Raw genomic sequence first — 72,089 nt, forward strand, 5'->3', positions numbered from 1 at the left:
GTGCAATGTGCCAATTCTGCCAGGTCCCCTTATCAAGGTGAATGATCCAACAGTGACCAGGAAATAAGTTAAATGCGCACTCACCAGAAGTGCGTTTAAAATACGCATGAAAGAAGTATCCTCTCTCCTGGTGCATCTAGGTTCTCCCCACTCAGGTAAAGCTGCGCTCACTAGTTCTCACTGGTCATCAATCCTGGTCAGGTTCAATGGTACATCCGACACTTATACACCTCCGGAGTCCCTCCTTAAAACTTGGTGCTGTGAAAGGGTGGCGCTCATGGAGAGCCCAATAAGGGACATCACATAGCGTGATACTGCATAAACACTTTATTGAAAAGTAGCATACAATAGGATAGGATACTGACTGCAATCATGAAATAGATGTCCAGGTGCTGTAGCCCCGCTGACGCGTTTCGTGCTAAGCACGTTCTCAAAGGGTGCAGGGCTTACAGCACAGACATCCTCTTGCTGCTATTTATAATTTGTAATGGCAATCGCGCTTGATGCGCCCGCCATTTTGCCGGCGCATGCGCATTTTGTCGTGGATCGCGATTGCTGGTAATGTCCCTCTTGTGTCTCCAAGTAGGTGCATAGCGCCGCCATTTTGTTGGAGGGAGAAGGGAGCTGATACATTGCTCTATACAACAAGCAAGGATCCATTCGTGGCAGGAAAATTTTAATATGTAAAGCCACAGGATAATCATCCTCCTTAAAACTGGAAGTAATGGGCAACCAGCAGCTGAAAAAAGGGGGGAAGAGAAGGTTAAGAAGTACCTTTATAAAAAGGTTTTGTTTTATCGATATATAGTTTGCGCAGAACTAGACATCCATAATTTTGATGTCAATACCACGGGTATATTGATTTCATGATGAAATTTTCATCGTAGTAAGTTCTCTTCCTTATACTTACACATATCTGATACGTAACTATGATATATAGGTTATGTATATGTGTAAAAGGGTGGGCATAGCATATTACATATATGCATGTGACTGGCAAATAGATTTATATAGGGGTATATAGGTTTTTATAAAGGTACTTCTTAACCTTCTCAATCGCGATCCACGACAAAATGGCACCGGCGTACTGCGCATGCGCCGGTCGCCGGCAAAATGGCGGGCGCATCAAGCGCGATTGCCATTACAAATTATAAATAGCAGCAAGAGGATGTCTGTGCTGTAAGCCCTGCACCCTTTGAGAACGTGCTTAGCACGAAACGCGTCAGCGGGGCTACAGCACCTGGACATCTATTTCATGATTGCAATCAGTATCCTATCCTATTGTATGCTACTTTTCGAATAAAGTGTTTATGCAGTATCACGCTATGTGATGTCCCTTATTGGGCTCTCCATGACCGCCACCCTTACACAGCACCAAGTTTTAAGGAGGGACTCCGGAGGTGTATAAGTGTCGGATGTACCATTGAACCTGACCAGGATTGATGACCAGTGAGAACTAGTGAGCGCAGCTTTACCTGAGTGGGGAGAACCTAGATGCACCAGGAGAGAGGATACTTCTTTCATGCGTATTTTAAACGCACTTTAGGTGAGTGCGCATTTAACTTATTTCCTGGTCACTGTTGGATCATTCACCTTGATAAGGGGACCTGGCAGAATTGGCACATTGCACCCCATTATATGTTTTCGGACATTTGATTGAACATCGAACTTATATTTATGACGAATATACGATTTCATGTCCTCACCTGTTTTATTCTTATAATTGGATGTATGCTGATGTTTCACCTTTTCCATTACTAGCGCTGCACCTTTTTGTCTATATATACACTTACTAGATTATTTACATCAAAATTTATCTAAAACAATTTTTGTAATGTTGGATATAGTAGGGAATGCCTAATAACGCTTATCACGTATTTTTTATTATCCATTTGCATTGGGAAGATTTCCTTCTTTGTCCTGGAGACACAACAGAAAGTGAAGGGAAATTTCCCAGATATAAAAGGAAATCTCCTTTTAGTTGTCACTGCACCAGCTGTGCCCTTTGAAGGTATTCCCCTTTCTTTAAGGTTGTGTGAAAACTGTAAATGCCGATTCACATGTATGGTGCAGTTTGACAGCTTCGGTTTCAGTGCGATTTGAAAAACAGTCGATCAGTGGTTCAGGTCAAGATTTGAAGAGAGAAAACTGGCCTAAAATTATGGTCACAAACACATGTGATTCAGAAGAGGTTCCCACGGAAGTCAATAAGCCTGCAATCCACACCAGAAACGGACCGCACTGCTCAGAAATCGGACAGGACTCTTTTTCAATCAGCACTGCCAGTGCACTGGACGTATGTGAACAGGCACCATAGGAAGCAATGTTATTTCACATGTGGACTGGATGCGGTTCAAACCACTGCCAATTCGTAAATACGTGAACTGGCACTTAAGCTTTGAATTTCCCATCACTTTCTGTTAATAATGCTCACCAAGACAATTTCAAAATCTCCACAGCAAGGACAGTCATAAATAATAACCTTACATGGGGTTCAGATGTTTCCTGCTTTACGCAAAAAAAAAAAAAAGATTTTGGTTTTATATATACAAAATCATTTGCTCAGTTTTACATATTGGATTACTAATGTGAACTATAAGTGTTTTGTGTAGAAGATTCCTTTTGTCCTGTTAGCCTTTGTGGTGCTGACTGCGTCGTATTTGCATTTTTACAGCCCAGCAAACTGTATGCATGCTCCCGATACTTAGAAGAAGCGTAGTAATACATAAGTGGATCCAGACAAGTGCTGACACTGCTGATACAGGTACACAGAATATAGGCAAAATACATAGACTCATCAAAGTTATTACGGAAATGCAGATAATGGAATAAAAAGATGACATTGGTTGGACCAAAGCAAATCAGGAAAGCAAAAAATACCACAAAGGCAAGGATCACTGCTCTTGTTTTCTTACAAGAATTCTCAATGTCTTTGGTACTCAGTGTCCTGATGATGCCAATGTAGCATATAGTAGTAATAACCAAGGGCAAAAAGAAGAAAACTAAAGAAAAGGTGGTAAAATAATACATATAGAAGTTCTTGAGGTCCACCACATCCAAGACATCATGGCAAGTTGTAATGTTTAGTGTTTCCATATGCAAAGTTTGTTTGGATATAAGAAGAGGTAGTGAGCTGGCTATTGATATTATCCAGATGAAGAAGCAGACCAGCCAGGCTCTCTTCTTTGTTCTCCAGGTAAGAGCCTTCATTGTGTAGACCACAGCCAAGAATCGGTCCACACTGATGCTTGTCATGAGCAGGATGGAGCAGTACATGTTACAGTAGAAGGCAGCAGTGACAAAGCGACACATCCCATCTCCAACATTCCAGTTATTTCCAGAGAACCGATAAGCGATGCTGAATGGCAGCAAACTAACAAACAGGACATCAGCAGCCGCTAGATTTAGCATATAGACCACTGCTGGGGTTTTGATTTTTACCTTGAACACACACACAATGATTGCCATGATGTTCAGCGGCAAAGCCACAGCAACCACCAGGGTGTACACCGATGGCACAAACGTGGTCAACCACAGACTGGAGAGGTAGTACTGGGCAGTAACTGTAATGCTTTCATTGGCAACAAGGATTAATAATGGCCAATCTAAAAGGCAGAAGAAACACAATTGTTTAGATTCTCAGAAAGGTTAAAGCTGAACTTTAGGCTTACTTTCCATTTTGGACAGTGATACAGACTCCTCTCTAGTACTGAAATTGCTTACTCAAATATTTCACTGCACAATGTGAGCTTCTCATGGTGTGCATTAGAAGCTGCAGCAACCCATCTCATTCACTGGCTAGAAGATTTCTTTTCAATAGTGTTTATTCGTTTTTTCATAAGAGAGAAGTTACAAACCAGTACAGAAAAATATACATCCATTCCCCCCCCATATAAACTGCAGCCCTTTTGGACTGAAACAGGCAATGCGCAAAATACAATGTTCAAAACATTTATCTGTTGATGGTGACCTGTGGATGGAAGATCTGCCACAACAAGATAAACAGAAAAAACAAAATCTAATGTAAAACTGTTTACACAGGTCGGAGTGGTCTAAGACACCAGACCTGACAAAGCAGGCAATCGCCATCAAATGTTCAACAGGCAATAAGGGAATATGCCCCTCATGGCCCTTGGTGTCCAATGGCTACAAGATTTCCAGCATCATCTAGCACTTTCCTCCTCAGCCTTACTGTCCATGATCCACCCTTTTCATTTGTTGTATTTCAGTTCCTTTGATCATGGAGGCTTACCATTACATGTGGGCATTACTTAGAGCAGGATGCCGGCAAATGTAGTCTGTCTAGGTATGCCAACTCCATCAGACTGATAACATGTATTTAGCACGGGTGCGCTAAATCACGTATATATGTGATTTAGCATTTCTGGGTAGGGGGGGCGCGCGCCCTACCTGTGCCGCCATTCGTGGCCACGGCTGTCAATCACTGCTCTCCAGCCGGTAATTACTTGCCAGAGCCCAGTGATTTTCGAGGATCTCCGACTGGGAGGAGGACTGTTTTGTTTACTAACAGTCCTCCTCCCTATCAGCTTTTTTTTAGCATTGATCACTGTATTGTGTCACTGGGGATATCAGCGACACCAAGTCAGCTCCCCTCCTCCCTGTCAGCTCGGGCACACTGCTGTGGATGGCTGTGCACAGCACAGCACATCCATCCACAGCAGTGTGATTACAGTGAAGCAAACACACCCCGCCCCCTAGTAAAACACGCCCCTCATGTTAACCCCTTCCTGCCCAGTGCCATTAGTACAATGGTAGTGCTTTTTTTTTAGCATTGATCACTGTATTGTGTCACTAGAGATAACAATGACACCAAGTCAGCTCCGCCCAGTGTCAGAATGTCCACTGCAGTCCAGCAGTCCCGCTATAAGTCGCTGATTGCCGACATTACTAGTAAAAATTAAAAAAAAACAAATCCCAGTATATATGTAAATGATATAACTTTCACGTAAACCAGTTAATTTACACATATTATAATTTTTTCTAGCATAGACATGTAGCAGAATACATTTTGGCACAAATTTTTGATGTAATTTGATTTTTTAAATTATTTTACTGGACATGTTTAATAGCAAAAAGTCAAAAATATTTTTTTTTTTCTCAAAATTGTCTTTTTTTTTCTAAAATAAAAGATGAACAGACTATCTAATACCACCAAAAGAAAGCTGAATTCATGGGAAAAAGGAACACAAATTTCATTTGGGTGCAGCGTTGCATGACCACGCAATTGTCAGTTAAAATAACGCAGGGTCATAACGAAAAAAATGGCCTGGTCAGGGAGGGGGGTAAATCTTCAGGAGGGTAAATGACTAAAAGAGATTTATAAACTTGAAGAATTTGACTGATGGAGCCTATGAAGCAATAATTATGTATTTCATTTATTTAGTTCATATATATTTTATTTTCTTTTGAACAGTTGTGAGCAGAATTTTTTTCTCTCAAACACTTGCTTCACTAATTAAAGGGACTGATGTGAATGTACAATATATATATGCAAATTGAAGGTACTATATAAGTGAATGGAGAAAGAACAGAGGGTGCACCGGCTTAGTGCATTACCATAAAAAATGTTTAATAAGAGATAAAAATAGGTATTGTACTCACAAACGACAGTAAAGTCAAAGGCACATCATAAAAGAACAGCTTGGTCAAAGTTGCACTGCGTGACTGTCCGCAATGAGGAGTGTAGATATTGCTAACGCGTTTCAAGGACTTGCCTCTTCCTCAGAGCCACCAAGTACAATACCTATTTTTATCTCTTATTAATATTTTTTATGGTAATGCACTAGGCTGGTGCACCCTCTGTTTGTTCCTTCTCTATTCAGTATATTTGGCACTTCCCTGGTCTTTTGAGGGCAGCAAGGTGTGCATATTTCAGCACATTCATGATGTTGTCCTAGCCTACATTGAGTCCATCCCCAAGTGCAGGAGCATTTGTGTTTGCTGGTGCTATATAAGTACCTGTAATAAATAAATAAAGAGATGACCATAGTGGAGAGGTGTTGCAATGGGGGTTATTTACTAAAACTGGAATGTGCAAAATCTGGTGCAACTCTGCATAAAAAACAGCTTCCAGGTTTTATTGCCAAAGCTTAATTGAATAAACTGAAGTCAGAAGCTGATTGGCTACCATGCACAGCTGCACCAGATTTTCAGGGCACCAGTTTTAGTAAGTCTCCCCCAATGTGTCCCTGTAGGCTCTGGTACACATAGTAGATACAGACACTATGTTATTTTATAATGTTAATGTTTTCTACTCACCTGTTAAATTATGTATTCTCTCATTACCAAAGTGGGGAAAAGAATAAGAAACAGAAGGAGGTTCTATGTGCTCTGAAATAAAAAAGTACATGTTTTCATTTAAAAAAATGGTTTGTGATAAGGGTTGTTATACATCACAATTCTTCACAAAAAAATTAGATTTTTTTTTTACCTCTAAATGTTCCATGAAAGACAAAGGTCATAATGGTGAAGTTCATTTCTGTATTATTGTCTGAAAAAAAAAAAAAAAACGAGGATCACATTGGAAAGAAAAATAGCAGTTAGGTTAGGCAATTATCTCATTATGGTGTCCTTTTATGACACAGAGAATAGCTGCGATTCAACGGATCTCAGCTATTCTCTGGTCATTCACAGTTTATAACACTCAGGAGATCATGTCAGCCCTTCTCTGGAGATCTGTGTTCTCCCTCCAGATTCTCCAGCCCAGAGCTGGAGAATCAGAGGGACCGAAAACTAAGCAGAGATAGTTTACCTCTGTTTAGTAAACTGATCTTTTACTGTAATCTCGAGAGATTATAGTAAAATGAGCCATTTTTCAGAGTTTGTAGAGCGTTCTCCAGCGTTTGGAGATCGTTCTCCCTTCGTTCGGAGAACTGCTTCATAATCTGCATTCACAGGAGAACTGTGTTCTCCGAGAATGCCGGAGAACTGAGCAGCGATCTATTACCGCTGGTTCATAAACGGACACCTAAATATTTGTAATCAGCAGCTCCCATGACACCATCACAGAACCATTACTATCTTGTTTCTTGGTGGTAGATAAGAGAGAGGGTACATTTCTTTCAACTTTGTTTTTAATTGCTCTCTCTCTCTCTCTCTCTCTCTCTCTCTCTCTCTCTCTCTCTCTCTCTCTCTCTTTTGCCCTCTGGTTTACTCTGGTATTGAGATTTTATTATTGGTCTCTGTGTGGTGTGGTTTCAATCCCACAGCGATTACTATTTGATGTTTGTATATTGGTATGCTCCCCCCTACCACTTACTGTTAGCACAGCCTTTAGCCGGACACTCCCTGCCTCCCCTTGCTGTTCATTTAATTTCACTTTACCTGAAAAGTTAGGCTGGCCATACATTATACAATTTTCTTGAGATTTTCGGTTTAGATTTACCAAAAACCACATAATAGGAGGTCAAACCTAAACAACACTTTCAATTGTATCCAATTAGACAGGCTCTTGCACTACATAGTTGAAGGTAAATCTAAAGGAAATTGGGCAGAAATTGGACAGAAAATTGTATAGTGTATGGCCAGCCTTAGGCTGAAGACACATGAGCGATTCTTCCACTATCACCAGATCGCCAGCAGCAGGATCACTAAAGAGGCTGTCTGTCCCTAAGGAATCCCTCCCTCTGTATCCAAATGCAGTGAGTTGTTGTTCTGCCGCTAGCCTGAATCTCGAATGTTGGTGATGCGAAGGATATTTTCCTGTCTTGGCAATTCCAAAGAGTGTGTTGAGTTTATATGTCTGTTTTAGTTTTTTCTTCTCAGACTTACATAGAAGGATCTGTTTGTTTGTTTGTCTTAGGCTGGCCATACACTAGTCAATTTTACTTACAATTTTCTGTCCAATTTCTGCCCAATTTCCTTTAGATTTACCTTCAACTATGTAGTGCAAGGACCTGCTTAATTGGATACAATTGAAAGTGTTGTTTAGGTTTGACCTCATATTATATGGTTTTTGGTAAATCTAAAGCAAAATTCTCAAGAAAATTGTATAGTGCATGGCCAGCCTTAGAAGCAGGCATCAAGTTTCTTTGATTGTTTGAGCGGACACTTTCTCCAACAAATGCTATTGAAAACCTTTTACACAAGCTCTTCACTAAAACAATGAGAGCTTAGATACTATTGTTCTATTTTGGGCTAAAGTCAGTTGGTAGCAGGGGTGGACTGACAACTCATGGGGCCCCCGGGCAATAGGGGATCATGGGGCCCCTGTGTTCTTGCCCACACTCCAGAAAGCCTATAAAAAAGGTACCAGGGGCATGTCATGGGGCCCCCTACTGACCCTGGGCCCTCGGGCAGTGCCCGAGTGCTCGAATGGTCAGTCCGCCCTTGGTTGGTAGTTAACCGCTTCCCGCCCGCCCTATAGCAGATATACTACTACAGGGCGGCAAGGGTGCACAAAATCACATATATACACATGATTTTGCATTTCCAGGTAGGAACCTACCCACACAGCCATTCGTGGCCGCGGCAGTCAATCAGCGGGTCTCGGACGGTGATTACTCGCCGGCACACGGTGATTGGTGAGGATCTCCAATGGGGGGGGGGGAGAACTGTTTGTAAACAAAACAGTTCACCTCCGTCAGCTCTGGCAGACTGCTTTGCATGGCTGTCTTTTTTGAGAAATCTGGGGTCTATCAGACTCTAGATATCTCCTCTGCCCTTACATTATCTAAACTCAAAAAGATCGGTGTGATCAGATGTTTCCCAATTTACAAATGGCACTGTTTATATCCTGCGAAACTGAAGTGATGAAATGCTTGTAGCTTCTGATTTCTTAGACTATAGAGATGCTTGGCACCATTCTGGTCTCAAATCAGCTCTACAGTCAGCTGGCAGAAACACTGGCTGCATTCTCAGGTTCCCCCGAGGGCACGGGACTGCCCGAGAAGGTTGTAGAATGCAGCGGGGGAGGGGGGCATCATCTCCCATTGCTTGTAAAAGCAATCATGCAACTAATTAGCCACTAGGATTGCTTTTACATGAAAGCCGATCACTGGCTGAAAAATAACGATACCAGGATGATGCCTGCAGCTGCAGGCATCATCCTGGTATAACCATTAAAGTCCAACGATGTACCAGTACGTCGCTGGTTCTTGTTGGGTATATATGCTATGTTCTTTTTTTTTTTTTGTATGCAGCCTGTGGACTGAATGAAAAAAAGAGAAGAAATCTCTGCCAGAAAAAGTGTGTGGTATGCCCACCATTAGAATATACCGCCCTTCATCCACCCACTTCTAAAGGTGGGCACACATTAGTCGCACGGTGCCACATGCGCCAATTCCAAGATTGTAAAAATGTCTAAATAGTGGCATGTTTGAATAAAAATTGTTCACGTATAAGTGGTACCCCATATGGAAAAAGGATGACACCAAGTCCCAAACTATCTTGCCACTGCTCCCCATGTAGTCTGGGCATCCGGGGGGCTCCACATGGCTATCTTTTCCCTTGTAAATACGAAACTTATATGTATAGCCTGTTGCCCTCTCGCAGGTCTTATTCATTTGCTGTTTCCACCTGAATTCCAGGTTGGGCTGTGAATGGGGGAAGTACGGGTGCTGCAGAAATTGTAGGCTGCCAATCGGGATTTGCAAGCACATCCAGTAGGATACTAGGGGCTCTAAAGGCCTGTGTGCAAATTCTTGGTGGCTGCAGGACAATACTTGTGCTCGCCACCGCACCAGCTTGTATTGCACTTATGGGACTCTACACATCACCATGTGATACTGCAGTGCTGGTATGTGATAGACCAGGATGTACTAGGCCGCTGGTGCTCGCCAGTTCACCAAAAGGTAGAGCGGCACTAGTACTGGCACTCTACTGCATATGACCTACTGACACTGCACTTGCTGGGAGAGAAGGGGGGTAAGCGTAGGGGCTAAATGCAGGTGCTGGCAGGAGCTAACGCTGTATTTGTGGGACGCTATACTAATGTGAATGCTGGTATAGTGCTGATCTGATCAAAGATATTGATCCATTCAGACACTATACTAGAAATGGAGGTTTATTGTGTATGAGTGTTTTCCTGGCAATCAGGGGGTTAAATGTGATTACTGGTGTACTGACGGGCAATCTGACGCTATCTGGGAGGGGATTAAAAGCCAAGGGAGCGAGAATCATGTATATATATGTAATTCTGCACACCCGTGCCGCCCTACAGCAGTATTTCTGCTATAGGGCGTCCAGGAAACAGTTCAAGAAGCGGTTTGCGTTATGGCGCTACGTTACTTTAACTGAAAATTGTGCGGTCATGCAACGCTTTCCCCATGAATTAAGCTTTCTTTCGGTGGAATTTGATCGCCTGTGCATTTTTATTTTTTGCGCTATAAAAAAAAAAGTCCGACAATTTTGAGAAAAAAACAATATTTTGGACTTTTTGGACCAGTTGCCGACTGCGGGTAGTCGAATGATGGCCAGTTCTGGGAGGCCGTCATATGACGGCCTCCCAGAATGCACTCTCCTGCATGCCCCCAGTGCCCTGATGATCGGTGCCCAGCAGTGTCACCCAGCAGTGCCGCCCACAGGTGCCCAGCAGTGCCACCCACCAGTGCCCCCTATCAGTGCAGCCTCATCAACGCACATCAGTGAAGGAGAAAAATTACCTGTTTGCAAAATTTTATACTAGAAACAAATACATTTTTTTTCAAATTTTTTGCTCTTTTTTTGTTTATAGCACAAAAAAATAAAACACCCAGAAGTGAGTAAATACCACCAAAAGAAAGCTCTATTTGTCAGAAAAAAAAATGATAAAAATTTCATATGAGTACTGATTGACTTCAAGTACAATGTTGCATGACCGTGCAATTGTCATTCAAAGTCCAACAGCGCTGAAAGCTGAACATTGGCCTTATAAGGAAGGGGGTATAAGTGCCCGGTAGGCAAGTGGTTAAACATGTCCAGTAAAGAAATTTTAAAATTAAAATTTGTCATAAATTTAGGCCAAAATGTATTCTGCGACAGGTCTTTGCTAAAAAAAAAATCCCGATAGGTGTAAATTAATTGGTTTACGTGAAAGTTATAGCGTTTACAAATGGCGGTATAGATACTGGAATTTTTTTAATACTAATAATGGCGGTGATCAGCGACTTATAGCAGGACTGCGGCAGGCATTCTGGCAATGGGGGGAACTGACTTAGTGTCACTGACATCACAGTGACACCAATACAGTGATCAGTGCTAAAAAAAAATAAAAATAAAAGCACTGACACTGTACTAATGGCACTGGGCAGGAGGTGGTTAACAATGAGGGGCAATCAAAGGGTTAACTGTGTGATGGGAGTGTTTTACTAGGGGTGTATGTGCTTCACTGTAAGCACACTGCTCTGGATGGCTGTGCTCAGCCATCCTGAGCAGTGTGCCCAAGCTGACAGGGAGGAGTGTTGGTAAACAATGCAACCCTCCTCCCTGTCAGTGATCAGCGGTAATCACCGGACGCCGGTGGGTAATCACCAGCTGGGACCCGGTGATTAACACCCGAGGCCGCGGCCGGCACGGGAAGGGCGCATGCACCCCCTACCCGGAAATGCAGAATCATGTATGTATACACGTGATCCTGCGCACAGGGGCTGCCCTGCAGCAGTAAATGTACTGTGGGTGGTCCTTAAGCGGTTAACGTTGGCTGTTTTGTTTACATTCTGCTGTCAGTGGGGAATCCCCCACTGACAGCAGGGATTCATGGTTGCCGGTGGGTACTGGCTTCTTAACAACCAGTATCCTTGAGCTAAATATTTCACCTCCTGCTGCAGCTGGAAGTCCAAACTGTAGTAAAATAAGGTGCAAAAAAAAAAAGTTAAATACTGCAAAATAAAAAATGTATTGCATGCGTTTTTTAATGTGCATTTTTTTTGTGTGAATTGACTGCTTCTGAGATAAATAACGTGTGAGTTATTTTGCGCTAATACTCATGTGGTATTTAACTCAGTGAATTGATCCGAGAATTTCAGTTATATGCATCTAAGGTAACTGTAGACTTGTTCATTATCCAGTTACTCACCATAAACAAGGTCAGCATTGAGACTGTCATTCCTCAAGTCTGTAATATAGTCTGAAAAACAAGGAAATAATCAAAGATTTTGAAAACAGACATTACCTATGTATAACAGCACATTAAACGCAACTGAAGCTTCATCCGCTGTTACTGTAATGCAGCTAGGCTACATACACAGTAATAGTTGAGGGCTTTTAAATGATTTTTCTTCTTTTTATCCTTCAATTTAAGCTGCTCATATATTGCTTTCCCTTATTTCCGCCTTATCAACATACTAATTACATTTTAATTAAAACCTTTCTGTATGAATTACATACTTTATTTTAATCCCAGTGATGTCTTCACTAGGTCTCTGTGCTTCTCTATGCAATGCAAACAGATCATGGCTAGTGAGAGAGGCCAGCAGGATCCTATACATATACCCTACCTAACTATGCCTCTTATGAGCCGTCAACCTTTCAGCTGGTTCTTGGAAGGAGTTATGCAAATATTAAAGTGCTTTGATGAGTGGATGTCAATCTGAAGGATTGGGTGTTCAAGCCAGGCTGTATTTGCATGCAGACCACTAAAACATTTAGCTTTTGAATTATGGGGTTTCTGTAGCTGCCTGGACCTCCTTTACCATCATGGCGTATGTCACAGGGACAAAATAAAGGAGGGGAAATCTATCCAAGGTACATGCACAGTTTATCCCTTAAGGGTTAGTTCACCTTTACAGGAAAAATTTAAAGATTATCTAGCACCAGACTCCAACCCCCACCCCCATCCTTGCTGTGCTTACCTCCAAAATTGCTGAGCTATCAGCACCCCAGCAGGCAGTCCAGCAGTCCGGGGATTCGAAATCCCTGTCTCCCTCATCTCCATGTAATGCTGCAGGGACAGACCAAATCATTTTACTGTAATAGTGCTGACCCAACAGAATCGATCTGGTCCATTCAGCAAGTGCTGCACAAGGAAGTTGGTGAAAAGTGGGGATTTTCGTTGGACTGACTGTGGGGGTACTAACAGCTCAGCAACCCCAGAGGTAAGTACAGCAGCGACTTGCGGGTTTGAAGGTTAGTTCACTTTTGCATTTTTTTCTGTAAGGCTGCTTTCACACTGATCAGTTTTTGTCCAGTTAAAAAAAGTGGAAGCAAAAATGCATGAAAAATGCATCCCTTTCAGTTCTATGAAACTCTTCACACTGGTCCATTGCATTTCAGTTGTATTTTTAAAAATCCTGCTTGCTGCATTTTTGTTGCAAGTTTGGTCAGGTAAAAAAAAAAAAGACAAAATAACAAAACAAAACAAAAAGCACCTCACCGTTGACACGAATGAAGAATGTGCCAAAAACACTTTAAAAATGCAATGCACCTGAGTAAAGTACTTTGTCCAGTCCAGAGATATAGGCAAAAACGCAATGCATATGCATCAAAAACACAGTGCGGCAAAAACGCATTTGCAATCTAAAATGCATTGAATAACTCAAGCGCTAACTATGGTGAAATAAAAACAAAAAAATTGCAATTAAATGCTGTAGCCGCTAGTGCATACAACCCATGTCTCAGAGGGGCAAATTTATACAATCATAATGTAAAGTGAAAAAATGCTGCGCCACATGAAAACAGTAGTACAAACCATTATATAACCAAAAAAACAAAGTGAAGAAACTAATATATATTAGAAGAAAAATAGCAGAAATATATATATATATATATATATATATATATATATATATATATATACATATACATATACATACATACATAAACACACATATATATATATATATATAGAATATCGTGCAAAAGTTAATTTATTTCAGTAATGCAACTTAAAAGGTGAAACTAATATATGAGATAGACTCATTACATGCAAAGCAAGATAGTTCAAGCCGTGATTTGTCATAATTGTGATGATTATGGTTTACAGCTCATGAAAACCCCAAATCCACAATCTCAGAAAATTAGAATATTGTGAAAAGGTGCAATATTCTCGGCTTAAAGTGTCCCACTCTAATCAGCTAATTAAGCCACAACACCTGCAAAGGGTTCCTGAGCCTTTAAATGGTCTCTCAGTCTGGTTCAGTAGGAATCACAATCATGGGAAAAACTGCTGACTTGACAGTTGTGCAGAAAACCATCATTGACACCCTCCATAAGGAGGGAAAGCCTCAAAAGGTAATTGCAAAAGAAGTTGGATGTTCCCAAAGTGCTGTATCAAAGCACATTAATAGAAAGTTATTTGGAAGGGAAAAGTGTGGAAGAAAAAGGTGCACAAGCAGCAGGGATGACTGCAGCCTTTAGAGGATTGTCAGGAAAAGGCCATTCAAAAGTGTTGGGGACTTTCACAAGGAGTGGACTGAGGCTGGAGTCAGTGCATCAAGAGCCACCACACACAGACGGATCCTCTTGTCAAGCCGCTCCTGAACAACAAACAACGTCAGAAGCGTCTTATCTGGGCTAAAGAAAAACAGACCTGGTCTGTTGCTCAGCGGTCCAAGTCCTCTTTTCTGATTAGAGCAACTTTTGCATCTCATTTGGAAACCAAGAACCCAGAGTATGGAGGAAGAATGGAGAGGCACACACTGCAAGATGCTTGAAGTCCAGTGTGAAGTTTCCACAGTCTGTGTTGATTTGGGGAGCCATGTCATCTGCTGGTGTTGGTCCACTGTGCTTCATTAAGTCCAGGGTCAACGCAGCCGTCTACCAGGAGATTTTGGAGCACTTCATGCTTCCTTCCGCAGACGAGCTTTATGGGGATGTGGACTTCATTTTCCAGCAGGACTTGGCACCTGCCCACACTGCCAAAAGCACCATAACCTGGTTCAATGACCGTGGGATTACTGTGCTTGATTGGTCAGCAAACTCGCCTGACCTGAACCCCATAGAGAATATATGGTTCATTGCCAGGAGAAAGATGAGAGACATGAGAGCGAACAATGCAGAAGAGCTGAAGGCCGCTATTGAAGCATCCTGGTCTTCCATAACACCTCAGCAGTGCCACAGGCTGATAGCTTCCATGCCACGCCACATTGAGGCAGTAATTGCTGCAAAAGGGGCCCAAACCAAGTACTGAGTACATTTGCATGCTTATACTTTTCAGAGGTCCGATATTGTTCTATGTACAATCCTTGTTTTATTGATTGCGTGTAATATTCTAATTTTCTGAGATTGTGGATTTGGGGTTTTCATGAGCTGTAAACCATAATCATCACAATGATGACAAATCACGGCTTGAACTATCTTGCTTTGCATGTAATGAGTCTATCTCATATATTAGTTTCACCTTTTAAGTTGCATTACTGAAATAAATTAACTTTTGCACGATATTCTAATTTTTCGAGTTTCCCCTGTGTGTGTGTATATATATATATATATATATATATATATACACATATACAGTTGTGTTCAAAATAATAGCAGTGTGTTGAAAAAAGTGAATAAAGCTCAAAATCCTTCTAATAGCTTTTATTTCCATACACTCAAATGCATTGGGAACACTACACATTCTATTCCAAATCAAAACATGAAGAAAAATATATCAAATTTGTGTTGTTCCTCTAAAAAAAATTGAAGAAAAGTGAATATTAGACTGTTCAAAAAATAGCAGTGTTTGTATTCTTCTTTACAAACTCAAACATTCACTATATAAACTGAAAAATGTTTGAAGATTTTGCTTTCCTTTGAATCACTTAATGAATATTTGGTTGTAGTCGCACTGTTTCTGAGAACTGCTGTACATCTGTGTTGCATGGAGTCAACCAACTTCTGGCCCCTGTGATCAGGTATTCCAGCCCAGGATGATTGGACTACATTCCACAGTTCTTCTCTATTTCTTGGTTTTGCCTCAGAAACTGCATTTTTGATGTCACCCCACAAGTTTTCTATTGGATTAAGATCCGGGGATTGGGCTGGCCACTCCATAACATCAATCTTGTTGGTCTGGAACCAAGATGTTGCACGTTTACTGGTGTGTTTGGGGTCGTTGTCTTGTTGGAACACCCATTTCAAGGGCATTTCCTCTTCAGCATAAGGCAGCATGACCTCTTCAAGTATTCTGATGGATTCAAACTGATCCATGATCCCTGGTATGCTATAAATAGGCCTAACACCGTAGTATGAGAAACATCCCCATATCATGATGCTTGCGCAACCATGCTTCACTGTCTTCACAGTGTACTGTGGCTTGAATTCAGTGTTTGGTGATCGTCTGACAAACTGTCTCCGGCCACTAGACCCAAAAAGAACAATCCTACTTTCAGTAGTCCACAAAATGTTGCGCCATTTCTCTTTAGGCCAGTCAATGTGCTCTTTGGCAAATTGTAACCTCTTCAGCACGTCTTTTTTTCAACAGTGGTACTTTGCGGGGGCTTCTTGCAGATAGCTTGGCTTCACATAGGCGTCTTCTAATTGTAACAGTACTCACAGGTAACTTTAGACCTTCTTTGATCTTCCTGGAGCTGATTGTTGGCTGAGTCCTTGCCATTTTGCCTATTCTTCTATCCATTCGAATGGTAGTTTTTCGCTTTCTTCCCCGTCTTTCAGGTTTTGGTTGCCATTTTAAAGCATATGCGATCATTTTAGCTGAGCAGCCTATCATTTTCTGCACTTCTTTATATGTTTTCCCCTCTCCAATCAACTTTTTAATCAAGGTACGCTGTTCTTCTGAACAATGTCTGAAACGACCCATTTTCCTCAGAATTTCAAGGAGAAATGCACTGTAACCAGCATGTACAACATTTGCTGCCTTCCTTCCTTAAATAAGGGCAATAATTGCCACCTGTTTTTCAAAGAATGAATGACCTCACTAATAGAACTCCACACTGCTATTATTTTGAACATGCCCCTTTCAATTAGTGATTCAATTACACAGAATCAGCAGCATGCATGTCATGACTGTTGGGTCTGTTGGATTTCTATTACTCCACTACACCTGCTAGTAAATTATTTGCCATGTAGAAATGTCATTTCTACCAAAAACAGTGATTAATCAGGTTAGTGATGTCTGACTGCTATTATTTTGAACACAACTGTATATATATATATATATATTACACACACGCATACAGACACACATACATAACAAAAACCACACAAGAAATAACATAAAAAATAAAAATAAAGAATATTTTAAGTGTGAATCAAAATAAAAGTACTTAAAAAACAAATGAACTTCAATTAATAAAGTGTTCATTCAGTGAACCCTCCTTTGGATAACGAAAAATATGTGCATCTGTCATCAATTCCCGTGCAAAGACATCCTCCACCATATATCTGCTCACCTCATGCAGTGTGACCTCACGTTATACAATGTTACGGTCTAACTGCACTTTTGGTCCCATATGGACACAGATCAGCTTGCTGAATGAAGACTCCAAAGTAAGCTGCCTCCTGATAAGCGTCTATGTATCAGCCGTATTCTTCATTAAAAAGAACTCAACATAGTGCTTTATCCTTTTAAACTTTTATTCATCAATTAAAACATATGAAATATACTCACGTTCCGGATTTGTATTTTGCACCAGGTATGATGAAGATCCAGTGATGTACTGATTAAACACAAGATGGCAGTATCATCTCAGCAGCAGAGTCCTGTATAAGCTCAAAACAGACACCATCCGTAATATCATGCAAGGCAAAGCAGGGGCCCACTCAATGAATGCTATTGCCTGCTGTAATGTTGTTTCAAGAGCCGTTTGTAGAGTACTACAATCAGCTATCCCGATGAATGGCATGTTATGATGTCATCCACACACTCCTCCCCAACGTGTTTTGTCACTAGTCACGTAACTTTATCAAGGGGTATCCCACTAAATAAAATTTCCCTTGATAAAGTCACGTGACTAGTGATGAAACATGTCGGGGAGGAGTGTGCAGATGACGTTGCGATGTTGCCATTCATTGGGATAGCGGCTTGTAGTACTCCACAAACGGCTCTTGAAACGGCATTACAGCAGGCAATAGCATTCATTTAGTGGGCCCATGCTTTGCCTTGCAGGTCTATTTTGAACTTATACAGGACTCTGCTGCTGAGATGATACTGCCATCTTGTATTTAATCAGTACATCACTGGATCTTCATCATACCTGGTGCAAAATACACCTCTGGAACGTGAGTGTATTTCATGTTTTAATTGATGAATAAAAGTTTAAAAGGATAAAGCACTATGTCGAGTTCTTTTTAATGAGGAATAAGGCTGATACAAAGACGCTTATCAGGAGGGAGCTTACTTTGGAGTCTTCATTCAGCAAGCTGATCTGTGTCCATATGTGACCAAAAGTTCAGTTAGACTTTTATTTTGATTCACACTTAAAATATTCTTTATTTTAATTTTTTATTTTATTTTTTGTGTGGTTGTTGTTTTTCACACACATATATAATTTTTTTCTACTATTTTTTCTTTTAATATATTAATTTCTTCACTTTGTTTTTTTGGTTATGTAATGGTTTGTACCACTGTTTCATGTAGCGCAGCATTTTTTCACTTCACATTATGAGTGTGTAAAAATGCGTATGCGTTTTTTTTTTTCAATGGAGCAGTGTGAAAGCAGCCTAAAGGTGAACTAGCACTTTAGAGTAGAAGTGTTGACAGGCTAAAGACAATAAACTGTCTACTCATAACAAGCAGATACAGGCATCATGGAGTATTTTAGGCTATGTTCACATCTGTGTGCTGTGATAGAACATGCATGTTGATGTGCGTCTTTATGCATGTCAATGTGTTGCGTTAAAGCAGCCTATTCAGGAAAAATGCGAGTTTTCATGCAATGTGCACAACATAGTGTGCATTCCCAGTAAATGTTTTATAAATATGCTCATTATTGTAGCTCAAGATATTTCCTCATCTCTCTCCTGCCATGAATTAGCACACTGCCCACCAATACTATTATTGTAGTGCATTCTTTCTACCCTCCTCCCCTTTACATCACATCCACTATATATATACAGTTGCAAGAAAAAGTATGTGAACCCCTTGGGATTACGTGGAGTTTTGCATGAATTGGGCATAAAATGTGCTCTGAACGTCATCTAAGTCACAACAATAGAAGAACACAGTCTGCTGAACATAATACTACACAAACTACACAAACATTAGATGTTGCCATGGTTTAATTGCACATAACATGTAAACATTCACAGTGCAGGGAGGAAAAAGTATGTGAACCTTTGGACTTAATAACTGGTTGACCCTCCTTTGGCAGCAATAACCTCAACCAAACATTTCCTGTAGTTGCAGATCAGACCTGCACAACGATCTGGAGTAATTTTGGACCACTCCTCTTCACAAAACTGTTTCAGTGTAGCAATATTCTTGGGAAGTCTGGTGTGAATCACTCTCTTCAGGTCATGCCACAGCATTTCAATCAGGTTGAGGTCAGGACTCTGACTGGGCCACTCCAGAAGGCGTATTCTGTGCTGTTGCAGCCATTGTTTTGTTGAATTACTTGTATGCTTTGGGTCATTGTCCTGTTGCATCACCCATCCTCTGCGGAGCTTCAGTTGGCGGACAGATGGTCGTACGTTTTCCTGCAAAATGTCTTGATAAACTCTGGAATTCATTTCCCATCAATGACAATAATCCGTCCAGGCCCTGAGGCAGCAAAGCAGCCCCAAACCATGATGCTCCCTCCGCCATGTTTTACAGTGGGGATGAGGTTTTGATGTTGGTGTGCTGTGCCTTTTTTTCTCCACACATAGTGTTGTGTGTTCTTCCCAAACAACTCAATCTTGGTTTCATCTGTCCACAGTATATTCTGCCAGTAGTGCTGTGGAACATTCAGGTGCTCTTTTGCAAACTTCAAACGTGCTGCAATATTCTTTTTGGACAGCCATGGCTTCCTCCGTGGTGTCCTCCCATGTACTCCATTCTTGTTTAATGTTTTCCTTATTGTAGATGTGTCAACAAAAATGTTAGCATGTGCCAGAGATTTCTGTAGGTCTTTAGCTGACACTCTGGGATTCTTCTTTACCTCATGCAGCATTCTGCGCTGTGCTCTTGCAGTCATTTTTACAGGATGACCACGCCTAGGCAGAGTAGCAACAGTGCTAAACTTTCTCCATTTGTAGACAGTCTGCCTTACCATGGACACATGAACATCAAGGCTTTTGGAGATACTTTTGTAACCCTTTCAAGCTTCATGCAAGTCAACAATTCTTGATCGTAGGTCTTTTGAGAGCTCTTTTCTGCGAGGCATGGTTCACATCAGACAGTGCTTCTTGAAACCAGTAAACTCAAAACAGGTGTGTGTTTTTTAAGGGCAGGACAGCTGTCAGCAACACATCCAATATCATCACACTGATTGGAGTCAAGGTTGGCTCACTCCTGGCTCCAATTAGCTCTGGGAGAAGTCATTAAGCTAGGGCCTCACATACTTTTTCCTCCCTGCACTGTGAATGTTTACATGTTATGTGCAATTAAACCATGGCAACATCTAATGTTTGTGTAGTATTATGTTCAGCAGACTGTGTTCTTCTATTGCTGTGACTTAGATGACGTTCAGAGCACATTTTATGCCCAATTCATGCAAAACTCCACGTAATCCCAAGGGGTTCACATACTTTCTCGCAACTGTATATATATATACACATATACATATATATATATATACACATATACATACACACACACATATATACACACATATACATATATATACACCATGTTCCCCATATATTGATGGCTGCCTTCAGCCCTAAAGATCCCCAAAAAATTGTCCCAATTCAGATTAAATGGTTTGCCAGATTATAGTAATTCCATATGCGACTACTAATGTCACTTTGTGTATCCATGATCAGGCATGTCACACAACGTGTGGGTGGGGTGCAGTGTGGTGTAGCGGCAATAACACACACAGTCCAAGAACGATGTAAAGAAATTGTTTTGAAGTAATGCAAAGACAGTTCACAATAAACTTGGTGAGAACAGCTCAACTGGGAACACTCACGGATCCCAACAGAGTGTAAAGAGCAGGTTTCAGCTGAACTGACAGCACCTGCGAGGAGAGGCAGAGTGCAGCCTGGCTGTCTCGTGCCCAAGCAGGAAGATGTCCAGAGATGTTGTTAGCCCTAGAGTTGTTAATCCTACGCCTACCCTCCTCATCTGGAACCTTTTCCTGATGCTAGTTCTGTCCCTAGCAGATGGGATACCGGTCTCTCCCCACTCACAAATGCATGCTAAGCTCGGGGATCCAGGGCCTTAAGTAGGCTCTGCCTGACCCAAGATGGCCACCAGAGTCACATGGGGCACCAGCATCCAATCTGATAGCTTTCCCAGTGACCCAGGAAACCATAGAGGAGCCGAGTTCCTCTTGGCTTCCCCTCCAGCTGCAAACGAGCGCCACCTGCAGAGGAGAAAGTAAACTGCACCTACCTACATGTGCACACATAGTGGTACTCACCAATATTAATGTTGTTGGACCACAGTTACCACCAATGATTGACAGTCTGCCTCAACCCAGCAATGCCTTCCTACCACTGTCCTACACGCAAATATTTAAAATATATAAAAAAAGACTATATGTAAAAAAATTTATCTCTGATTTCAATGTATTGATCATTAGCAGAAGGCTCTTTAATTGGTGCAAGATTCTGCTGATGCTTTATTTTCGGACTCCTAGTCTTATGCAAGATGTTAACACTCCTAAAGCTTTTTTACTGCAGACAACAGATGTGTGCTGGATTCCTACACTTAAAGTGATTCTAATAAGGTATTTTTTTTTTTTTAAAGAAAAAATAACAAACAAGTCTATACTTACCTGCTGTGTGCAGTGGTTTTGCACAGAACAGCCCAGATCCTCCTCTTCTTGGGTCCCCCACAGACCCTCCTGGCCTCTCCCTTCTGTCGGGTGGCCTCACTCAACCATGCCCCCTCCCCCACACTCTCTCTCCTGCAAGGAAATCATCCAATACGGGCATCAGGATCCGGGCACCAGAGAAACAAAATATAGATCAAAGCTCACAAACCCTCTCACTGTACTGCACCCTGAGCACCTGCATTTCCCTTGCTCCTGTCCTGCACTCAGTGGGATCTGTTCAGGAGATCTGATCTGAGGGAGCCACTGGGAGACAAGCTGTCAATTGTAAACACAGAAGCCGTAGCATAGGGCCTGAGCCAGAAATGGTGGACGGAGTTCCACCAAGCTCCAGCTGAAAAAAAAAGCCCTGCTTCCTTGTACCCCCTGCTCCAGTAATATTCACCTCTTCAACATCTGTAGTACCCCTTTGACTCATTTCCAGGAGTACTGCATTCCTGGTCCCCAGGGCCGGTGCTACTGTTAGGTGAACTAGGCAGCTGCCGAAGGTCCATTGCCACCTAGGGTGCAGCCACAGCTGCTGGTGTCCCCCTTCCCTACGACTGCTGCCGCTCCCTCCCCCCCCCCATTCCCCCATGTACCTTCTCTCCGCCGCCTCTCCATCCCTTTGTAAGCTGCCTCTGGCCACAGTGCCACAGCGCTGCACCCTGTACACACACATGTGTAGAACTAATGCCAAGTAGAACTACACAACACCATGACCTCCCTCTCGTCTCCAGCTGGGCTAGTCCAAGACAGTTGGGAAGCTGCAGCACAGCAGTGCAGGGACACCCCACCCTCCCAGCAGAGGAAAGAGATGGCAGAGGGGCCCATCGTGGAGGGGGTGGTGCCGGGTATCATCCACTGGAGTGGGATCCAGAGGAGGAAACAGGAGCTGGACCAGGTCTTCTCCTCCTCCCAGCCCAACCTCTACAGCTCCGAGGCTGACTCCTTACCCTCCAGCACCCCCTGTAATAGCCACAGAAGCATCGCCAGTACCCTGGAGCCTGACTCCACTTTTCACCGCTTCCAGGATCACCTCCTACCCTACAACCAGAGTTGGGAAACCCAAGATGGAGACAGACAGCAAGGACCAGACCAGGCTGCCAGAGGACACAAGCTGTCCCATCAGAAGAGCCCTGCCTGGAAATGAGTGTATCCACTAGCTACTGCAGCATCAAGGACAGCAGGCCAAGGCGCGAAAGAGCAGACAGCAGACTATAAGTGATTGGGGAGGAGGTGGGGGTAGGGTTGCCACCTCATCCCTTTAAACCAGAACACATTAATTACACAGGTTATGTGGCTGATTAACATGGTAATTAAACTCACCTGGTGCCTTATCTGCATTAAATTAGCTTCAGACCCTGAGTCATTAATATGTGTTCAGTTTTAAAGGGATGAGGTGGCAACTCCAGGTGGAGGCTGTAATCATCGTCATCATCATTCCAGTGTAGAGTTTACCATCATTGTGGCTGTACTTCACTGCTTTTCCCCTGAGCTGTCTGGGAAAGTGTGCTTTGTCCTCTATCTGCAGTCAGTACAGGACACACAAACAGGAAGCATCCCATCAGGGGCTCTCCTTGGCTACCCCAGACCGCTGACACATGCCTTTGCAAGAGTTAGGGCTCGTTCACACTTGGCTGTTTTACCAACGCTTGCCAAACGCCCCTATAGCGTTTGGCAAGCGTTGGTCCGGCGTTTGCGGAGCGTTTTTTAACGCTCGGCAAACGCTCCGCAAACGCCGCATGCACGGTTTAGTGGCAGTTGCTAGGCGTTTGCCGAGCGTTAATAACGCCCCACAAACGCCTATAATACAGTTTGAGTGGTGTTACCGCTCCGCAAACGCCCCGCAACCGCGTCGCAACCGCACCGCAAACGCCGGCCGGGCGTTTGCGGAGCGGCACCATAGACGAGAATAGGAGGCTTCAAAGCCTCCTGACTCGACCAGGGGCGTCCGTTTTGACGCGACGCAACGCGACGCGATGCAAATGCTCCCGTTAGAACAGCACCATGTGCTGTAATGTGCAGAATTGGCAGAGGCGTTTGGGAAGCGGTAAAAACGCTTCCCAAACGCCTCTCTGCCGCCTGCACACAAGGCTAGCCTAAAAGTGGTATTAAATGGTTTCATTTTACTGTTTTTCAAATTTTTTACGTTTGATTGTAGGCACCACAGATCTTGAAGAATGTTGGCAGCACAGGTACATATAAAATCCCTTTATTTTTTATAAGACTATTTCTAATCTACATTTTATTTTACATCAGTGTCATTTTAAAAGAACTTTAAATTTAATAAAATGGCAATCTATTGTTCAAGCACTGGCACATCCTCTAGGATGATGCCTCTGTTTTGAAATATATAAGAGACTATCCTGAAATAGTTTTTTCATAGAGATACTCTTACTAAGAGCCACTACCTACCTAGCATAGTTAAAGAGAACCAGCCTAAAGGTATACATCAGTCTGGAACCTGTAATTTTTGCCATTGGGATGCCTATGGTAATTATTTTGTTCTTCCAAAATGGGGAGAAATGTATCCCCCAGTTCTATCCAGACTGTAACACACAAGGGGTTATATACCTGATGATGTGTGAATGTGGAGCCTTTAATGATTAAATGACCATTTGTATTATTCCTCTAATTGGAAGACGACAACACCAGTCAGCTGACATGTAGACCTTTATCGTGGCTTTGATACCTCTGTAGCATCCTTTTTAGTTCTAGAGGTAGTTCCTAAGGAACCAAGAAGGGGAAATTGGGACAAAAAGATTCTACAAAAAGAAACTCTATGGACAGAGAGACTTGAGGCTACGAAACCCCCTGGATTGAATGAAATGCTATCTTACAAATCCTTTTTTTTAAAGAATTAATTCTTTATACAAGAAGTCCTATTAGAGTATTAAAAGTAGCCCCACCTTATTAAAGTAATATATTCAATATCCTTGCAACACCTAATATGTTTTTTTCCAATAAAGTTAGTGCTTTAATATTTTTACTATTAGGTGGTAATGGTCCAGATGTCTCCAATTTGCATCCATACAAAAAAATACTGAAGCTATTTGCTGGGGTATTTTTCTTGTATGTATTTTTGTTTATTATGTCTGTGTATTCATTTCAGAAGAGGGAGAGGCTCATGCGGTGGGTCTATGGGATCGAATGTGCAGCTGCAAATGCTGTGCTCCTTCCATTCTGTGCATTCTGCCTGGGTGGTCAGCCTCGCGACTGCTACTGTGTGACTCCCCGCTGGCCAGTGGGACTTCCTCATTCTCCATTGGGGGTTAGCGTGCACATGTGTGGGTTGGGGATGGCACATGTGCGGTCTTTCCAGCCTGGCTGGATGACATCATATGCTGGCGATTACGTCAGCATGTCTCCAGTTGCGGCACATAAATATGGGGGGGACGTCTGGAGGTGTAGGGCAAATTAACATCAGAAGGCAGCGGCATGGAGGAGTTCATCTCACTCATAATAGCCAAGAGGTAAAGGATTGACCCTAAACTTGTATGGGGCAATTTTTAATAATATGAATCATGATGGCCTGGTTTTGATTTAGCTTCATTTGATTATTACTATAGGTGCTCTTGGCCCCAGCATAAAGGGGAATATGTGGCATTGGAATTAAACAGCCATACACTTTTGGAAACATTGTATTGTGCTTAGGCCATACATTCTGGAAATATTGGATATGTGGATGGTATCTAGGCTTTAATATAACACACAACAACATTTCCTCCATTTGGTCTTCTACACATACATTGAAGAGCAGCATTGGGAACAGTTTGATATACTCTCATGGTGAGTGTTCAAGTAGTAGTAGGCCCTGTCATTGATTATATCTGTGTTTAGGTTTCCTACTGCACAGCCAGTGAATGATAGATTTTAGGTAATCAAGAGATAAAGATACACCTATGCACTTTTTAGTTTTGGATAGTATCTATGTGCAGTAATTAGAGAGGTGGTTATCTGTCCAGTATTTAGGTATGGGTAATGGAAACTCAGCACATGTGGAGATATGTTTGTGTGCTGTCTTGGAAATTCGCTTTGAACAAATTTTTCCTTACCGTGAGTACTCGCAGTTGGATGCGCAGAAATCCTCCATAAAACTGTGCGAACTTCGCTTACCGCGACTGCAGCTTAGTTCCACGATTCCTGCGCCTCCAACTGGGTTAGCTATCTTGAGATGTGGGGAAATGGAGCTCCAGTTACCTAGGAATGATCACACGACACTCTCAGGTTGCTGTTGGAATTCACATACTGGCTTCAGACTCAGCCCCCGGTTTTATTACACACACACACACCCCCCCCCCCCACATGAGTCAGGTCAATCCCCTCCCACAGAACAATGCATGGGGAGTGCCTATACACAGGATGTACATTCCGATTGGAGTGTAGCCTTTCCTCTTATCTATCACCAGTCCTCCCCTCCCTCCATGAGCTCTCTGAGGGAAGCAACCTTCCCCCTTTACACCAGTCCTCCCCTCCCCCCCATGAACTCTCTGAGGAGAGCAAACTTCCTATCCTATTAGCTCCTAGTGGTATGTACATTCTCTGTACAAGCATCCCCTAGATTAAACAGTGTCAGTCTGTATCTGAATGGGCCCGATACGATCTTTATTAAAACACATCCATCCCGATACAGTTTCAGGTTGGTAATGGCTTGTAAAATATACATAAGCCTACACACGGAGTTCACACTGCTTGGCGCCTTGCGGTACGAAGTCCATGTGGTACTATGCTGCTGATATGTGGATACAGGCCCGCGGCCTACCGCCGGCGGCATTTGCATTGAATGCCGTGGTGGTATACACGCCGGTCTATAAGCGCAGATCTGCCATCTCATCCATTACCGAGCTGAGTACTGTAATACATACATTGTACATGCGCATGGCCCAATTGCAGCCTTCAGAGCTTTAATTAAGCCACACGAGAAACATATGAATAACACTCATATATGACACATTTAAAGTTCAACCTGTAAATACAAAATTTCCATGACAGTGCCTTACTTACCCTATATACTAGTTTAACTGGGCCTGAGTAGTTGATTTGGTAGAATTCATGTGACGTAGTAAGTTATAGGTTATTTTTCTAGTGCTAGTCCTCCTGTTCAGCTCATGCCTCTTGTAGATGTGACCTCTGCATTCAAATTAGGATGCACTGCTGAACTGACTCTCCCTCCTATTCTATTTGTTCACATTGATACAATGTAAGTTTACTATGAAGAATGTCAATTTTTACAGATATATATGGTTTACTAATATCGTGATAATGATCTTGTACTCTGTCCGAATAGACACTATACCAGGCCCCAGAAGAATCACTACATGCAAAACATGTTGAGCTGAAGGGCTGAAGTCATTACTCATAAGCTGCGGCTTCTCCAGACTGTATGACGGAATATGTAATATTTTTTGGTGATGTTAGACTTCTATCCTTTGTAGGAAGCTGCATACTATGAGAAAAGCTCAGTACAAATGTGATTATATGTTTATGCATTTTAATGGAATACCTTCATTCTCTTAAGATGGTTTGAGATTTCAAATAATAAAAAATCGATTTTTTTTTTTGTTTACAAACTTTTTTATTGAAAGGGCAAAATACAAAGAATGTGCCTCATAAAATGTAGCACAATGAACAATGAGAAAGGAACAAACAGGTAATTTTCAGTGACAGAAAGACAATCAGAAAGTAAAAATCAAGTACATAAATGAATGATATAACAAAGCTGGCATATTAATAGAACTTCTCACAAAAATCGAAGACAGAGCTGGTTTAGATAGTTATTCAATCTAACAGCAGATATCAATGTATCTTCCAACCATCCCATTTATTGTTGAATAAATGCATCCTATCTAATAAAGTGTAATGGATACGTTCCATGAGCAAGACCATATCAATTCTCCCTAAAACAAAAGCTAATGGGACTACAGGTGATTTCCAATGCAGGGCTATGGCCCATAGGGTAGAAACGCAAATGGTGTAAAATCAGCCTCATCAAACTGGCCCCGGAATTGATGAACCCAATAAACAAATCTGTGGTGACAGAACAACCAGAGAGCCAACCAAAAGCAGAGGCGGCCTCCGATATCCCACGCCATATCAGGGAAAGACCTGGACAAGCCCAAAACATGTGCATGAGAGTTCCAGCAAGGCCACAACCCCTAAAACAGAGGTGTGAAACTTCTGGGAACATAACATGTAGTCTGGAAGGGGTATAGTACCAACAGTTAAGAACCAAGGGCCATCTCACTGTGTCACGTACCTTACTAGTGAGCCTGATAGCAGGAGGAAGACCTCTCGTACAGCTCCGGTTCGAGGGTCACTGAAGGTGGGACAGCAACCACAAGAGCATGGCGGGGTATGAGTGCCTGTTCAGTCCTATACTCTGTGCAGGAATTGCTGGCACTTCACTGGGAGATGGGATGGCTGAACCGGCTGTTGGCAGAGCAGGCTGGCAGAAGAGCAGGCAGGCAATGAAGCTGGTAGCAGACTGTATGCAGGGTCAGTAACAGATAAGCAGATCAGGCATGAACGGTAGGCAGAAGAATAGTCAGGTCACAAGCCAGGGTCAGTGTCGGTGGGAGCAGATCAGGCAGAGTCAGAAGGCAAAGGCAGAGTCCAAGAAACAAGCTGGGGTCAATCACAGGTAATTACTTACAGGAACAGGAATACAGGAGGGGGAGCTGCAGATCAGACAGCACAGGATAATAGTGCTGCTGGGTTTAAATAGTCTGATTGGCGCCAACACGCAAATGCGCATGACTATGTGCAACAGAATGGGCCCTCGCACATCTGCGCCTGTGCCGCTGTGCACTATGGCGAGCATCTTCCTGACACACAGACCGAAAAGGATCTAGAACCCCTGCGTATGTTATCCAACATGGAGTCCCAATCATCATCCGAAAATGTGAAAAAAAAATCGGTTTTATTTTTTAAATACCTGTCTAGTTACTGCCTAAAAAGCCCATGTTCTCTTATTTCTATTTTAATAAAATAGTACTTTTCATCCTACCTCAAACAAGGAAGATTTTTTTTTTAAAAAAGAGAAACTTCACTTGAAACTGATTGAGTATTTAATGTAAACCAGATAGAGTAATAAGTCCTTGAGTAAGTCATCTCCTTAGATTCAGTCTGGAATAGAGATGTTCACTCTGTCTCAAAGATAATGGCATGATTCCATTTTTTTGCCACGGTTACCACAGATTTATTTCACTAGCTGAGTTTGCATGGCAAAATGTACCTTTCAAAATTGCCATTTGCATCTTATATAGGAAGGAAATTTTTTTCTGCTGCATTTTTTTCCAACTATATGTAAATTATGTTAGATGCCATTAAATTGTTTGACAATTGATGTTTTTTGTACCCTTGACTTATAGATGAACTCTTGGCTCCTTAAAAAAAGTAACAAAAAAAAAACACATTGGGGATTTACTAAAACTGGTGAATGCAAAATCTGGAGCACTTCTGCATAGACATCAATCAGCTTCAAGGTTTTAGTGTCATAGATTAACAGCTTGCCGTCCACAGAGCAGCCTCCCTGCACTGGGTCACGTACCTAGTAGATGATCCATATGCTCGGGCAGGGGGCGCATAGATCACAGCACATGCCGATCACCAGGTCCTGGCCATTGATTGACTACCCAGTGATTTGCTCTGAGGATTACCGAACACAGCTTTGTGAATGTAAACAACAGAGCTGTGTTCAGTGACTGGGGATCTCGTTGTTTGTTTATTCCCTGCTAAGCAGGGAATGAAAGCAACTAGATCCCCAGTAAAAGCAGCACACAATACACACATAAACACGTGTTAGGCAGGGGCGTATTTACCACAAGGCAAAAAACAAGAGAAATCTCTATTTGTGTAAAAAAAACATTATATAATGTTTGTTTGGGTACAGCATTGCATGACAGAGTAATTGTCAGTTAAAGTAGCGCAGTGCTGAATAGCAAAAAATTGGCCTCGTCAGGACAGGGGTAAAACCTTCTGGAGGGCAAGTGGTTAATTGAACAAGCTGAAGTTAGAAGTTGATTGGCTTCAATGCACAGCTGCATCAGATTCTGAGTGCACCAGTTTTAGTAAATCAATCCTTATACAGTTTATAGGCATTGGGCAGTATTAAAAAAGTGTGCAAAAAATATTTGAGTACAGTTGTGGAGCTTAAAGTGGTTGCAAAGGCTCAAAGCTCAAATTCTATGCATGAATGTAAAAACCCTTCTGTGTGTAGTAGCCCCTCCAGCCCCCCTAACACTTACCTGAGCCCCTGATCCAGCGACGTCCACAAAAGCCTAAACCATTGGCTCCCGCTGCTGTCAATCACAGCTGACGATCCAATAAGGAGAGGGAGGGAGTGGGACAGAGCCGCGGCTCTGTGTGTGAATGGACATTTAGAGCCACGGCTCGAGAGCTCGTCTGCTCAGGTGCCCCTATAGCAAACTGTTTGCTGTGGGAGCACCCAACAGGAGGGAAGGGCCAAGAGCTCCAGCGGGGAACCTGAGAAGAGGACAATCTGGGCTGCTCTGTGCAAAACCATTGCGCAGAGCAGGCAAGTATGACATTTGTTATTTAAAAAAAAGACACAAGATTTTAGTATCACTTTAAAGGATTAAAATAAAATGAAAAACGAGCGCTGGATGTGAAGTAAGAGGAGCTGCTAGCATGAAAGGTAAAAACCTCTAAAACCTTCTAAAAAACATATAAAAATAAACATGCAGCGCTAGAAACGTAATAAGAGCATAAAACATATAAATTATATATGACTGGGTCAAACTCTTAATAATAAAATATGAATGACCGTCTGTGGTTATCTCATAGTCTATAGCAGCAATCAAAACATATCAAAATGAGTAAAATAGGTAAATGAATGCACTAAGGCGTTTTGCAAATAAAGTTGTGGTAAACGTCCCAAGTTGGCGTTTGAAGGTGCATAAAGTGAAGCAATATTCAATTAAAGCATAATCAGTGAAAATCCGTGATAGTAGTGTTAGGATATATGGATGTAGATTGCAATAACCAGAGAGCGCAAATAAATGCGCATTTGAGTACATTGGGACCAACTCCTGGTCATCTGCATCTGGTTACTGGAACACTGGGTCATCTAGTGAGCATCACTAGGATAAGCAGCACATCATCAGGGCATCCAGGCACCAGGATTACACTTATTCAGCCACCAGGGGGAGCCACACTTGTAGTTAATGTAGAGTCACCATAGGTCTCCTTATAGGGAAGGCTCATGACAAATGAGCCAGAGCAAAAAAAATTTCCATAGTGCAGTATTTCTTTATTGAATAAAGGGGTAACAAAATAGAGGCAAAATAACTCACATTTAAAAGTCAATATTACAGCAGTTTAAGATGGCCCCCGACCGTCCACATGGGCCATGCGGTGTGACGTCACTCTGAGGCAGCTTCCTTACATGTTTCGCCTTTGATAACGTGCTGGCGCACAAAACATGTAAGGAAGCTGCCTCAGAGTGAGGTCACACTGCGCGGCCCATATGGACAGCCGGCGGCCATCTTAAACTGCTGTCATATTGACTTTTAAATGTGAGGTCCTGTACGAGGTCCCGATCATGTGATCACTGATTTGCCAATCAGTGATCACATGTAAAGTAGTAAGCAAGATGTCACTTCTGACATCATTGCTTACTACATGTGAAATCTGTGAATGATCACAGAGGTCACATGGCACAAGGCTAATCCAATCTTGTACTTGACCAATCACAGCTCACTCAGTAGTTCTCAATGGCTGCAAGAATGCAGACAGAGAGAAAGAGAAATGATTGCTTTTACATCCCATATGGGTGTAAAAGCAATCAGTGTAAAAAAAAAAAAAAAAAATCTTCATCACCCCCCACAAGTAGTACAGTGTCACCATGGTGACACTGTACTGCTAGGGTGACAGTATGTAAAAAAAACAAAAAAAACAAACATAAATAATAATATAAAAAAATAAAATAAAAATGTAAAAATTTGTTTTAAAAATTATCATTTTTGGTTATGAACTAATTTGGCTTTTTTTGTTTTACTAAAAAGATAACAGAATAAATTTTGGCCAAGATTTATGATGAAATATTATTTATTTGCAAAATTTGATAATAAAAACACCTTTTTTTCCAAATTTTTGGACTTTTTCATTTACATAGCAAAAAAAATAAAAATCCCAGCAGTGAATAAATACCACCAAAATAAAGCTTTATCTGTCCCAAAAAAATGGTAAAAAATTAATATGGGTACAGTGTTGCATGACCGCGCAATTGTAATTCAAGGTGTGATAGCGCTGAAAGCTGAAAATTGCCCTGGACAGGAAGGGGGTGAAAGTGTCCGGACAGGAAGTGGTTAAGGTGCGTAAATGACCTACACCTATAGCAAAGGCATTATTCAGTATTGGTCAGATCTGCGCAACTCATTTTCGACTACAGACATCATTTATCTGCATAGGCAGTTTTTGATGAACTATTCCTTTAAATTTGGGCCTCATGACATGCAACAGTTAAAAATTTAAGAAAAAAGATCAGCGTGATAAAAGTGTATGACATGCAGGCAAACAGATCCTACTTGTGATGTCACTGCAGTTTCCTGGACTAAATATTCTCCCTATGTACTAATTCATATTTTTGCCCTTTGTCTGTCAGGACCCTGGTAGCTCTAGACAACCCGAGGAACACCATTTGGAAAGTGCTATACGTCTCTCCTTTCCTTTTGGTGCTTGTGTAGCAAACTGAAGCTGGCCATAGATGGATCAAAATTCATCCAGTTCAGCAGGGATCGACCGAATTTTGATTCGTCTCTGGCCGTTCCCATTTGTGAGAAGTTGATCTAAAGTAGATCTGTCATTACAATCGCATTTTACTACTTGTCATAGTAGTAAAATGAAAATGTAAAAACAAATAAAATAAAAAAAATTACAGACCGCCTCACAGCTCCAACATATGCACATACAATCTAGACACACACATGTACATAAAAGTCTGTTACACATTAGATATCCAAACACACACCGGAAATAGAAACAAGCCTTTAGCATTTCTTTGCTTATTATAAAAACTATATAAATGGGGTATTTTAAATGAATTACTGAAGGAACCCCCATATGTATTACAAAAATGCAAAAGTAATTTTGGTTCGTAAAGATGTTAAAAAGTTATTGTTCACTAAACTGATTTACTGTATACAAAAACTTGGTCTGGTCATGAAGGTATTGATTTCACCTGGACAGAAGGTCAATGAAGGCCACCAATGGAGAAGTAAAAAGAAAAAGAATTACTTGAAAGTTCTGAAAAAAACCCAGCACGCCTGTCACTTCCAATGACATTTTCCAGCAGGCCTGGCACCTTTTCTTTACCAGAAGCCCTTGTTCAATGCTTATTCCCCAAAGCTGTCTCATGTTCCATTGATTTGCTCAAGATATAATTGTTTTATTGATTCAGTCATTTAAGCTGGCCATACACTGTGCGAATTTCAGCTAGTACCTGATGAACCAAAAGAAATTCAATCATTGCCTGTCTCAAAGGAGATGGGTAGAAAATTGTCAGATGCATAGTGACTGCATCCTGTCAAATGCAGGCACTATTTGGATATTTTGACAGCTAGGAGATCTGGCCATCAAAATACAAGAGTGGCAACCAGGGCCACCGATAAGGCAGTGCAGCCAGCTCTCATGCCTGGGCCCCATCAGTTCAACAGGGGAGCCCGGGCACTTGAGGAGCAGGAGGGCTGGCTGTACTGTTATATCACTGAAACAGATCTCTCAGTGGTTCCCTCTACATCTCAGCTGGTGTCTCCTCCTGTCACTCCCACCAGATTTCAGTTGCTGCAGGAGGAGCCACAGAGGGATCAGATCCAGGATCTGTGCCCTTCTACCCCCCCATGTTGCTTTGATACCCCTGTGTGCTCCACCCTCCACAGCACTTCTCCTCTCCTCCAGCTGACTGAGGCTATTATAGGCCACAAGAGGATTGGGTTCAGGATGGAGAGCCAGGGGGTGGAGTTCTGGGAGATATGTCAAAATTGCCGACCCCTTCCTTTCCTGAATGAACACAGCAAGTGATCGGTACTAATCACTCCTGTGTTCATTCATAACTAAAGCAGTGTAAACTGTTTTTGCCATGGTTCAGTTTGTGAATGAACAATGAACAGGGAGACTCTGTACAGAACAATTATTCATTCAACTGCAGCGCAGCTGCGGCTGCAGAGAAAATGATTGAGGAGTCTATGTACTCAGTCCCTTTGTTTCAAAAAGTTAGACATCAAGGATCTGTTTGGACCACTGATATTTCACCAACGCCCCCCAGCAGGACTGGTAGTATGTGAAAAAAAAATACTGTAAAAAATAAATCAGAAAAAGACTAATAAGTCCACATGCAATTTGCTCTCTGAACATTGATCAGTGTTCGAATTGCTTTTCAGAGATCATTTGACAGTCCATGAGGAAGCATTGTATTGGCTCCTCACCACTTACTTTAACCCCTTCAACCCTGCATTAGCGCACCACAATTGTGTTCTTTGCATGCTGTTGTGGGGCACTTGCAAAGCAGTACAATTCTCTTGGCTGCGAAACAAAGTGTTGCGGCTGTGGCATGCACCCCCAGCTGCTGCCTCTGCAGCTAAAGGGTATGGTGAATGGGTGGCAGTAAAAGCACAGCTCAGTCACAGAGTTTTACTGCTTCCAAACCTGTGAACGAGCCCTAAAGACTCATTTACACAGGTACTCTGGCCACCTGTTAATCTATGGAGATGCAGCAGCTGTATGAACACAGACGCAGGTCCTAATTTGATGGGTGTGCAGATCTGGTTTGCAAATACACTAGCTTGGGAAAGAACCTCAGGTCCATTCTATGAGCACTTTTGGGGGTGAGCTCTACATGGAAGTTGGGGGAACAGATTGTTAAAAATGAATATTCCTGGACAATTGCTGTTTGTAACATTTGGATGTGTTTACTAAGCACATAAACATGAATGCTCAGCTAATATGTTTGTGCATGTTCATGTCACTAATAGTTTAAGCGCTTGCTGACTGCCCTATAGCAGAAATACTGCTACAGGGCGGCAGGGCTGCACACAATCATGTATATATATAGGTGATTTTGCATTTCCGGGTAGGGGGCACGCACGAGCCCTACCCACACCGCAATTCGCAGCGGTGGCTGTCAGACACCGGGTCCCGGGCTGGTAATTATTTGCTGATTTCCTGGGATCTCTGATGGGGAAGAGGACTGTTTACTAACAGTCCTCCTCCCTGTCAGCTTGAGCACACTGCTGTGGATGGTTTCCCACAGCAGTGTGATTACAGTGACTCACACACACATCGCCCCTAGTAAAACACTCCCAGCACACAGTTAACCCTTTGATTGCCCCTCATGTTAACCTCTTCCTGCCCAGTGTCATTAGTACAGTGTCAGTGCTTTTTTTTAAGCACTGAACACTGTATTGGTGTCATTGGGAATGTCAGTGACACCAAGTCAGTTCCCTCCAGTGTCAGAAGAATGTCCTCTGCAGTCCTGCTATAAGTCGCTGATCGCCGCTGTTACTAGTAAAAAAAAAAAAAATCCCAGCATCTATACTGCCGTTTGTAAACGCTATAACTTTCACGTAAACCAATTAATTTACATGTATTTGGATGCATTTTTAGCAAAAACACGTAGCAGAATACATTTTTTACTGGACATGTTTAATAGCAAAAAGTCAAAAATATCGTTTTTTTCTGAAAACTGTCGGCTTTTTTTTTTATAGTGCAAAAAATTAAAAATGCACAGGCAATCAAACAGCACCGAAAGAAAGCTCAAATCGTGGGAAAAAAAAGACATAAATTTAATTTGGGTGCAGCGTTGCATGACCACACAATCGTCAGTTGAAATAACACAGCGCCTTAACGCAAAAAATGGCCTGGTCAGGAAGGGGAGGAGGGGGGTAAATCCTCTGGAGGGCAAGTGGTTAATTAAAACATGAAAGAATAAACAAAAATATCTAGATCAAGGTTTGCTCTAGGTCTGTACCAGGGTGAGTGTTTGGGTAAGGTCAGGGTCAAAGGTCAAGGTCAACTTTTTTTGGTCAGGATTTTTTTTTTTAATTTTTAAATTAGGATCAGTGTCAGTTAGTGGCAGGATAAAAAAAAAAAGCAAAATGCGCACTATTGTTCCTGGGCTGTACTCTGGGTACAGACAACAACATACACACATGTGGTATCCCTGCGATCGTCAGGAGCAGGAGAAATTATTTTGAGTTGTTCTTTGGTGGTAGGTTATAGTAGTAGCAAGAAATACACAGCTAAATTAAAAAAATATATATTTTTTAAACATTTTGGACCAGTTTTCCTTTGGAAATAAAAAAAAAATCAGGAGATATCCATTACCATTTACCACCAAATGTCCTGTAAAAAAATTGTGGTATAATCCACCTGGATGCACAAAGTAGTTGTGATGATATGTACAGTTATACTAACACATGTCAAAGTTGAAAAATTGTGCTTAGGTGTTTAGATTTGTTTTACCCTTGGTATGAAGGCACAAAGGGGTTAAGTTACTTGCAAATGAGAAATTTAACTCACCAAAATTTCATGTTGATTTTATTGCCAAGTTGGTCACTTTTCTACAGTTGGAAAAAAAAACTGATATAATTACAGATTACCCAACAATCGCTGAAGGAGAGCATACACAGAGGAATGTGTGCCATAATGAGAAGTATGCTGTGCACATTATAGCTAGTGCCCTCCCCACCAGTTAAGTTCCACGTTAACAGAAAGCTCTTCTGCTTCCGCTTGTGGAAATAAACTATTCAGTTCCTGAGAAAAGATGCTTCCAGGAATTGTTACATTATAGAAAATCAGGTACATAAACAAGAGTTGATGTTACTATAAGTCTGGTATGTTTTTTCATTAAGTTATGGTATGCTGGGATTTGTAGAATACCCACAGGGAGGAACGCTTGCAAAACAACGGAAGACTACAGAGACATGAGAGTTATTAGAGTAGGGGTGGTGGCAGTTCTTTCCCGTAATTGGTATGTACTCTTTTTTTTTTTTGTAAATAGGCCAGCTATTGTGAAAAATATTGTATTCTGATAATAGCATGTGACTAGCATATGTAATGATATTTGTATATTCATTCCTATTTATTTCTCATGCCTTTATTCATCTTTTTCAGTAATATTTATTGAAGTTTTAACAGGTACAAAAACTGCACTGTAAATGAATATTTGATGTGACTTGTAGTTTTGCAACAGCTGGAGGGCCGCCAGTTTGACACCCCTGTTCTAGCACCATTGTAAGCATGGGAGTGTTAGTGTAGACTGGTGCACAGGGCTGCCTTAATAGCATCATGGGCCCCTGGGAAAAGTAATACACTGGGACCCCTAGAAGCAACCTGTGGCACACTACGCGCGCTGTGACAAGAAGTGGTTATGGCTAAATTATGCTACATATTGAGTGTGCCTTTTAGTCTGATTAGAATCAACAAATAAACACTGCCAGGGAATTATCCCAAATTAAATTCAGCCCGTGTACCCACTGTCCCACCATCTCTACACAATGCCCCCTGTATACACTGACCCTTTTTCCCCCTGTATTCATTTTCTAAAAAATATTTAGCAATTTTTTTTATTTGTTTTACACTTTTATTTATTTTTTTGCAATTTTGTACATTTTTTTTTCACAACGCTGTCGCTGTTGGGGAAGCTAGCAGCCACCTGCCGCATTGATAACCTGCTCTGTCCACATGCGAATCCCCCTGCTGGGGGGGGGTACTGCAGGGGCCCTCCATTTACCTGGAGCCCCTTGGCAGTGCCCCAGGGTGCCAAAGCACTAAGATGGCCCTGCTAGTGCATATCAGATGCAGATGAAGATATTCATATGTATCTATTAGGACATAGCGAAAGCTTTAATGTGGAAGGACGGAGCTAGTTCCAAAGTGCAAATTTACCATTACTATAACACCTAAAGGGAATATAGAAAGAATAAGGTAAGGAACATATGTAAAGGGGCAGCACAGTGGCTAAATGGCTAACACTTCCTTCTGGCAGTACTAGGGTTGTTGGTTCGAATCCCAGCCATGGCACCTTCTGCCTGGAGTTTGCATGTTCTCCATGTGCCTGAGTGGCTTTCCTTCAGGTACTCTGGTTTCCTCCCACACTCCAAAGACATGCTGGTAGGTTAATTGGATCTTGTCTAAATTTGCCTTTGTATATGAATGTGAGTTAGGGACCTTAGATTGTACACCCCTTCTGGGTTAGGGACTGATGTGAATGTACAATATTTATGTAAAAGCGCTGCGTAAATTGACGGTGCTATACAAGTACCTGTAATAAATAAATAATAAATAAATGTAAAGAAACGTAGAGAAGAAAAGAGCAGGAATGAGTATTGGGAGAGGTGTGAGGAACATGGGGGAAGGAATATGAAAAGTCTTCTGTCAAGGACCAGCATGGAAGGATCACCAGGTATTATTTAGCTGAAAGCTGTGGATTAAAGTGGTTGTAAAGGCTCAAGGTTTATTACTTTCATGCATTCTATGCATGAAGGTAAAAAAACCTTCTGTGTGCAGCATCCCTCCTAATACTCACCTAAGCCCCCTCTCGATCCACCGATGTGCACTGGAGTCTCGGCTACCCCGGTACTCCCTCTTCTTGTTGGCTGAGACAGAAGAGAGAGCCATTGGCTCCTACTGCTGTCAATCACAGCAAGTGAGCCAATGAGAAGAAAGAGGGGGCAGGGCCGAGTCGCAACTCCGTGTGTGAATGGACACATGGAGCAGCGGATACCTCCATAGCAAACTGCTTGCTGTGGGGGCACCCGACAGGGGGGCGAGAGGACGGGAGAGCCTGCGCGGAACCCCATAAGAGGAGGATCCAGGCTGCTCTGTGCAAACCTCTTTTCTTTAGAATTAATTTAAGGCCTCATGCACACAGGACATTAAAAAAAAAAAAAAACTCTCCTAGAAGCTGTCCTCCTAGCAGCAGTGTTTTGAAGAAAAAATGCCTGACGCTTGTTAGGCGCGTTTACAAGCGTCAAACGCTTGGGCGTTAATTTCTTTGGCCAGAATGATAATTTATTCTGGCCACTGAAATGAATTAACGCTCAAGCACTAAACGTGCCTTGTGTTTTTGCTGCTGGTAAACGCTACTGCTACTAAAAGCTTTTAAAAGTCTATGTGTGCATGGACACATAGGATAGCATAGAGGGACGTTTGGGAGCACTAAAAAAAAGCAAAACAAAACAAAAAATAAAAACAAAGATGCCTGACGCGCCTAAAAGTGGCTGCATAAACGCCCTGTGTGCATAAGGCCTTAAAAACATTAGTGATAACGGTTTTATCAATAACATGTTTAGTGTTTTAGTGATCAAATTGACAAATATAAAGTTGTACCCTTTAAGGGTGTTGATGTGATGTTCCAGCCCCCCCAAAGATCCGACAAGGTATATACTCACCTGCCCCCAAAATATATTGCTTAACTACTTCCTGTCCGGCCCATGTACATAAACGGCCAGACGGGAGCAGTGGAGGAGCGGGTGGCCGTTTATAAATGGCCTCCACATTCACTGCCTGTGCGCGCTCCCTGGCACCGCACGGCACCGTGATTCGGAACCCACTGTGTCCTCCGGAACACCGATTGCTGTACGGGACCTCTGTGTGAGGTCCCGATCATGTAATCACTGATTGGCCAATCAGTGATCACATGAATAGTAGTAAGCAAGCTGTCACTTGCTGACATCATTGCTTACTACTTGTGAAATCTGTGAATGATCACAGAGGTCACATGGTATAAGGCTATTCACAACAGCCTTTATGGGTGTAAAAGCAATCAGTGTAAAAAAAGTAAAAAAATCTTCATCATCCCCCACAATTAGTACAGTGTCACTATGGGGACACTGTACTGCTAGGGTAACGGTATGTTAAAAAAAAACATAAATAATAATATAAAAAAATTAAAATAAAAATGTAAAAAATGTTTTTGAAAAATTATAACTTTTGGTTATAAACTAATTTGGGTTATTTTATTTTTTTACTAAGAAGATAGATGAATAAATTTTGGGCAAGATTTATGAAGAAAGATTATTTATTTGCAAAAATTTTATAAGAAAAACACTTTTTTTTCAAAATGTTTGGACTTTTTCATTTATATAGCAAAAAAATAAAAATCCCAGTGGTGAATAAATTCCATCAAAATAAAGTTTTATCTGTCTCAAAAAAAAATGCTAAAAAATTCATATGGGTCTGTCACGGATTCCCCCACACGCCACGCCCACAGTGACTAGCTAACCGAGGCGCGCACGTGCGGCCATGACTGGGGGTAGGAGGGAATAAAGGGGACTGAACTTTGAATATATAAAAGCGTATATAAGATCAGCCGTGATATACTTTCACGGCCTGCACTACCTCTTGGCCACCACCGGAGGGAGACTCCACTCCAGTCCAGCTGGCTGACCACACACACTGGGAGATACAAATTTTACATACAATCTGGTGCACTGATTAGAGTTGAGGAGCAGCTTAGCAATCACACACCCTTCTAGGATCCCTCCAGCTATCCTACAGCTTGAACCCCGCAGTTAATCACTCTTCCACTGTCCACACACCCCCACACCAGACACACCACAAAAGGTAGCCTGCCACCACCCAACAGCTTTATCCGCAGAACGGTCTGCTGGGACACCCCACACACACAGATTTCCATCTGGCAGATCTGTTACCTACAATCTGCACACAATCTGCCCACACGCAGTGCAATTGCATACAGATTGGCAATGAGCTTGACCGAGTGTTTAAAGGCACTAACATACAATACAATCTAATCTCTCCAATCGAATCTCTCTGAAGATATGAGCCCTTGCTTAAATACACAGAAGTCACTAATTAATTTTAAGATTTATTATCCCGAAAGTGGGCAATGCATAAAATATGTACAGAATATAAAAAGTTACAGAAATACAAAAAATACAAGAAGACACACAAATGACTATTCACTTTAAAATAAAAGGCAATAAAAAACAGAAATAAAACTTTTACCAAGATTTATCCTGCGAGTGGAGCAAGTCAGGGAGAATCAGCAATCCATTGGTCGATCCAGCTCCATACAAATTACAATGTCCGGGTACTCAATTTATGGGGATATGGACGTAGGCGGGACATTAGTCCTTGGCCAATTGACCCTGGGGGGTGTTCCTGTACCCGCCCACAGGATGTTCTGGGTGCCGAACTGCCCAAGGTCAATTGGACCAAGACCGACTATAATCACCAAGTCGGGGATTGGATTTCCAACACCAGCGCATCAGTCCGATCACGACAGTACCAATCACTGTTCGGCTGTCGCAATCCAGCGCCACTTAACCATTTCCTGCATTTTCCTGGCATTCTACCTAAACCACAAATACGTTTTTTATATGTTGATGTGACCCACAGAGTGTGCAATCAGAAGGAAGTATTTTCATCTCTCTGCAACTAATATTTTAGCTTTTATGAGGGATGAAACATCCTCCTTTGATGTATGTATATTCTTTTAGAGCTCCCAATGTCAGGGAGACAACTTGTCTCCAGCTGTTTCCTTCCTAGTTTCCCCAGAATGTGACAAAATCCTATTAGCACCCAGGTGTCACTTCCAGAGGAAGCTAGGCTTTTCAGGTGCTAATTGATGACCATCTGTCTCTGATTTCCCCTATGACAAGGACTGAAACTACATTTAGGATTACATATTGCTACAGGTCACATTTTATCTACTCAAATCTGTACATGTTATGTCACAGTCCAGTGTTGCATGACCGCGCAATTGTCATTCAAAGTGTGATAGCACTGCAAGATGAAAATTGGCCTGGACCGGAAAAGGGTGAAAGTGTCCGGATTTGAAGTGGATAAAGTGTATCTCTACTAGACAAAACTTTTCTTAGATGGTTTTAATTGCTGTCTGTGTTCACTTCTCCTTTAATTGGTGACCACTTATACTGAGAAAGAAAGTAATGTGAGATTCAAAAATTTAGACTTGTTATCAGAACAAATGAGGGGAAATCTTCCAATGAGAACATCTATTTACGTGGACAATTGTCTAAGAAGAGGAATTCCCCTCTCAACTTGTGAGATTTCTTTGCACTTCCTCTTGTATCAGCTGGAGAAGAAGTGATGGGAAATTCCTCACTGGTACACAGGCAGCAAAAAAAAAAATAAAAAATAACTTGGCAGGGATTTAACCCTTCCTCAGTCTAAAATTTTAAACGTTTTGGCTATACATACACTCTAACTGCAGAAGTGAAAAGGTAAGTCACCAACCTAGCTCTGCTGTCTAACAGGTTTGTAAACCTAACATTAAAACAAAAAAACTTTGGAAGATAAAGCAGCCCCCATATATTCATTTAAACAGTGTAGTTACTGTAGCTGTCTGCACAGAGTTCATCTTTACAGATGCCAACAATCCTGACCAACTATTTATGTAGGCAAGGCTTTTTTTCGTAAACAAATAGGTGCATGAACTCCCCCCTTCTGAGTCACTTCTTGTTTCCGTCCCATTACTCACCACCCAGTACTGCTACTTTTAGAGAACACACAGCCAAGTATCATTTTGTCATGCTAAATGGTTTGCATGGAATTTCTTAAGGATAATAAGAAAAAAACAGAAAAATAGATTCCTCAAGCAACAATGGACCCCCAAAACAAAATGCGACCCAAGCAACAATGGACCCTCAGCAGCTACAACAGATCTCCCAGCAGCCAGCAACAATCAACAATAGACCACTCCCTCAACAGTAGATCCCTTCTAGCAACTATTGACCCCCCATTCACAATAGATCCCCACTAGCAACAATAGACCACCGCACAAAAATAGATCCTCTTCAGTGACAATAGATCCCAAAACAGCCAGCAACAATAGATCCTTTGACACACCCCAGCACTCCCTGCCATTACATACAGTGCTGGAGGTTTCAGAACTGCATTCCCCCGCATTCTCACTGAAAAAAAAGCCCTGTATGTAGGATTACCTCTTCCTTAGCCTACATTAAACCATTTTTACCTACTTTTTATTGGTATTTCCATATATGCACATTATGCAGTTTACAGAATCAGATTTGCTGGCCATTCATAAACATTTACTATATCTTACAGGCATCTAGTTCTTTACCAAAATGATTTATTACTCCTACATATTTCCTTTTTTGTCTCTACATTGTAAGTTTCTGTGGGCAGGGACTTCCTATCTGTCTCACTGTCTGCTGCATTATAATAACCCTTTATTTTGTCATTTCCCCAAAATGTAAAATCGAAACATTATTCAGATGTTAGTCACCAAAGAATGCCTTGTTTATGTACAGTATTTAAATGCCATTAAAAGTTCAGGGTATTAAAGCAAACCTAGACTTATTCCAAAGAGACAAGTCAGTTGGGAATAATGCAGTCCAGCAGTTAGATTGAATTCACACTATATGTGGTCACAGACGTAAAACCGTCTGTCACTGCAGGGGCACACAGAACACAATTGTTTCCTTATGGCTGTGCTGCAGTGCACTGCAATCAAATGCAGATATGCTGCATTTTATCACAGAGCAGCATGCCAAATTGTAGGGCAATGTACAAAAACGCATCGCATCGCACTGCTGTACATTGTAGTGAATGAAGTGTATGCTTTGGACATTTCAAATAAAGTTTGCAAAAAGAAAAGGGGGTTGAATCATGCACCACACTACCCCCTAGTGCAGTCTACGATGCAGATCTGTTGCAGCGGTAAAGTGCTGCTGCAGCTCTCTTTGTAGTGTGAATTCCCCCTTAAAGTAGGCATTCTACAGCTACTGTGTTACCAAGCCCACCTTTGCATCCGTTCACCAATGTCTACGTTCATGGCCCCTCTGGCGCTTGATGACACCATTGATGTAATCCAACTTTCAGAGGCACAAATTGGAAGTGCATACGTATCAAACTCCTGATAGGCTCCTGTATGACTAGAAGAACAGAACAAACCAAGGCACTGTTTTCAAGGGTTCTGCTGCTTTAAATCTGGAATTATATGTGTAAGGAAGTTTTTACAAATTACTTTATCACATTAAACTGCAGTAATGAGTCCCTGTTAGACATTCAAGCTCTAGATTGTAAAGCTTTTTAAGTTCAGCAGGAACCAGACAAATTTCGATCCATCTATGCTTGTACCAAAGTCTCTGTGTTGATTGACTTCAGTACAACCAGCCTGTCAGGGTTTTTTCGTACAATCACAGCAGTGATCATTGTAATCTTGATGTCTGGGAAACCAACGGGAGGGATTCCAACATCTACACTGACTGTGTTGATGGGGGAATCAAGTGATTTGGGGTTGAAGGAAAGGAAATTGCAGAATGTATAGCTTGCCTAAGTATAAGTCCACTTAAACCTGCTGAGATAATAAGGCATAGGATATGCAAACACAATTGGCATGGCATGGCATGGCATCTTCTTGGCCAGATCATCAGGAGAACATATGTGTTTAGGCCAAGGCAGTGTTGGGGTGGCCTACTGTAATCACCTCTAGCACTAGCTTATCTAGTAAGAAACAATAGTAACTGGACAGGATTTTCTAACCTACCTGACTGCTATTCTTCTTGAGAGATAATTTATCAGTACTAGATCTAATTGAAAATTCCCAGTTATTTGATGTTTATGGAAACTTTTAGGTCACATTCATTTCATGAAAATCGCCCCAAAACCAATTACATGCAAGAAACCTGCAATCAGCAGCAGGAAGCAGCAACCCATTGAAAGCTGCCAACTCTTGCAATCACGGCTGCTTGTATGTAATCGCTCATGCAGCGATCACCTTTGAGTGATCAATCCTGGACTCAGACAACCTTGAATGCAGTCTTTTGGTATCACATACATTTTCAGCACCAAGATTTCTCTGCTTGTGCCCCTGATAAATTAAAGAAATTTGTTTAAGCATTTCCCAAAAATAAAATATAAGAGTTTGGTGGATTGGATTTTTAAACACCATTTCAAAAATTAAATAAAAAGAGTGAAAATTAAATAGGCTTTAAAGGGTCAGTTAAAGGTTATTTGAAATTTTTTTAAATATACTGTAAATATATATTTAACTGAAAAGTTATATTTTAGTTAATGATAAAGCCTGATAGGTTGAGTCAGTACCTGTTCTATGTGTGTTAGGTACTCCCAACATTGACACCACCTTACCATAATTCTTAACTCTTTCCTGTCCTCTTGAGGGTTTTGGGGTTCCCAATATTTCTTCTTTTTGTATTCTTCTATATTTCTATAAAAATCCAGCAGCTAAAGCAGAAACCGCTCATAAAGCCCTCAGCCCCCAGAGAGTAAATAAATTGCCAGGTGATTTAACTCTCCAGTGTCTACAAAAAACTAAAATCTAGAAGGACCAAGCCTTTAAAATATTGTATGCAGAAAATCCGAAAAACACATTTACTTTAACAAAGTAATATAAATTTCTTGAACTTACTTGTCTCGTTCTCACAAAGTACTGTCCAGCTTGGTACACTGAGGAGGAAGATGGGAAACAGCAGTTTTAGCTTCATGATTTGTCCATATATGACAGACATTGCTGTTTGTCCAGCCAATAAGAATTTTATCTCTTGATTTGAGAATCAGTGATGAAGTTCCCATAAGAGATACTATTGCTATGCATTCAGTTCTGGAACACAGATGATTGTCCTCACAGGCTGGGTGTATCTTTTCCTCTGGTTAGAAGGGAGGGGGGGAGTCATCTCTCTTTAGCAATTAGTCAAGTGAAGCTAGGGGTGAGCTAACCGCTTTTAGATTGGGAAGACCAGTAATATCTTCTAGGAACAAGATACCTAAAGCTCTGAAAGGAACTAAACTAACCACAGTGAGATCGTAGGATGCAATTAGTGAAAGTTCCATAAATTCTAGATTAAAGTCTTAGAATTCAGATAATACAGGAAGATAGGTCAGTGAAAATTCCCAGCTGATTTTGGTATTTCAGACTTATCTTCACAACCTGGATTTTTCCATTCCTATCGAAAACTCACCCTCCTCTTTTTCTGTAAATCCCAGCAATATAAAGTCAAAGAGCTCCTGCTTGGCAGTACACATATATGTAAATTGGTTGCATTTTGAACCGCATTCTCGTGACGTGAATCTAACCAACTTTCCATGGAGTCAGTTCATATATGTGCATCTCATGAGCCTATAGGCAGAGAATTCTGAAGTGACCCCCCCCCCCAAAAAAAAAAAAAAATAGAAAAAGACAGCAAGCCTGACTTTTTTTTCTTGATAAAATATTGTTTTATAGATATTTTTATATGTGTAAAGGGGAATGCTGCAGACATTGATGTGAAGGGGAACACTGCAGACTGTGATGTAAAGGGGAACTCTGATGTAAGGTGGTCTGTGGTCACCAAAGCCCCCCCTTACATCACAGTCAGCAGCATTCCCCTTTACATCAGGGTCTGTAGTGTTCCCTCTTACATCAGAGTCCCCCTTTACATCAGGGTCAGCAGAAGTACAATAGGGAAAATCTCTTGTTTAAAGGTGAATATTACACCCAAACCTGGTTTTGTTAATGATCTTTTATTAGCTGCTCATTTTTATTTTGTTAGTTTTGGCTGAAGTTCCACTTTAACCACTTGCCTACCAGACACTTATACCCCCTTCCTGCCCAGGCCAATTTTCAGCTTTCGCACTTTGAATGACAATTGTGCGGTCATGCAACACTGTACCCATACAAAATTTTTATACTTTTTTGAGACAGATAGAGCTTTATTTTTGTGGTATTTAATCACCACTGGGGTTATTTTTTGCTAGACAAACTAAAAAAGTCTTAAAATTTTGAAGAAAAAAGTTTTTTCTTAGTATCTGTTACAAAAATTTGTAAATAAGTATTTTTTTCTCCTTCACTGATGTGCGCTAATGAGGCTGCAGTGATGGACACTGATAAGCAGCACTGATAAGGAGGCACTGATGGTCATTGACAGGCATCACTGATGATCAATGACAGGCATCACTGATGGGCACTGAAAGGCAGCACTCATATATGGCGCTAATGGGCACTCATAGGCGGCACTGACTGGCACTGGTAGGCGGCATTGATTGGAACTGTTAGGTGCCACTGACTGGCACTGATAGGTGGCACTGATAGGCAGCACGGATTGGTGGCACTGATGGGCACTGATAGGCAGCACTGACTGGCACTGAAAGTCAGCTCTGATGGCACTGATATTTGGCATTGATGTGCACTGATATGTGGCATTGATGGGCACTGGGATGTGACATTGATGGGCACTGACAGGTGGCAATTATGGGCACTGAGAGGTGGCACTGATGGAGCTACACTGATCATCAGGGCACTGACAATCAGTTACATAGTTAGTCTGGCTGAAAAAAGACAAAAGTCCATCCAGTTCAACCATTAAAACGTGCCCTGATGATCAGTGTAGATGTCCTCTCTGAAGATTGCGGCTTACCGGCTCTCCTCTCCTCACGCACTGTAAGCGTGAGTAGAGGACTGCCGACAACAGGCATTTCCTATTTACATGCGATCAGCTGTGATTGGACTGTGATTGGACACAGCTGATCACATGATAGAGCCTATGTCATCGGCTCTTTACTGCGATCGGTGATCCAGGGACTCAGCGCACCACTAGTCGCCAGGCCGTGTGCCCCCGCGGGAGCACATGTGCAGCTAGAGTGGGAGGACGTCATGTGACATCCTCTCAGAACAAGAGAACCGCCGCCCATCCGTCATTTCCTTATATGGCAAGTGGGAGGCGGTTAAAGTGATTCTAAACTAAAACATTATTTACCTTAAAAGTATAACTAAACGCAAAACTTTATTTTTTAGCTTTGTAAAGAGGGTAGAGGGATTAGAACACCTGCCAGTTTTTATTGCTGTCTGTGCCCCCAGTTAAAGAGATTCACGCTCTATTTGTCTGGTTTATAATTATCATTGAAAGTGAAAGTAAAAGAAAATCCCAAATTCTGGGTCGTTCCCAGAAAATAATAGAGAGGACATCTTCCAACAAGGACACTAGTTCTGATGTAATTCCTTTAATTTGCAGCCATTTCCTCTCCCTTCCTGTTTGGCTATGGGGCAAAAAGTGAAGGGAAATCTCCCCAATTGGGCACAATGCCAAAAAAAATCTGACATGGGTTATAACCCTCCTGTACTCTATCGAAAATGAAAAAAAAAATGTTGTGCGTATTGTTCAACTTTAATGCATTCCCTGCAATGAGGGAAAAAAATGTTTAGGACTTGTCGTGCACCCCTTCCCCCCTAAACACTCCTGGATCAATCCAGTGCTGTGCTCGGCTTCAGTCTTCTCTCCTCACTTCCTCTTCACACAGGGACTGACAGGCAGCTGCGGGAGACATTTGTCCCTGCTGCTTTCAGTCATGTTCAGTGAGGAGAGAGGAGGGGGGGGGAGCCACATTGTGTGGGTCAGTAGAGACGCACGCAGCCCAGCTTGGGAGTGAGCCCACACAAGTGCCCCCATTGCAAGCAGCTTGTTATTGGAGGAACTCAGAGAAGAGGAAGAGCCGGAATATTCAGAACCTGTGAGATTCCTGCCAATGGACAGCCAATAGGAAGTGTCTATGTCACCAAGCAGTAAGGCCAGGACACCTGAGGAAGAACCCTGCCTCTCTGCAGTTCAAAATAAAGAATACACAGGATCCAGTTAGTCATGTACAGATTTTGGAAAGTATTGTGAGTTTTTTTATGCTGGGTGTGGGTATTGTTTGATGCTTGTGCTGGGAGTGCGCAGTGAGCGTGTTCTCAATACACAACTTTAGGCCGCCATGTATACTTACAGTATCTCCCAGAAGTGAGTACACCCCTCACATTTTTGTAAATATTTTATTATATCTTTTCATGTGACAACACTGAAGAAATGACACTTTGCTACAATGTACAGTATTGAGTGTATAACAGTTTAAAATTGCTGTCCCCTCAAAATAACTCAACACACAGCCATTAATGTCTAAACTGCTGGAAAAAAAAGTGAGTACACCCCTAAGTGAAAATGTCCAAATTGGGCCCAATTAGCTTCTTTCCCTCCCTGGTGTCATGTGACTTGTTAGTGTTATAAGGTCTCGGGTGTGAATGGGGAGCAGGTGTGTTAAATTTGGTGTTATCGCTCTCACTCTCTCACTGGAATACTGGTCACTGGAAGTTCAACATGGCACCTCATGGCAAAGAACTCTGAGGATGTGAAAAAAAGAATTGTTGCTCTACATAAAGATGGCCTAGGCTATAAGAAGATTGCTAAGACCCTGAAACTGAGCTGCAGCACAGTGGCCAAGACCATACAGCAGTTTAACAGGACAGGTTCCACTCAGAACAGGCCTCGCCATGGTCGACCAAAGAAGTTGAGTGCACGTGCTCAGCATCATATCCAGAGGTTGTCTTTGGGAAATAGACGTAGTGCTGCCAGCATTACTGCAGAGGTTGAAGGGGTGGGGGGGGTCAGCCTGTCAGTGCTCAGACCATACACCGCACACTGCATCAAATTGGTCTGCATGGCTGTCGTCCCAGAAGGAAGCCTCTTCTAAAGATGATGCACAAGAAAGCCTGCAAACAGTTTGCTGAAGACAAGCAGACTAAGGACATGGATTACTGGAACTATGTCCTGTGGTCTGATGAGACCAAGATAAACTTATTTGGGTCAGATGGTGTCAAGCGTGTGTGGTGGCAACCAGGTGAGGAGTACAAAGACAAGTGTGTCTTGTCTACAGTCAAGCATGGTGGTGGGAGTGTCATGGTCTGGGGCTGCATGAGTGCTACCGGCACTGGGGAGCTACAGTTCATTGAGGGATCCATGAACGCCAACATGTACTGTGATATACTGAAGCAGAGCATGATCCCTTCCCTTCGGAGACTGGTCCGCAGGGCAGTATTCCAACATGATAACGACCCCAAACACATCTCCAAGACAACCACTGCCTTGCTAAAGAAGCTGAGGGTAAAGGTGATGGACTGGCCAAGCATGTCTCCAGACCTAAACCCTATTGAGCATCTGTGGGGCATCCTCAAATGGAAGGTGGAGGAGCGCAAGGTCTCTAACATCCACCAGCTCCGTGATGTCATCATAGAGATGTGGAAGAGGACTCCAGTGGCAACCTGTGAAGCTCTGGTGAAATCCATGCCCAAGAGGGTTAAGGCAGTGCTGGAAAATAATGGTGGTCACACAAAATATTGACACTTTGGGCCCAATTTGGACATTTTCACTTAGGGGTGTACTCACTTTTGTTGCCAGCGGTTTAGACATTAATGGCTGTGTGTTGAGTTATATTGAGGGGACATCAAATTTACACTGTTATACAAGCTGTACACTCACTACTTTACATTGTAGCAAAGTGTCATTTCTTCAGTGTTGTCACATGAAAAGATATACTAAAATATTTACAAAAATGTGAGGGGTGTACTCACAGCTGTGAGATACTGTCGTGGCTGGGTGTCAAAGCCCAACTTTTCTGTCACCACATACAGTATATGCATTACATAGTAGGCAAGAGGTTAAAGCTAATTTAAATGTAAAGTCATATATTCATTTCCACATTGTATTTAAAATATTTCAGCCTACTGCTATTAACTGTGGGGAAATATGAGCTAGGGCTATTGATTCAGGTATAACATTTTGTATTCATTATGCTCATTAGCTCATATTTCCCCACAATAACCACTTCAGCCTCTACAACACACCTGTACGTATGGTATCTTTTTTTTCTACAGGTGATCCTGAAGATTGTAAAAGAGGTTCTAGTGCAGCAATGGGCAAACTACGGCCCGCCGGACCTTTTAATCCGGCCCGCGGAGCTAGGCTCCCGCTAGGCTCCTCTCACAGTCCACCGTGTAGCATGAAAATCTGTGCTATGAGGATCTGTCCCCCTCGACGTATCTGCGCATGTGCCGGAGATCGCCGATCGGCTGCTAATGCCTGAAACTGGCACATGCGCAGATACGTCGAGGGGGACAGATCCTCATAGGAGACAGATTTTCATGCTACACCGGAACGGGCGCGGGAACACGACGAGAGGAACGCGCGGAGCAAAGGTAAGTGAATTGACACAGGGGGGACTTGGGGACTTAATATGGGGGATGAATTACTATATGGGGGATGAATTACTATATGGGAGGATGAATTACTATGGGGGATGAATTACTATATGGGGGATGAATTACTATATGGGGGATGAATTACTATGGGGGATGAATTACTATATGGGAGATGAATTACTATATGGGGGATGAATTACTATGGGGGATGAATTACTATATGGGGGATGAATTACTATATGGGGGGGATGAATTACTATGGGGGATGAATTACTATATGGGGGATGAATTACTATGGGGGATGAATTACTATATGGGGGATGAATTACTATGGGGATGAATTACTATGTGGGGGATGAATTACTATATGGGGGATGAATTACTATGGGGTATGAATTACTATATGGGGGATGAATTACTATATGGGGGATGAATTACTATATGGGGGATTAATTACTATGGGGGATGAATTACTATATGGGGGATTAATTACTATGGGGGATGAATTACTATATGGGGGATGAATTACTATGGGGGATGAATTACTATATGGGGGATGAATTTACATGGGGGATGAATTACTATATGGGGGATGAATTTACATGGCGGATGAATTACTATGGGGGATGAATTACTATATGGGGGATGAATTACTATGGGGGATGAATTACTATATGGGGGATGAATTACTATGGGGGATGAATTACTATGGGGGATGAATTGCTATATGGGGGATGAATTACTATATGGGGGATGAATTACTATGGGGGATGAATTACTATATGGTTGATGAATTACTATGGGGGATGAATTACTATATGGGGGATGAATTACTATATGGGGGATGAATTACTATGGGGGATGAATTACTATGGGGGGATGAATTACTATATGGGGGATGAATTACTATGGGGGATGAATTACTATGGGGGATGAATTACTATATGGTTGATGAATTACTATGGGGGATGAATTACTATATAGGGGATGAATTACTATGGGGGATGAATTACTATATGGGGGATGAATTACTATGGGGGGATGAATTACTATATGGGGGATGAATTACTATGGGGGATGAATTACTATGGGGGATGAATTACTATATGGTTGATGAATTACTATGGGGGATGAATTACTATATAGGGGATGAATTACTATGGGGGATGAATTACTATGCTTACTATGGGGGAATATTACTATACTTACTATGGATGACACATACACATCATTCATCTACTCTTGGTCCGGCCCCCGGGTCCAATATATGAACCCATTGCGGCCCTCAAGTCAAAAAGTTTGCCCACCCCTGTTCTAGTGTCTAATCCATACCTCCCAACGTTTTGAGAGGGGAACAAGGGACACCTATTAACAAAAGTACACCCTCCCGCCATGCCCCCTTAAAGGAGAATTATACAAAAAATTGGTTCGTTAAATACACAGTTGCTTTTTTTTAACACTACTAATCCTTTATACTAGCTTTTGAAATTTACAAATGCAGCAATTTAGACATGGTATGAAAAGTTTAGCACTGGGAAACACTTTTTAAAAGATAAATAGTGCATTTTATATACAACTATAAAGTGCATTGAAAAAGTATTCATATCCCTTGAAATTTTTCACATTTTGTCATGTTACAACCAAAAACGTAAATGTATTTTATTGGGATTTTATGTGATAGACCAACACAAAGTGGCACATAATTGTGAAGTTGAAGAAATATGATAAATGGTTTTCAAATGTTTTTACAAATAAACATCTGAAAAGTGTGGTGTGCATTTGTATTCAGCCCCCTTTACTCTGATATCCTTAACTAAAATCTAGTGGAACCAATTGTCTTCAGAATTCACCTAATTAGTAAAGAGAGTCCACCTGTGTGTAATTTAATCTCAGTATAACTACAGCTGTTCTGTGAAGCCCTCAGAGGTTTGTTAGGGAACATAAGTGAACAAACTGCATCATGAAGGCCACGAAACACACCAAACAGGTCAGGGATAAAATTGTGGAGAAGTTTAAAACAGGGCTAGGTTTAAAACAATTTCCCAAGCTTTAAGCATCTCACAGAGCACTGTTCAATCCATCATCTGAAAATGGAAAGAGTATGGCACAACGATAAACCTACCAAGACATGGCCGTCCACCTAAACTGACAGGCTAGGCAAGGAGAGTATTACTCAGAGAAGCAGACAAGAGGCCCATGGTAACTCTGGAGGAGCTGCAGAGATCCACAGCTCAGGTGGGAGAATCTGTCCACAGGAAAACTATTAGTCATGCACTCCACAAAGCTGGCCTTTATGGAAAAGTGGCAAGAAGAAAGCCATTGTTGAAAGAAAGCGAAAAGCCATGTTGGGGACACAGCAAACATGTGGATGAAGGTGCTCTGGTTGGATGAGACCAAAATTGAACTTTTTTCCTAAAAGTAAAATGCTATGTGTGGTGGAAAACACTGCACATCACCTGGTACACACCATCCCCACCATGAAACATGGTGGTGGCAGCATTATGTTGTGGGGATGCTTTTCTTCAGCAGGGACAGGGAAGCTGGTTAGAGTCGATGGGAAGATGGATGGAGCCAAATACAGGGCAATTTTAGAAGAAAACCTGTTAGAGTCTGCAAAAAGACTTGAGACTGGGGAGGAGGTTCACCTTCCAGCAGGACAATGACCCTCAACATACAGCCAGAGCTACAATGTGATGGTTTAGATTAAAGCATATTCATGTGTTAGAATGGCCCAGTCAAAGAAGGACTTTGCTCAAAATCAGGGACAGTCCCTCGAAACCAGGGTCAGTTTTCTGCTAATTTGCTTTTACAGGCAGCAGAATGGGTCCAGCTTACCATAGAGATGATCGAGAATCAGAGCATCAATGATCATCTCTATGGTATAAGAACCCGGAACACAGTATTCTGTCACTTTGGTTTTGCCAGGATTTAATCAAGGCATTATTGGCTTATGAAAACATCTGATCAAGCCAATCTCCATAAAGAGGACCTGTCGCTGCTCATGCTATCACAAGGGATGTTGTTCATCCCTAGTGATAGCAATAAAAGTGATACAAAATATTAACATTACAGTGTAAAAAAATTAAATAAATAATAAAATTAAAAAAAAAAAAGTTCCCCCATCCCACCATGATCTTGCGCATAAGTGAATGCATGTGTCAGCCCCGCACAGATACATAAATGATAGTTGCACCACACAGTAAGGTATCGCCACAATCAGCGCAAGAGCAATACATGTAGCACCAGACCTTCTGTGTAACTCTAAACTGGTAACCTGTAAAGGCTTTAATCAGTTTGTCATGATGTGCAATTTTAAAGTGTGACATGTAAGGTATCTATTTACTCAGCGTAGCATCATCTTTTATATTTTGCCAAATCATTGGGTATTATATGGTGTTTTGTGCATGAAAACGTATTAAATGCTTTAAAAATTGCATTTGATAAACTACTGCACAAATACCTTGTGACATAAAAAAATTGCAATACCCACTACTTTATTCTTTGGGCCTCTGCTATATAATGTTGTGAGAGTTCTAAGTAATTAATGTTGATTTTTTTTACATAGGAGAGAAGTGTCAGACTAGGTTTAGGGCTGAAGTGGTTAATCTGAATAATCTCAGTTTGCAAACTTACTTTGTGAGGATCCCCACACATTTACTTCCTTGAATTTCGTGACACATATTCACTATGTCCTGTGATTAGGCACTGCTGTGTCACACATTTCACAGAGCTTGCCTTCTGAACTACAGAAAGTCTGAAAGGAAGAGTTTCAGGAGGCGGAGTCAGTAGAGGAATCACTGCTTGCCTCCAGCAAGGTACCATTGGATATGTAGTCCTTAGAAATGGAAAGCAAACAGCAGATATGAATCTGAAAAACGTACCTAGGTAAGTATGATTTGAGCAAAAAAAAAGCCACACTTCTCCTTTAAGGTCCACTTAGTATTCATACAAAGGAGTAACATATGCATCAAATCTGGCCTCAGATCCCTGCAATGTTTAGATAACAAAAAATCATTCTACTCAGACAGGCTAAGGCTTCATGTACACTAGCCTACACTAACTGTGGCCACGGGAATACCATGTTTTCCCTCTGCCGTCTGTCAAAACGTTCCTATCCTGAAAGCAGTTCTTCCGAGTTCAGGAGAGGGAGATTTATCCTCACCTAAGCAGTTCCTAAACTCTGCTAAAATGTATTTATTTCAGGTACTTATATAGCAACGTCAATTTACACAGCACTTTATATATATATTGTACATTCATATCAGTCCCTAACCCTCAAAGGGCATACAATCTAAGGTCCCTAACTCACATTCATACATACACATACTAGGGACAATTTAGACAGGACCCAATTAACCTAACAGCATGTCTTTGGAGTGTTGGAGGAAACCCATGCAGGAACAGGGAGAACATGCAAACTCCAGGCAGGTGGTGCCGTGGGTGGGATTTGAACCAACAACCCTAGTGCTGCCAGGCAGAAGTGCTAACCATTTAGCTACTGTGCTGCCCATGTACTGTACATGGACCCATAGGCTTCCCTGGAGTTGAATTTAGGGGCTTTGGCAAAAAAAACGCCAAAAGCTCAGAAACTTAAGTTTAGGAGTTGTTAGTGTACATGAAGCCCAAAGAATATCAAGAATAACCAGGATGGATTTCAGCCAATGACAGACTGCAAATGATAAACACTGCAATTCTGAAAATCCTTAAGAGTTTTTAAAACTGCTCTGACTGTATATGAAACCAAGATAACACTCTCCATGAATATACAGAAAATGTATCATGTGCTGCACTTGAGTGTCTCTTAGCAATGTTATATGTTTCACTGTTATTTTTTTTTAATATTATTGTATAAAATATAACTAGTGAGGCAGTGTAATATGAGCTATTTGAAAAAGCAGATGGATAATAGCTGAAGGAAAATTATACTGTGTGTATATACTGTATATATATATATATATACAGTATATATATTTAACACTACCCCCTTAGGTGTTCCTGAGTTTTTTTGGTCCCCCTATAGTCCTGCACAGCCAGGCAACACGCATTTTCTTCCACACTTGCACACTTGCAGCAGTCCTTGAGCTTATTTTTGATGTTTCATTAAGGGGTATTGAACTTGGGTGGGGTTGAGGGGCGAATGGTATGCCCAATGAAACTGCAAGCACAAGGACAAACTCCTTAGCAACTATCATAAACCTTTTCTGCAATCCTTCCCCAAAATTCAAATTCTACCCCAAATTTCCAAAATAAATCCGAAGAAATGTCCACAATGCAAAGTGCACAAAATGTCCACACTATTCAATCTTCCAAATGTGATAAGTATCCAATTCGCCACTTCAATCCAAGATACCTCAAAAAAATTAAACTAAATATAGTGCATTATCCTTCAAATAATATAATAATCTGTGATGTCATGCAAAAACACTCGTGACAAAAACCAAAAAAAAAAAAAGACATAATAATATATTTGTAAAATAAAACAAAAATTATAAATATAAATAGCTCAAATTATACAATATTATAAACAATGTGTGTGAGGTGAACCCACCTATATGCCCCACACGTGAAGTTTAATAAATTCACACAACTCAACTTGTGATATAGTGAGTAAATCACTCCAACAGGTGAAATCACAGCAAATCCAAAATATACAACTAGTGATAAGGTGCACTAGTCCAAATTGGTGCCACCACTCTGCTAGGATAACATGCTATTACCCTCTTGCAGCTTGCACAGGCGTTTCACACAATCCCAAATGCCAGATGGCTTTCCTCTTAAGGGAGTACGCAGTGGAATCCTCCCCACTCCTCACAGGGCAGAGAAGAGAAGACTCAGTGGAGTAAATGCATGAAAAATCAAAATGTAATATCTGCTTACATATAAAAGGGTAAAACCGCCATCCTATTCAAGAACCACATCTAAGATGGCTGCGCTGCTCCTTCCGGTTTTGGGATCCCTTGAGAAGAAGTCGGAAGTGACGAAACGCGTCAGTGACGTGCCGTCAGACGCAAGACCGGAAGGAGCAGCGCGGCCATCTTAGATGTGGTTCTTGAATAGGATGGCGTTCCAAAAGTATTGGAACACCTTTACACGCACATGAACTTTAATGGCATCCCAGTCTTAGTCTGTAGGGTTCAATATTGAGTTGGTCCACCCTTTGCAGCTATAACAGCTTCCACTCTTCTGGGAAGGCTGTCCACAAGGTTTAGGAGTGTGTCTATGGGAATGTTTGGACATTCTTCTAGAAGAACATTTGTGAGGTCAAGCACTGATGTCAGATGAGAAGTCCTAGTTCCGTTTTAATTCATCCCAAAGGTGTTCTATCGGGTTGAGGTCAGTCCAGTCAAGTTCCTTCACTCCATACTTGCTCATCCATGTCTTTATGGACTTTTCTTTGTGCACTGGTGTGCAATCATGTTGTAACTGTAAGGGGCCATCCCCAAACTGTTCCCACAAAGTTGGGAGCATGAAATTGTCCAAAATGTCTTGGTATGCTGATGCCTTAAGAGTTCCCCTCACTGGAACTAAGGGGCCAAGCCCAACCCCTGGAAAGCAACCCCACACCACAATCCCCCCTCCACCAAACCTTACACTTGGCACAATGCAGTCAGGCAAGTACCGTTCTCCTGGCAACCACCAAACGCAGACACATCCATCGGATTTCCAGACAGAGAAGAGTGATTCACGTGGAAGTCTTTGGCTATTGACTGCAGACATTTAGCAACTTCTGCGCACTGTGCACTTCAGCATATGCTGACCACGCTCTGTCATTTTAAGTGACCTACCATTTCGTGGCTGTTGTTCCCAGTTGCTTCCACTTTGTTATAATACCACTAACAGTTGACCGTGGAATATTTAGTAGCAAGGAAATTTCACAGATGGACTTACTGCACAGGTGGCAACCTACCATGGTACCACGCTTGAATTCAGTGAGCTCCTGACAGCAACCCATTCTTTCACAAATGATTGTAGAAGCAGTTTGCATGCCTAGGTGCTTGATTTTATACACCTGTGGCCATGGAGGTGATTGGAACACCTGAATCCAACAATTTGGAGGGGTGTCCCCACACGTTTGGAAATATATTCAAAATATATAGTGATAGGTGAAGCTCTGTCACTGAGGAATGGGTTTAAAATGCACGCAGGACTCTCAAAGAGTCAGTTTGAGAAGCACTAGCAGAAGTTTTGTGAGCAGAGAAAACTATGTTTTAAGCTTTCCCTGGATTTTGTAAATTTGAATCAGGGCTGGAAGCTTAAAGGCTCCAAAGAGTATTGGGTGGGATGGAGTCTTCAGTCTTGTGTCCAGGTTTTTCAGAAACTCTGCAGGATTTGTGTGTGTCCAGGTGTACACAATTGATATATGGCAGATCTGGGCATAGTTCAAGGGAGGTGGATGTGGAATAGCAGTTGCTGTTGCTGTAGCTTGAAGACACAGCCCTGTCAGGAGAGCTAGGAGTTCCAGGTGGAGACTAAAACCTCTGTGAGGGGGATCCTTGGCCCAAGGACTGGGAAAGTATGGCAAATCCTGAGAGTCTGGGAGACCAAAAGAGGGTCCGGGAGTCTGAGGAAGCTGTGGAGACCAGTGAGTCCAGGGGGCTGAGGGAATCCATGAGTCTCTGGAGGCAGTAAGCTGAGGTACCATCAGTGTCACTTACAACTCTACTTTCTCCTCTTCTACTCCTCTTACTGTCGGGGTCCCCCAAGGTTCTGTCCTTGGACCTCTCCTATTCTCAATCTACACTTCTTCCTTGGGTCAACTGATAGCTTCCCATGGTTTCCAATACCATTTCAATGCTGATGACACACAAATCTATCTCTCTACACCATCAGTTTCCACACGTATCACCGATTTACTAACAGACATATCAAACTGGATGTCACTCTACTTCCTAAAACTCAATCTATCCAAAACTGAGCTCATAATATTTCCTCCCCCACGTGCCTCTTCCCCTGATTTCTCAGTCAGGATCAAGAGCACCACTATCAACCCATCCCTGCATGCAAAGGTGCTAGGTGTAACCCTGGATTCTGAACTATCCTTTCAGGCCCACATCCCATCCCTGTCCAAATCATGCCGCCTTAACCTTCGCAACATTTCCAGAATACCCCCCTTTTTACCCAACGATACCACAAATCTCCTAATTCACTCCCTGGTAATCTCTCGACTCGACTACTGCAACTCCCTCCTCATTGGCTTACCTTTATATAGGCTATCCCCCCTCCAGTCCATGATGAATACTGCTGCCAGGCTCATCCACCTTACCAACCGTTCAGTGTCTGCTACCCTCTCTGCCAATCCCTCTACTGGCTTCCACTCGCTCAACGAATAAAATTCAAAATACTAACAGCAACTTACAAAGCCATCCACAACTCTGCCCCCAGCTACATCACCAACCTGGTCTCAAAATATCAACCAAACCGCTCTCTTTGATCCTCCCAAGACTTTCTGCTCTCTAGTTCCCTTGTCACTTCCTCCCATGCTCGCCTCCAGGACTTCTCCCAACCTATGTAATGCTCTACCCCAATCTGTCCGGCTGTCTCCTAATCTATCCATCTTTAGACGATCCCTGAAAACCTTTCTCTTTAAAGAAGTTTGTCCTGCTTCTACCTAGTAAACCGCATTTATTTCCTCCATCAGCTCATTCCCCCCCCCCCCCCCCCCACAGCTATTACCTTTTGTATCACTCAACCCTTCCTCCTAGATTGTAAGCTCTAACGAGCAGGGCCCTCTGTTTCCTCTTCTACCAAATTGTATTGTAACTGTAATGTCTACCTTCATTTTGTAAAGCGCTGAGAAAACTGTTGGCGCTATATAAATCCTGTATAATAATGAAAAGCACTAGGAAAACCCTGTCAAGAGGCCATGTGGGGCTTGAACAGCAAAGTGCTGCCACCTAGGCTGGGAGAGCATGAATAGCCAGTGGTCTGGGAGACACAAAACCAAGCAGAGGTACTGTTCACCACGGAACCAGGTGGCTCAGCATTTTGTTGTGTATTTTGTTTTTTGGTGTGTGAAGTTGAAACCCCCCCTGCATAGGAAACCTTGTGTTGGATGGACTTTTCATTTACTATTTAATAAAAGTGGGCTACCAGGCCCTTAAATTTTGTTCCTGTCTGGCATGGACTGACTTAAAAAACACACCTACCACTGAGCTAAACATCCCCCATATCACATTATATACATATTATATATATATATATATATATATATATATCAATATATATATCACTGGCCACGTTATTACTTACACCTTGCTAGTACTGGGTTGGACCCCCTTTTGCCTTCAGAACTGCCTTAATTTGTCATGGCATAGATTTACCAAGGTCTCCTCAGAAATTTTGGTCCATATTGACATGATAGCATCACGCAGTTGCTAGAAATTTGTCAGCTGCACATCCATAATGCAAATCTCCCATTCCACCACATCCTAAAGGTGCTCTACTGGATTAAGATCTGGTGACTGTGGAGACCATTGGAGCACAGTGAACTCATTGTCATGTTCAGGAAACCAGTTTGAGATGGTTTGATCTTTTTGACATGGTGCATTATCCTGCTGGATCTAGCCATCAGAAGATGGGTACACTGTAGCCATAAAGGGATGAACATGGTCAACAAAAATACTCAGGTAGCACTGTTCAACAGGTAAAAAGTTTTGGGCATAAAATTAGCTAATCTTACATAATGACCCTAAAAAATGTTGATTGGCTCTAGTTTCCATGATATATTCACCCATCTAATGACGTAAGCCATTCAAAATTATGATGCAACTTCAGCTGCATATTGCGCAATTGATACTGGTGACCAATAGAAAATTGCATGTATACTGAGATGATGCAATATTAGCCTTTAATTGCATCACTTCACTGCATAAAAGCTGCAGTATCTGTAGCTGATTGTAGTTCGACAGCGTCTTTACATTTCGTTTTATGCTTATATAGGCTACTCAGTAATGCCTCGAACTTGTGTGAATAAAGCAGATAATTTCTGCTATATCTGCGGTGAAATAACTTTTATCTCACAAAAAAGGAGGATAACAGGAATGATTAAGAAAGCCTACAACTTGTATTTTGGCTGCAAGATAGGAGACCAGGACAAGAGCTGGGCACCACATATATGCTGCAATTCTTGTGGGACGGCACTGGAGCAATGGTTGAATGGAAAAAAGGCATCTATGGCTTTCGCTGTGCCAATGATTTGGAGAGAGCCAACAGATCATGTTAGTAATTGTTACTTTTGTATGGTGCCTCCAATTGTAAAAGGGCTAAATAAGAAGAAAAAGTTATCTGTGCACTATCCAAATATTCTATCGGCAATACGTCCAGTTCCTCATGGAGAGGGGCTACCAATTCCTAAAGCACCAGAATCCTTCGTGGTTGAGTCAAGTGAGGAAGAACCTGAAGCGTGTAGTCACGTGCAGTGGTAAGAGATAGCCCTTTCCTCGAATACAAGAGAAAAGCCAAGAGAAGCAAAACCGACACAAACTGAAGACAAAACTAGTGAGAATCCTAAGTATTAAAATGATTCAACTTAGCTTATGGCTATAATTTTTCTTGGTAATCCTATGCAATATATTATGCCATTTAGGCTTTGTTATGTAGTCAATATCACTTGCTTTATATTTGTGGAAAGACATCTATCTATATAATTATTGTGCATTATGTAGTCATTACGCCTATAGTAGAAAACTTTACGTTTACAGAAAAACTAGAGCCAATTGACAAATTTCATTGTTATATTTGAACTCAGAATGTGAAATTCATTAAGAAATGGATCCTTTTGTTTCCAAAACTGGCAAAAAATAAAAATTTGTTGAACAGTGTAGCCCGTGGCATTTAAACAAAGCTAATTTGGTACTCAGGGGCCCCAAGTGCACCAAGAAAATATCCCCCACACCATTACACCACCAGCCTGAACTGTTGATACAAGGTGGGATGGATCTATGCTTTCATGTTGCTTACGCCAAATTCTGACCCTACTATCTGAATGTCGCAGCTGAAATCGAGACTCATCTGACCAGGCAATGTTTTTCCAATCTTCTATTGTCCAATTATGGTGAGCCTGTGCAAATTGTAACCTCCATTTCCTGTTCTTAGCTGACAGGAGTAGCACCCGGTGTGGCCTTCTGCCTTGGTTGTAACAAGTGGTTTTTTAAGTTACTGTTGCCTTTCTTTCATCTTGAACCAGTCTGGCCATTCACCTCGGCCCTCATCAACAAAACAGTTTAATCCACACAACTGCCACTCACTGGATATTTTCTCTTTTTCAGACCATTCTTTGTAAACCCTAGAGATGGTTGTGCGTGAAAATCCCATTAGATCAGCAGTTTTTGAAATATTCAGACTAACTTGTCTCGCACCAACAACCATGCCACATTCAAAGTCACTTAAATCCCCTTTCTTCCCCATTCTGATGCTCAGTTTGAGCTTCATCAAGTTGTCTTTACCACATCTACATGCCTAAGTTCATTGAGTTGCTGCCACGTGATCAGCTGATTTGCAATTTGTGTTCCCAAGCAATTGAACAGGTGTACCTAATAAAGAGGCCGGTGAGTGTATGTTTATATAATATATATATATATATACACATACAGTTGTGCTAATCCCCATCCAGGTTCATCTGCAATAAACTGTTAAATAGGCAACAGCTAGACTATTTCTTGAGCCAGAGGAGTGGAAGTTGTGGTGTACCTGGTTACTGCTATACAGAAAGGAAAGACCTAGGCCACAAACCAGAGGCCCAAAGGGGGGTAGCGCTACATGCGGGGGTTCAGTCCTGGATTTCTCTTCCAGGCCCCCCCTTTTCCAGGGTCCCCTCCCAGGTCTCACGATCCTGAGCACTCCATCTTCCACCCGACCACAGACCAGAATCCCTGGCCAGGTTCTTCAGTATTTATGCGCCCATCGTACCATCCTGCCTGGGGATTAGTCAAACTTCCATAAATATTCAGTTTCCTACCTCTGCCCACTAGTTTCTAGAAGTTTCCATGGACCACCAGAACTAGGCAGAGGCGATAGAGGCCTCATCTGCAGAGCCTTCCAGGCTGACCTTAAGCTGACCCCACAGCAATTACCCATATTCACTTAACTACTGTGAGTGAACATAAATTTACCTATCCTAACTGTACACTAGAGGGTGCTACATTGTTTGCATTTCTGTCAGATAATGCACCACTTCGCCCAAAATATTGTTGCAATTACAAATGTTTAGGCATTCTCATGTTTGTTTGTATTGGTATGACACAAAAAAGTGGAGAACCAAAAAGCCAAATCTGACACATTCCAAACTCCAAAAATGGACTGGACAAACTTATTGGCACCTTCAATTTAATATTTTGTAGCACACCTCTTGAAAAAATGAACTGAAATCAATCACTTCCTGCAACCATCAATGAGTTTCTTACACCTCTCTGCTGGAATTTTGGACCGCTCTTCTTTCGCCAACTGCTCCAGGTATCTCAGATTGGAAGGTTTCCTTTTCCAAAAAGCTGTTTTGAGATCTCTCCACAGGTGCTCTATGGGATTGAGCTCTGGACTCATTGCTGGCCAGTTCAGTACTCTTCAGTGCTTTGTCTGAAACCATTCCTGGGTGCTTTTTGATGTGTTCTTTGGATCATTGTCTTGCTGTAAGGACCATGACCTCTGACAGAGACCCACCTTTTTGACACTGGGCCCTACCTTGTACTCCAGAATGTTTTGGCAGTCTTCAGGAATTGGTTAGGCCAGTGGTTGGCAAGCCGCGGCTCGCGAGCCACATGCGGCTCTTTACACACTTTAATGCGGCTCTTGTATGCCGGGCGCCCGCTCCCCTCCCTCCTCTCGGGCGGCAGGGACTCTGCAGCGTGATCCAAAAAAAACCAGCCAGGGCAGCGTGCTCAAATGCAATGATTAGCCAGTCTCGCTGCCACTCACATCCTGATAGCCAGTGATTGGCTGTCAGGATGTGTGTAGGCGGGGCAGCGTGACGAACGTGAGAGGAGCTAGGCTCCTCTCACAGTCCACCCTGAAGTCCGGAACGGCGCGGGAACACGGCGAGAGGAACGCGCGGAGCAAAGGTAAGTGAATTGACACAGGGGGGACTTGGCTTACTACTTGCTACTTACTTACTACTACTATATGAGGGATGAATTTATAGGGGGGATGAATTACTATGGGGGATGAATTACTATATGGGGGATGAATTACTATAGGGGGGATGAATTACTATATGGGGGATGAATTACTATGGGGGATGAATTACTATAGGGGGGATGAATTACTATGGGGGATGAATTACTATAGGGGGGATGAATTACTATGGGGGATGAATTACTATATGGGGGATGAATTACTATGGGGGATGAATTACTATATGGGGGATGAATTACTATGGGGGATGAATTACTATATGGGGGATGAATTACTATATGGGGGATGAATTACTATGGGGGATGAATTACTATAGGGGGGATGAATTACTATGGGGGATGAATTACTATAGGGGGGATGAATTACTATGGGGGATGAATTACTATATGGGGGATGAATTACTATGGGGGATGAATTACTATGGGGGATGAATTACTATATGGGGGATGAATTACTATGGGGGATGAATTACTATATGGGGGATGAATTACTATATGGGGGATTAATTACTATATGGGGGATGAATTACTATGGGGGATTAATTACTATATGGGGGATGAATTACTATGGGGGATGAATTACTATATGGGGGATGAATTACTATATGGGGCATGAATTACTATGGGGGATGAATTACTATATGGGGGATGAATTACTATATGGGGGATGAATTACTATGGGGGATGAATTACTATATGGGGGATGAATTACTATATGGGGCATGAATTACTATGGGGGATGAATTACTATATGGGGGATGAATTACTATGGGGGATGAATTACTATATGGGGGATGAATTACTATGGGGGATGAATTACTATATGGGGGATGAATTACTATGGGGGATGAATTACTATATGGGGGATGAATTACTATATGGGGGATGAATTACTATGGGGGATGAATTACTATATGGGGGATGAATTACTATAAAAACTTATTGAAACTAAAAACAGTGTACCATCCTATGTATTTTCAGTTTTAAAAATGTGGCTCTCAAAATAAATTTCAATCGTGGTTTTGGCGAGATTTGGCTCAGTTGAAAAAAAAGGTTGCCCACCACTGGGTTAGGCCATGATAAATATTCAGACCAATCATCTGAATCTTCCTCCCTATGTTCTAGAAGCTTCATCCAGAGGCAGGAGGAATCAATCAAACTCCCAGCCTGTGAAACCTTGAGCAGACTAGAACAAACTATCACTGCAGACTACAGACAGAGCAAAAAACTAAATCTGCCCAGCATCCTACACTAGGAAGGTGCTAATTCAAAGTAAAAGAAAATCACAAATTTTGAATTGTCATCAAAACAGAAATAAAGGAGAAATCTTCCAATGGGGAAAGTAGTTCTTGTGGCCCTAGTGACCACCATGGATTCCCTTACTTTGGAGGGATTTCCTCTCACTTCCTGTTTTGGCTATAAGACACAGATGGAAAAAAAATCAGGGTTATTACCCTCCCCTGTCCTATACAAAATACAAAAAAAACACTTTGAGTTTAGTTCTACTTTATGAAAAAAACAAAATCACAGACCACATATTCTATCTCACAATGCATACTGTATTTTCTCATATACACTTTGATATGGGGGATCATTAGCTGAGTGGTAGATGCATTTTTGTGAGTCCACACAAGTCCGCACCGTGGTTTCAAAGGCTTACCAGTATTATTAAACAAATTAAAGTAAACTGTCCATAACCAGTCACTCATGGAGGTGATTTTCACCAGCAAAACAAGTAATGAAAAATACCAAGCCACCTGTCTCTTTCTTCAGCAGCACCTCTGCAGGTCCTTCAGTGATGTTTCCAGACTCCTTCACCCAGCTCACTTGGATTTCTGGGCCTTCTTGGCTTATTCAGCCTGTTGTTACAGCTTCCTGCTGTATGGACCCACTCTTAGCCTTTCAGTAAGGGTTCTCCTGACACCCCAGGATTTCTCACTCCACTTAGACTTCCACATTCCCTGAGTACCCTGGACTTGCCTACTTCAACCCACTGGCTTTTGGAAGGTCCTCGTGGCTCTCCAGAACCAGGTGGAGGCGATAGAGTCCCAACCTGTTAAGCTATCCAGCTTGACCTGCAGTAACCCAACCTTAATCACAGACTCACATAGTTACCATGAGTTATACACAATAGATTTGCCTACACTATTCTAGTAGCATACTGGAGGGTGCTACACTCACCCCTCCTAAAAACAGCCAAATGGTTCCTGAGCTTAGGAGCAAGGGCATGCCATAGGAAAAATGGAGGGGAGAAGGATAAAAACTAGGAAAGGGGGATATGTAGAAATAAATAATATAAAAAATATATAAGTATACCGAAGAATATACATTTTGGTTTCAAAATGTGTATAATTTGTATAATATATACATTCTGACTACAGGTCCCTGTAGCCAGCAAAGTTATTAAACCAAGAACATATATACAACCCTTCCAAATCATTGGATTCAGGTGTTCCAATCACTTCCATGGCCACAGATATAAAAAATCAAGCACCTAGGTATGCAGACTGCTTCTACAAACATTTGTGAAAGAATGGATCGCTCTCAGGAGCTCATTGAATTCAAGCGTGGTACCATGGTAGGTTGCCACCTGTGCAATAAGTCCATCCATGAAATTTCCTTGCTACTAAATATTCCACGGTCAGCTGTTAGTGGTATTATAACAAAGTGGAAGCAACTGGAAAAAACAGCAACTCAGCCACGAAGTGGTAGGCCACGTAAAATGACAGAGCGGGGTCAGCGCATGCTGACGCACACAGTGCGCAGAAGTTGCCAACTGTCTGCAGTGTCCATAGCTAAAGACCTCCAAACTTCATGTGGCCTTCAGATTAGTACAACAACAGTGCGTACAGAGCTTCATGGAATGGGTTTCAATGGCCAAGCAGCTGTATCCAAGTCTTATATCACCAAGTGCAATGCAAAGTGTCAGATGCAGTAGTGTAAAGCACGCCGCCACTGAACTCTAGAGCAGTGGAGACATGGCCTCTGGAGTGATGAATCACGCTTCTCTGTCTGGCAATCTGACAGACGTGTCTGGGTTTGACGGTTGTCAGGAGAATGGTACTTGCTTGACTGTATTGTGTCTAGTGTAAAGTTTGGTGGAAAGGGGATTATGGTGTGAGGTCGTTTCTCAGGGGTTGGGCTTGGCTCCTTAGTTCCAGTGAAGGGAACTCTTAAGGTGTGAGCATACCAAGACGTTTTGGACAATTTCATGTTCCCAAATTTGTGGGAATAGTTTGGGGATGGCCCCTTCCTATTCCAACATGACTGCGCACCAGTGAACAAAGCAAGGCCCATAAAGACATGGATGAGCGAGTTTGGGGTGGAGGATCTTGACGGCCTGCACAGTCCTGACCTCAACCCAACAGAACACCTTTGGCTGCAAAGGGTGGGCCAACTCAATATTGAACTCACGGACCAATAATGGGATGCCATTAAAGTTCATGTGTGTGTAAAGGCAGGCATCCTAATACTTATGGCAATACAGTGTAATTTATTATATATATATATATATATATATATACAAACCCTAACTACAGCTTCCTGCGGCTAGCAAAGTTATTAGGACAGAAACATATGTACAGGCAATTTACATACATAAATATGCATTTTTTTTTTCAAATTGAGCACCTTCCCTTAAAGGGAAGCCCTCCCAGCAAATTGTAAAAAGATCACAAAGTCCCATATTTGAGCAGGGGGGCAGCTGTCCATGTTGAACCTGCAGAAAGACAAAAGGAAACACAACCCTCACACTAACTAAACTATCTGTACAGTCTGCTAGAAGGGGGTTATAATCCTGCTAATAGAAAACCTTTTTTAAATGAGAGTCTCTGAAGGAGGAGCTCCTCCATAGCATCACTCTCTTCAGTAGTGTCCTGGGCCTTACTACCAAATCTCCTTCACAAATCAGACCTGGGAGAAAAGAGAGAAAAGTTGGATGGCATCATTTGACCCGACTGTTCACCAAAGAAAAAAAAACTGTTTTCCTAAGTACTTTCACCAGTACATCTTAGGGTTAGGTAGTCTGGTGACCGCTACATTGGGACTGAGTAGCTCCTAATGGGCTGTCCAGCCTTGGCGATAACTACTTTTAGATGGCTCTTCCTCGGTTCCACTCTAGCCAAATGTTCTTGTCAGATTAGCAATCTCCTGAGCATCCCCTCAGCCTCTGGTTGCAGATCTTTCTTCACCAGACTGCGGTCTGCAGCTATTGTCCAGCCTCTTCCTTCGGGGTATTGGCAGATACCTGACCGACTGTAGGATTGCACACTGCACACCTCTTGAGTTACTCCAGCCAACTGGGATTTCTCTTTTCTCTCCATGCATAGTCCCAACTTTAGATCCACTGAATAGGTGACCAGTTGTAGGTCGCTGGGTACCAGTCTCAGCATCGGTTCGTCACAGTACTCACACCTTAGCGAGGCTCCGATTGATGCAGTGGGTCTCCAGCAGTTAGTAAACATCAGGCACAATCTCTCCATTCTGTTGATCATGCTGAGAACGAATCCCCCCCCCCCCCAGTGTTCCAGGTGCACACTGGGATCCACCATCCGATAGTCCGGTACCAATCCTGGTACTGTAGCAAAACTTGCCATTTGGTCATAAGGCTGCAGGTACATTGGGTGTACTGGGCAGATTTTAAGGCATGGCATTGCCCCTCACGTAGACTTGTTGATGCCAGCTGCACTGTTTTGCAGGACTTTTTTGTGTTTGTGTTAACCCTTGTTCAGCCGTGCAGGTGTGTACTGACTGGGTTTCAGGCTTAAGAAGCGATGTTTCCTGGAAAGAGATCCAAGCACAGCCCACTGATAATTGCAGAATCTATCTCAACATGATACTTGGGCCCAGCCACAGTTAGGCAACTGAGCATTTGTAACCCACAAAGCGATAAGCCTTCCTGGTTACTGTGGGCAATGGCTAGCAAGATCACACAGTTCACACTGACTTTAGCAGGACTTAAGATGAACATGTACCTCAGCCACTGTTGGGCGACTGAGTATTTGTAATCCACAGGGAGATGCTGGCCCACTGTAGTTGCTACGAGAGACAGCATGCAAACCAATAGCACAGTCCCCTTTAGAACAAACAGATTGAAAATTAGCACAATCCTTAGCATAGTTTTGGCCACCTGTTGAGCAACAAATATGAATGCGGCAACCTGCTATGATTGCCATGGGTAATGGCATAAAAGACAGAAATGCAGGCCTCACTGACTTAGGCAGATGGGCAATTAGCATAGTCTTTAACTCCAGCCACCTGTTGAGCAGATGGAAGACATTTGTACAGGCCCAACATGGTTGCTGCAGGTGATAGCATGGACAACAGCATTGGAATAGCACAGTCACAGCAGTACAACACAATTCCACTTTCCCACTTGATTCCTGTGATCACTTGACAGCACATAATGGTTCTCTAGCTCAATGGTTGCCATTTGCTAGGCGCAATGCAGGTTGCTATATGGATATCCCAGAGAAGAACCTCCAAATGTTGCTCTACCCTCTTGAAGGCCACTGTATTTCTAGGTACCACTAAGCTCTGCACAGCCAGTCAACGTGCATTTTCCACACTTTCATCCACAGTCAGTGAACAGTTCATGAGTTTAGTTTTTGTTATGTTATTAGGGGAATATAACTTGGATATGGTATTAGGGATTATGGGATGCCCACCTTGACTGAATCAATACAGGTGGACAACTTCCTACCTATTTACGGAAACAAATCCTGGACTGTTCTTTTTCTTGAAAGCCATCAGTCTTTGTGGATCAATAGCAAAAGCCCCTTACAGGCGAGGAACTTGCAGACCCTCTGAGGGTGCTACATGTGCAAACCCTGTATCCTTTCTACAACCATCTTCTCAGTGGTAGGGCTTTGCCTGTCACAACATGTAGTTGTGACTTAGTGGTTGTTTAATTTTTGTGTTGTAAACTTTATTCCATAGTTGTTGGAAGAGAAGAATAAACGGGAGAATTGTGTTTTTATTTTCCCCTTAGTTTCAGTATGTTGGCCAAATAATAATTTAGAATATGCATTATGCTAGCTGTTTACAGATAAATAATGATTTGGCAGTAGAAGAAAAATAAATATGAAGTTTTTTTTAACATTTTCAGAGAATAATTACACTCCCTGGACTTCTCCAAGAATATGTTTGATTTCCATCTATGTATGGCAGGTGGGCAGATAGTCAACTGTAATTAAAAGTGCACCCATGTCCCCACAAATAAGCAATATCCAGGTTTGCCATCCATAACTGGTGTGCCCATGTCCCCACGCATGCATAATAACCAGTTGGCATAGAATGATGATGCCCATGCATTGTGCAGGAGTGATTTTCCTAAAATGATAGTTATTTTCATCAGAGTGCCAATAGATTTGAAATTACAGTCACGTGGCTGAAAGATCTTTCTCCTTCTGTTTACACTTTGCAAACTGAACCTGAAATCTGCTATATTTTAGGTCATCAAAAACAGTTAAAACGTGACTGCTTCTGTATGACCTTACATGTTCATGTTTATGTGATATCTGTCAAGTTTCAGATAAACAGTATAAATTCATGCAGAATTCCCACTCTGAGACAATTGTGAACAATTTTCTACAGTGTCCTGACATAGAACAGGCTTGGGAGCTTCTGACCCTAAACCTTTCTCCTTACAGCTGAACTCTGAGTCAACAGCTAAATACACAGAAAAATAGATATTTAAACTGGAATTTTGTGAGAAACCTAACTACAGTTAAAACTGTCCCTTCCCCCTCCTAACACCTATGCTTACTGATATGTGTAAGAAAGATGTATATACTTACCTCTTTTCAGGCAACTCTAGTCAAGTCATGTGATCTCACCTGTGGCTGCAGGGGAGAGAAGAGAGTGTTCCGACAACAGCTGGTAGTGACTGGGATCAGTAGCATCACCCACAGACTTCAATGGATCATCCATTGTTGGTGCTCCCTCCCCTCCCCTGCAGCGGTGCTGGCTGACACAGGGGAACCTGATCATATGACTGTACAAGAGCAGCCTGAATATACTGTAGGTAAATATATACATTTTTCTTTCAAAAGTTAGTAAGCTTAGTATTTAGGTGGGGGAGGAAACCGTTTTAAGAATTTTAAACATACAATTGAACCTGCAGCTCCAAAAAAGAGGGTATCCTTTTACTGCAACTATACAAAACAAGATAAGAGCAATGGATCTCCTGCAATAAAAATTATTATGTTTAATAATGTTAAAAGCAGATTAACAACTCACAGACTTCCAAGAGTAAGAGACACTCTGTGAGCAGTGGCGGGGCTGTGATACAGTTCTGTGGTTGGCAATTAGCTCCAAAGATGGGACCCTCTCCTGCGAGTAGCAATATTAGTCATCAGAAGGCACCTCCAAGGAAAGGGTACAGAATATTTCCAAGTTGGAGGTTGAGTAGGTGACATGTTTTGGGTTACAGTATATACTGTACCTCTTTGTCAAGCCTGAGTTAGAATGGGTGCGCTGTGGTATATATACTGATGCAGAATGAAAGAGGTGGCAAATGACACAAAACTACTATGGTGTTAAAATAACCCTAAAAGATACATAAAAAGGACACTAGGCATACAATAAAAATGCAAAAATAGCAGCAGCATAAAAATATAAATATTTTAAAATTGTATTCTTAATACAAAGTCTACATTGGATGGAAAAATATCTGAGCTGGCCACTAAAAGGCACTAATGGTAATAGGAATCCAGTATACACGATTCACAATTTGATACATAGAGACAATTCTAATTGATGCTGAGAAGATGTTATGAGTGAAAATAACCAATATAAAAATGTAAAACTCTAGAGCAAAGAAACAGGGAATGTACAGACAAATTAAAGACTGGCATGTGCTTCATAAGGAAATATGCTGAATAGTAGTTCTAAGAGGCTAGAGGAAACAATAACATTTTTAATATGATACTCAGCTGCCAAGAAAAAAGACATTATAATAATAAAAACGAAAACATATGGCACTGAAAAAAACCTAAGGATTGTCAGTCCAGATGATTGTGTCTTCCCAGTTTCCCATCATAAGATTTGTGTAATTTGGGGCAAATTTGGACCCATAGCACTTGTAAAGTAAGCAAATGTTCTGCTGTCTAAAATGAATTGTTCTTTTTTAAATGTACATTAGAACAATGAGTTAGGTGGTAAGTTAAAGTAGACAGGCCAAATTTCTCTGGAACTGCCACCAACTCTCTGACT

The 72,089-nt window shown here is 41.9% G+C and overlaps 1 protein-coding gene across 1 annotated transcript; it reads right to left on the reverse strand.

Moving 5' to 3' along the window:
* Positions 1-1,185: 1,185 nt before the first annotated feature.
* On the reverse strand, positions 1,186-45,384 carry LOC149448819 (proteinase-activated receptor 1-like). The gene is made up of 5 exons (XM_089694205.1): positions 45,178-45,384; positions 12,014-12,064; positions 6,452-6,511; positions 6,280-6,351; positions 1,186-3,605 (listed from the first exon to the last, which is right to left on the reverse strand). Exons 1-5 carry the CDS (start codon positions 45,275-45,277, stop codon positions 2,584-2,586), a joined length of 1,305 nt encoding a protein of 434 aa, XP_089550331.1. The 5' UTR covers positions 45,278-45,384; the 3' UTR covers positions 1,186-2,583.
* Between the last annotated feature and the right edge of the window lie 26,705 nt (positions 45,385-72,089).

This window comes from Staurois parvus, unplaced genomic scaffold, assembly GCF_062004578.1.
Source record: "Staurois parvus isolate SC_StPar_1 unplaced genomic scaffold, SC_StPar_1.0 ptg000656l, whole genome shotgun sequence".
Classification (NCBI taxonomy): Eukaryota; Metazoa; Chordata; class Amphibia; order Anura; family Ranidae; genus Staurois; species Staurois parvus.

Excerpts from the sequence above, each read along its gene's own strand:
- LOC149448819 (XM_089694205.1), bottom strand. The coding sequence starts at position 45,277 with ATGTCTGTCATATATGGACAAATCATGAAGCTAAAACTGCTGTTTCCC. Across the intron at positions 12,065-45,177 it reads ACTTTGTGAGAACGAGACAA|ACTATATTACAGACTTGAGG; the intron begins GTAAGTTCAAGA and ends CTTGTTTTTCAG. Across the intron at positions 3,606-6,279 it reads GAGAATACATAATTTAACAG|ATTGGCCATTATTAATCCTT; the intron begins GTGAGTAGAAAA and ends TCTGCCTTTTAG.